General features: G+C 36.7%; 1 protein-coding gene and 1 long non-coding RNA gene across 3 annotated transcripts; both read left to right on the top strand.

Annotated features, from left to right (window-relative positions):
• The first annotated feature begins 47,865 nt into the window (after positions 1-47,865).
• On the top strand, positions 47,866-52,517 carry LOC311080823. Its single transcript, XR_014605724.1, has 3 exons — positions 47,866-48,094; positions 48,996-49,208; positions 50,096-52,517. It is a non-coding gene; the product is annotated as an uncharacterized lncRNA (long non-coding RNA).
• A 6,087-nt stretch (positions 52,518-58,604) lies between these two features.
• Positions 58,605-60,675, top strand: lepb (leptin b). 2 transcript variants are annotated; one of them, XM_084110772.1, is made up of 3 exons: positions 58,605-58,696; positions 58,928-59,069; positions 60,010-60,675. In XM_084110772.1, exons 2-3 carry the CDS (start codon positions 58,932-58,934, stop codon positions 60,376-60,378), a joined length of 507 nt encoding a protein of 168 aa, XP_083966898.1. In that variant the 5' UTR covers positions 58,605-58,696; positions 58,928-58,931; the 3' UTR covers positions 60,379-60,675. The 2 variants fall into 2 exon arrangements, with proteins under 2 accessions (XP_083966898.1, XP_083966899.1); XM_084110773.1 differs by lacking the exon at positions 58,605-58,696 and adding an exon at positions 59,465-59,498 and having other exon boundaries at positions 58,931-59,069.
• Positions 60,676-61,791: the final 1,116 nt, after the last annotated feature.

Here is a 61,791-nt window from a genome sequence, read left to right on the forward strand (position 1 = left end):
GCTGTAAAAGATGGCCATTCTGAAATAGGCAGAATGTGCGGGGTCATTTCCATCTCTTGGAGAGCTACGGGGACCCATATGTGCATAAGACGGAGGCATTTCCAATGCACACATCAACAAGCTATCAATTAACTCATGATTCCAGTGAGATGATTAGGGTGCTGTGGAAAAGGAAGCCACAACTAAAAGTGAGATAGGAAGTGGGGGAGTACATCAAAAGTGATGGTACCACTTGAAAGCATAGTCGGTGCCATGTGTCTGAGTCTGTCCTCTCCATCAGGTCAGTCTGTTTGTGTCTGGCCTCTTATTTATGGCGGTATTAAAGTTGAGCAGATAATGGGAATCTGAGGATATCGGTTTGGATTATCCAGCTTTGAGAGGACTGGATTTCTCAGTCTGCAGTTGCTGTTGTGTTCTTTGTTGTGCTGTGCTGACTTGACTTCAGAGCAGGCTGCTTTATAAGATAGAAATTTCTCTTTGCTGAATGTTATCAAAAGGGATGAGTGTGAGAGACCCAAAATTAAACTATTGGATAAGAAAGTTCTGACCTGAAAAACTACATTTGCATTTCCAGAAGGAAATGCATTTGCTTGAAAAGTAGCAAAGGAATAATATAAAGTTGTAGGTATGTTTCAGGTATGTCGAAGGGATAACTAATAACTAGTGAGCACAATGCAAGAATCCAGTAACTTTAAAATGAATGAATGTGTCTGTCTCTGTAATTATTTTTCTAAAACTGACTCAAAAGTTGGGGGGTCAGTAAGATTTTCTTAAAAATAATTGTATACTTTTATTCATTACGGACACATTCAATTGATCAAATTAAGATAAAGACATTTCTAACATTACAAATGATTTCTATTTCAAATAAATGCTGTTCGTATGAACTTTCTAATCAACAGAATCCTAAAAAAATAATTAGTTGCACAACTGTTTTCGACATTGATAATAAGAAATGTTTCTTGAGCACAAAATCAATATTATCACTGTTACTTACAACTACGTTTACATGTGCTTGGAAGCTAAAACTAATTCAGATTAGTAGGCCAGAAACCTCACGACTATTTCAGATGAGCAGGATAATAAAACTGCTGTGCATCAAATCAAAGAAGAGGGAAAGAAAGGGGGGTGTAAGTCTGACATTATCTTCAAAATAAAGTTTGAATATAGTCTGTGTTGAGTGATTTCAACTCAAATTGACTGAAAAAAACACACACATGGATTTGGACAAAAAGAAGAAAAAAAGTCATTTCTTTAGTTATAATTGAGCAATTTCTGAAATGGCTGAATAAACTGGTTTTAGTCTAGAAGTCTTGATGCTTTATTTTTTCATTACATTTCAATTTAGTATGCCTTTTATGTCGAAATACAATATCGCGTGCATATCAGCCAAATTTTTGGACATCAGAAACACATTTTGATGTGCACAATGTACAAGTTAAGAGATGAAACAGATGTTTTTTCTCTGAGATAAAACAGAATAAATGTACATACAGACATGAGAACGCATATACACAATCTGGTGCTGCTCTTTTGCAAAATTGATTAGAAAATTAGATTTGTGCAGTGGAAACAACAAAGACTCATTCAAAAACCCAAATCTATAGAGCAGACTGATGTGGATCTATTGATCTTGTTTTCATTGTAAGCTTTAACAAGCAAGGTGAACAAACAAAACAGAGAAAGAGAAAACGAAATCAAACTGCAATTCAAGTTGATCTCCAATAGTATCTATTTAACTAGCTAAATACAGCCACTATCCTCTATTCACACAAAAATATCCCAGGAGTGTCCTCGGAGTAGACCTTGAGTAATTGTAGCACAGTGTCTTTAACCGAGACAAGTCTTTTTAAAGAACCTCGAACATCTCAAGAGGAGCTTAAGGGATTTGGCTTGAAATCATGACAGCCCATCGGTTATGCTGCAGCAGTACTCATGCGAGTTCCTGGAATGACATGAATGTTTATTTGTGCTTGGAAGACAGTTTGTACTGTACTTTGGAGCAAGATTGTTCAATACTTTGAATGTTCAACATTTAGAGAGACCAAAGGTAAAATATTAGGAATTGGTTTGATTTCTTTGGTCTGATTTCACTGGGATTCATTTAAGACAATAAATCAGTCATCACAGCAGTCACTGCGGAAAGACTTCAACATGGCTGACACCGTTCCAATGATTAAAGTGATGCCCATGAGGCTGCTTTCCTCCTCCATGAGCTCTGCTAAAGATCTCTGTTTTAGTCGTCTGGAACAGGCAATACTGCAGCTACTGAAATAATCCGATCCTGCATCTTGGCCTCATCTACAGACAACCAATCTTGAGCACTCACTTCATCTGAATGTAAATGGACAGGGAGGAGATAAGCTGTGAGAGCTGGAATTGTTCTCACAGATGAACAAAGTGCTGTTTCTGATTGGTCGTGATTGTCCAAGCACAGCATGCAGAGCAAATTAGAGGTGACAATGAACTCTGTATACAATGTAAAACGTGTAAGCATTTATTTATTTATTTATTTTGGTCATACCATCCACAAATTTTTCTTATTAGAAATTAAATTAAATAAGAAAAATTTGTAATTTCTATAATTATGCGATTTTTAAAATGGCTGTATAAACTTTATTTTATTATTTTTCAATTAGTTGCTGTATCAATAGAGAAAAATGTGGCCTTTATATATAAATGCTTTTAAAAAGTGTGCCTTGTACACCTTATAATGCATTGTATGGTCTCATGAATAATTGTAACCACAGTTATAAAACATTTTAAAAATACAATATGTAAGAATTTTGTAATAAAATATCCAAAAAAATCACTTGCACAGTGTGATATATATTTTCTAAAGTTGTGTACTTACAATATCCCAAAAGTTCCCAAAGATTTTTTCCCAGTTTTAAACAATGGCTCGTCCATGTTCACTTGTCGCCTGTCAATGACGTAATATCCGGGTTATCCCATAGTAACCATGGCGACAGACGTGGACAACTGCGTTACGTCTAGCGGCACGCTCACACTGTTGTTGTTTCGTTCAAACATTATGGACCATGGCAAGCAGACTTTGGGACAAAAGGAGAACTAAAACGAGGATCAATATCAGCGTGGCGTTTTCGGGATGCCGAAAGCTCCACGTCCGCGACTAACTTCGACTTGATAGAGACACGCAAATGTACATAAAACTAGTCAATGTTATATATAGCTCAACATGATGAAGTGTTAGAATATGATCAGTATGTTATTCTAATGTTGATCTAGCTTACTGCTAGTCTCATACAGACAAACTAACATAGAATAACATTATAACTTTCAACACACTCAAATGCAGTTTAGTGTGATAGTGTAGACCAAGTGAAACAGCGCTGCGTTACCTCAAGTTTAATTCATCAAATAAACTGACCTGTGTGAGTAGTAATTCAGCACTTGCGAGTAGTTCGGTAGAATGAAATGTCCTCATTCCTTTATATCCGCGGGACTCATGTGTGGCGCTGATATCTGTCTCTCATTAGCAATCATGCCCTGCTTCATTCCATAGTCATGTTAAAAAACATTAATGTATTCACTCATCCATAAACATTATTAGATCCATCAGCATGACGGCAAGATCCATAATTCCACTTATCACTGCATCATCAACCTACGCCTTTGTTATTGTAAGAGGTTAGCGACCCCTAGCGGCAATTTTTTTTTACATATTGTAGCTTTAATACTTATCTATTCATTGTTACACTTTTAATGCATAAAACGCATGGCAAACTACCAATTTCAGATGTAACAAGGAATTTAACAAAGGAATTTGAATTTAACAAAGGCTTTAAGTAAAATGTTTCCCCAAATCTTTCTTACATTTGGTGCATGGCGAATGTTAATTTCACTGTAAGTTAATTATTCATTTCTACCTCACTTTTAATTAAGATTGTAGAAGTTTGTCTTAAAAACATGCTTCTCCACAAGGAGCTATTAATAATCATTAGAAGAACCTTAATTAGGAAAAATTAATTTTAATCTGTAGGATGCAATGTAAACATGAACAACACAAGCAGGCAGAGACTAACGTTACGCAGAGGTGTGTCTGGGAGCTTGGCTAAAGATATATGGGTTTCATTAGAGGTGTATTAAATACTGCGAGCTGCTCAACTGTGTGTAAGCCATCTATTCATCACACACCGCATCATACATGAGCTGGCATCCCATCAGAGATTTACACGGCACAGAGCTTCACGGTTTCAGAGTCGTGGCATGAAAATTCAAGAGCCCTGTTCCAAAACCTAGTGAGCAAAACATGCCGGCAGCATTTTAAGGCATCATAGGCTGTTCCAAAACGTAGGCCAATTTAATTATGCTGCCTCCTAAAGTACCTTCTTTTGGCCAACAGCATCCTTTTTAAAGACAGCAGCAGAACACATTAATTTTGTACAAAAACAGATCAATAAAAATAGTTTAAACTTATTAAAAATTGACCATTTATGTGATATTTATACTTAAAGGTGCCCCACTTTGTGCCTGACAGGCTAATAGTTAGCTTAGCATCATGCTAACATCAAAGTATCCCACGTGGAACACTATTTGAGTTGTTGTTCCCAGTAGGGCAGCAGGGCAGCGAGGCAGCTCGGTCTCATTTCTCTGCTTCAACTGCTTCTCTGTGCAATCATTTTTTTTCTAACTTCATTCCTGTCACTATATGTTAGATATGGTTGGACTTTTGTATGTAAAAAAGAAATGTCTATCTATAATGAAAATCCTGAATCCTCTATAGCTAATCCGTTTTTTTTTTTTTTTTTTTTTTTTTAATCCGTGGAAGACTGGCATTTCAAAAACAAACATTTTATTCAGAGTGAGACATCAAAAGAAAGTGCAAGAAAGCTGAAAACACAATTTACTTATTTTTGAACTGAAAAGTAAAAAAAATAGAGCCATTCCAAATCCATGCTTGGAGCACATAAAAGTGCCAATCATCTTTCAGAAGAGCGAGGTCGTATTTCTCAAGGCTCTGAGCTGAGATTAAACTCACTCACCTGTTCACTCAAGCCTGAAGCTCTCCATCCAACACAGTCACAGGGGCCGACAATAACCGTCATCCCAATTAAGGCTGCAGTCACTGGGGAGAACAGCAACCTTTCCTCCTGTCTCCATCTCTGGTTCCTCCCGTACATGGTCTGAAGCTCTGTCACAAAAACCCTGAGGTCAGAAACAAACAATTCACAACAGGGATTCAGACTTGAATCAAAGTCCACAGAGAGTGCTATTCATTACCTCCAAGACTGTGCCAAAGAATCTCATAAAGGGGATGTTTTGGGGTTTAGTTTGGACTACAGAGAGGGTAGATGATGGAAAGGAGGTCAGGGTTCAGACCAGAATGCACATGCTTAGGAATGTATGACTGAACTTGACCATGTTATTAAAGTAGTTTGCCCAAAAGGGAAAATTCTGTTATTATTTATTAGCCATCTTATCATTCCATACTATGTTTTTTTTTTTTTTTTTTTGTGGAATGCAAACATATATAGACTAGATGTTTATTTTTTATTTTTTTGTTCATTTGTTTTATTTATTCATATTTGGAGTTTATATATATATATATATATATATATATATATATATATATATATATATATATATATATATTTGCATATATATATATATATATATATATATTTGCATATATATATATATATATGCATATACTGTATATATATATTTGCATATATGTATATATATTATTCACAATCATTCAAAACTTTGGGATTATTTAGTCTATATGCTCACTAAATTATAAATAAATAAAATATTGTAAAATATTATTAGAATCACAAAATAAAAGTTATTTTAAATGATATTTTAAAATGTAATTTATTCCTGAGGTGGCAAAGCTGAATTTTCAGCATCATTACTCCAATCTTCAGTTTCACAAGATCCTTCAGAAATCATTCTAATATGCTGATTTGCTGCTCAAGAAACATATCTTATTATTCATCATCATTGATGACAACAGTTGTGCTGTGACAACAGTGCATACATAACATCAAACATAATAATAAAAACAATAATAATATATAATCATAAAATAATACTAAAAGTAAAAATAATAATTCTCCTTGTGTTCCACATTTACTCCAGAGAGAAGTAGAATGTCTTGTTTCATCTGGATATAGATGTCATGTATCTTGAATGCCGTAGGAAACATGAACAAAAACTCTTCTGTCATATTCAAACTTTCGCTCTCTCTCTCTCTGATATTCTTTCCATCTAAAGGGTCAGACAGTGTTCCGTGTCAATCAATCACAGTCAACTTGCCGCCACCCACCTCTGGACAATTACAATATTTATGAGTGCCCATTTCATTGTGCTCTCTCCCCTTTTCAATCTCATTCCTGCTCTCCCTCTTCATCTCTTTGTATTCTTTTTCTCATTTTTTCCCCTTTTCACAGGGTTTATTTTAATGAAAAGCACGGAACACAATCATTCAGGCATTTACCGGTGTAATTCCTACAGCACAATGATTTGAATGACTATAAGCAGAAGGAGGAAAAGTGCTGACAGCTCCAAGAATAAATACATTTCTAAAATACAGGGCCAAAAGCTTCCCCCCCATCACCTCTGTCCGATATACTCACAATAAATCACCTTAATTGATTGAAAAATAAAATGTTCATTGCATTGACCTTTAAGAGGGAGGGGGCTAAAGATGGTTTAAGAAACCAGAGCGGTAACTGAAGCAGTGATGTTTCCATCTTCCATCTAATCAAATGCCTTTGTTGATGCCTCTCTGAGAGATCTGACGTCCCCTGCGCGCGCACACATACACACACACACACTCTTGCATCCCTCTTACTACATTATGACATGAGCTACACACCACCCACAGCCACACAAACTACAGGCAGAAGTCAATTATTAGGTTTTATAGCACGTCTTTGCGAAATGACTTATTCATGGAGTCCTTGTCAGATGAAAATTATACACCCTTTCAATCACCTTCTCTCAAGGGTGTTCTGATAGTGGCAACATAAAAAGGAAACTTTCTTTCACTTACAGACAGGAGCAAAAATGATGTTATGGAACGTATGGAGACATCTTAGATTTTTTACTGGATGCAATAAATGAATTAAACATGGAATCTTCAAGATGTTGTCATGAATGCATTTTTAAACCAATTAAATGTTAATATGTGAATGCAGAATGAAATCTAATAAGATTTGTATGTGGATCAGCACACAATATGGCAAGCAGTTAAAAGAAGACCCCATGCGAATAATATAGTATGCAAAAATCAAATGAGTCATATGTCCAAATATTCATTATTCATAAAATAGTAGGCGACATAAAAAATCTACTCAATTTTGTGTACAGTAGGTGCTTTAGGTACCATGAAAGTGAAAAAACACACCAATTTTCACAATTATTGTTGAAGTTTTCAACAATTTCTTTGTGATGTATGTGAATGTGTAATAACATGCAAAATAATGATGTTTTGCCAACGTTTCGATACTGATCCTAATGGAAATTGTTCAAGTGGCATACTGTTGCTATGGTTAGCTCCTCAGGCAAACGTGATTTCTATTCTATTTGGTCTATTAAGTGGCATGTGAAAATGCAGTTGAAATGTTCCTTTTTAATAGGTAGAATTGAAAGAGTTTAATGTAGTTTGTAATTGCTTTGAAATTCTTTGGGAAAGGGAAAACCTCTTTGATTAGGTGCTGTCGGATCTCTCAAACCCCCCATAATAGTTGTCACTCTCCAGCAAGACAGTCAGAGAGGGTTTGAGCTCGGCTCTGAGTTTAAGAGTGCTGCGGACTCATGGGACGTGCACACATTTCACGGATTACAGCTCCAGCCGTTCCAGACGCTGTGTCCGGATCGATTCACAAGCTCTTTCTCGTTCTCTTTTCTCGTCTTTGTTCCCTCCATCCGCGTTCTTGCCTCTGTCCTGTGAGATTTCACACCAGTGTCTGTAGTGATGCATTTGATTGGAGTACACACCTTTTCTGCTCCTCGAGACAGCTATGGGCCCTTGTGTGTGTTACAGACAAAGACATGTCAAGAAGTGACTGTACATCATCTTTGTTCTAATCCTGTGGAAGATTGCATGAAGTTCAGTGTCACAGTGTCCCTTTACATGTGTCTTATTGGGAGAATCTGGGTCATATTTCACCACAAATGTCATTTATAAATATATTTTTACTGATTTAAAAAATGGTTCATATTTACTGAAGAAATTCACATTTAAAAATGGCTGATGCTGTGAAGTATAATTAAAAAGTGAAAGCTATAAATCCCTTTGTGGAGATTTTTTTGTCATTGCTTTACATGAGATTTACAATGAGAGTTTTGGCCGAGTGTGAGGAACCATAATGGGCTATGCTAATGCATTGGTTTAGAGAGAGAGAAAGAGAGAGCTGTTTTGACATGTCTCTTTCACATTGAGTAGTGTGGAGGCTGAGAGAACCGACAGAAAGACACAGAGATAATACGAAAGAGAGAGACAGGGAGAAAGAGTCTTTTTAATCTGGATTTGCATTAACAAACAACACTTTCTGGCACAAAAAGAAAGATTTGCAGCCTCAAATGATCCCTCTTTGTCTTGCATCATGAGTTCAAGAAAAAATGGCATTATCCTCTAACAAACATATGTATACTTTTGTAATGCCGTTAATGCATGCGCTTGTGTGTGAAGAGTGTAAGCTATAGGCGAGTCTCTCCATAGATCCTTCTGTGTATCAATACAAGATTTGGATACTAAAACAAGAGGTAAGGCTTTAATGACTCTGATTCCTAAATCTATCCTAAATTCCTTACATAAAAATCACTGGACAAAGAGTGCATTGCAACGTACCTCTGTGATGCCTCTTTTCCTCAAATAACTCCACAGATTTTGAGCCATTACAAAATTCCCACTATTGCCAAAAAGTGATCAGTTGACTTAACTTTAAAAAAAGTGAGGAAACGCATTGCCTTAAAAAGGATTAAGTAAATAAACTTGAAAATGTGGAATTGTCAAATGTCACGGTTTTGTTTTTGGGTTTGTTCATGTGATGTGATTCCATGTCTGTCATGTGATTCCCTGTTTGTCATGTGATCCTGCCATGTGTCTTATCATTGGTTAATTGTCTGATCATTGTTCACAGGTGTCCCTTATCTTGTCATTAGTCGGTGTATTTAAGCCCTCATGTTTGCCATGTGTCTTGGTCAAGTATTGTTAGCTGTAACCACTTTTTTTGAGTTTCCGTTCATGTTCATGTCTTGTTTTTGTGTTTTCATGCCATGCCATGCCATGCCATGTTTTTGTTTCATGTTTGGTTTTGTTTATAATAAGCTGCACTTGGGTTCTCTTTACAACTTGCCTCCAGTGGATCATTATTACACAAGTTCACATAACATAATTTTTTTCAATTACGCAGTTATTTATTTAAATTTTAGGCAACAAGTTTCCTCAGTTTTTTTAAGTTAAGTCAACTGATCACTTTTTACAGTGAAGTAAATAAAAGGTATACCTGTAAATGTGTGTGTGAATTTGTTTGTGTCCTGTTGTTCTTACAAAAAAAAATCCTGGCAGTTGTGGTTGCCAGAATAATTCTGTAATGTAAACATATTTACAGAAGAACCTGTAAATTTTACAGTATAAAACTAATTTACAAACAAGAAAATTGCAATTTAAACCCATAAATTTAACAACGCCATGGCTTCTAAAATCTATTTTGTACCTTTAACATCTGAAAACCACTATAATAAAAGAGGAAGCCACATGAATCATGAAGAAGTTCGTCACAAGCTGAAATATACTAGTATACAGAAGGTGCACAGAGTTAGTCATTCACGCAAACACAAAACACCATCATGGTCACACACATTACCCTAAAATAATGCAATAAACATTCATTAAACAACAAAAGATGTAACATAAAACCCAAATGTGCATAACTGATAACATAAGAAACATAATTATTTAAACGAAATACTTTCAAATGTGAAGCGTCACACAGGGAATTCTGGGAATGTCAGTTTATAGTTTTTCACCGTAAATTATAATTTTATTTGCCTTTTTTACTTCTAAAAACTGTACATTTAACAGTATTTTCCTGTAAAAAGTCCATGAAATGTCCGGTTAGATCTTTTCCAGTTTTTCTGTATACAGTACTGGAACTTACTGTTAAACTATTAACAGTTTTTTAGGAATTTTTCAGCGTTTTTGGAATATTTTACCTTTAAAATTGTACTCATTTTTTACAGTGAGTGTTTACAACTTTTGTATTATTGTATGTTGCAGAACAGCACTTAAAAGACAGCAGTTGTTACTTTTTATAAGGAAGTACATTTAAAAACACAAATCTGATCTAATTATGTCATTTGCACTGGAATTAATAATTTGTTGATTTCCTTACAAGTAGGTTACACAGTTTTGTAGCTTTGTTGTCTGATTTTGCAGTTCTTTGAATTAATGTTGTAATATTGTGATTTATCATTTGGTTGGTTTGACTCATTGCTTAGAACTCTTTATTAAAGACTTTTTAAAAAATGCATTTAAGGAAACTGAATAGGGAAAATACATCCGGCATTGGTGGGCGGCACTGTTCTGTTGCGCTGTATTGTCCTGAGAAAAGAAACTGGTCATTGATTCAAACAAAAAGCTGTGAACACTTTCACTTCAAAAACATGGCGAATTACAGAAATCCCTCCGGACACACAGAAATAGCTTTTAGTAATTAGTGCTGAACCCCTCCTGGCCTTTGAGGAACCCATGGTTCTCCCACTTGTCAGTCATTTTCTGAACAAATATAGTGACGCATGTAGGAGCATAAAATATAAACAGACAAAACAAATGTTCAGGGATTCTGAGAGAGTAAACTCCCTCAGCACAAACACGAGTGTGTGAATACATCCTGTTACACACAGCCACTCATTCTCAGACTAAATAGTGGCTATGATTCCTCTGTATCAACACTATAGTTATTTTTTAACAACCAGCATTCAAGGATCAGAGGTCATCAAACTGTTTTGGCACTGCAGATATGGACTACCACTTTATAAATGGACTCTCACAAACACCGTATGTGTAACTGTGTTGCTGACAGCAGGAATGGGCCAGTAATTGCATACCTGCCTTTATATCAGGTACTGAAGCCTAGAATCCAGTAAGGTTGAACCATATCGTTTTTTGTTTTTTTTCTGTGAGAGAGAGATAGGCAGAAAGAGGGAGCCTCCAGCATGTAAATGCATGAGTGGAGTAGAGAGACCATGTTTTTCACATGCGTGGTTCACAGTGCTGATGACAAAGAGGATCATGGATACTTGTCATATTGCCTACCAACACTACAAATATTTAACATGATATATAAAAAGCTGTGCTCTCCACACAAAGGTCGTTCCAAAAAGTATACAGAAACGCTATACTGCCATGTAAAAAATAATAATAAAATAACTAGCCAATTTGTAAGGCAGTATCAGATGTATCCTTCACAACATGGAAGAGCAATACTTTGCAAGATTATAAATATACTTTTCTTTCATTCAAAATGTATTATTAAAAATCATTCCAATATGTAAACATGTAATAATGTGTGTGTATATATATATATACACATATATATATAACATAACATACAATAACAAATATGCAGAAATATGCAGATAATTATTGGTTATTATTTAAATAAGAGAAAGCCAAGTAAAGTCACCTTTATTAGACTATATAGCGCTATATACAATACAGATTGTTTTAAAGCAGCTTTACAGTGTTAAACAGGAAATATGATGCATATCGGCTGTTGTTCAGCTGAAGTCAGTTCAGTGTTGATTCAGTTCCGTTATAAAGACCATCAATTATTTCATCTATATTTCATTTCATCTATAAAGCAGTTCTGCAGAAAACGGTGATGTCATTGTCCAGCTCAGTTCAGTTCTCATACAACAGCGTCAGTACAGTCAGATCAATAATATTGTTGAATATTAAGTGTCCCCAACTAAGCAACACAGAGGCAACAGTGCAAGGAACCCAAACTCCATCAAACTCCCAAGAACCATCTTCCAACCCTGAATATTACATCATTAGCTTAAAAACATGATAACGTGAACCATTTCTCCCTGTGGTCTTCACGTGAGGAATGCTATACATGAGTGTTTACTTTAATGTCTATGAGTTTCAAATGAGCAGATCCAGGACTGCGTTGATTTTGGGATAAATGTATATGTGTTAATGCTTATAATTCTATACTCTTATAGACAGCTGAAAGCATAAAAAACTGGACATATTAATAATTAAACCAAAGCCCAATTGTGAAGACATTTTCTGAGATTTCTGTGAAGTTCGGTCAATGAGTCTCTTGTGAGGTCCCATTTCAGTTAGGTTGCAGCCTAAGAAGACAGTTGCCAATGTAGCGCTCACCAGGTTTTGGAAGACAGTTTGTGTACTATTTTATGAAAGGATTTAAGAAAAGAGTAATATAATCATCAGGAAGATGTGTTTTTAAAATAGAGACTGACTGTCCTTTTGTCAAAAGAGGTACTTTGACCCGATCTCCATTAAGCTCTGAAAAGCTGGTTTATCTGAATCCAAGAGGAACCCCTTCAAGCACAAGGAGGAGAGAAAGTGGGGGAGAAAACAGCACAGTAAACCAGCAGTGTTTGCCCCTGAAATAAAGCCTCATCGATCCCTGTGTGCTGTAATTGGCAGTGAAGGTTTGTCCTCTGCTTTGCTGGAGTTATGGACGAGCTTTGTGAATAGAGCCTTGTGTGCGTGTGTGAACATCCGCAGAGAGATGCAGAGCCTACGGTGCCCTTCAAAGAGTCACAAGAGGTGAGGAGATAGTCCCTCAACAGATAGAGCAAAATTAAATGCAGACTAAACTCAAGCTCAGCTCTGATTAACCAACCACATAAAGGACGGAATAAAGAGAAGGACAAAGAAAGAGGTGCAGAACTCTGAAAAGGTCTGGAATACAAAGCAGGACACAAGTGTTTGGTACACATGTGCGCACACAAACTTGTTGAGCGGGATGTGTAAACAACAGCAGGTCATTACTGCTATCCTTTGTCATTGTCTCTTGGTGTCTTGAAGCAAAGAAAAAGTATTTCTCTCTAACCCCTCATGCATAGTTCTAATCTTCTTCGAGGTGTCTTCACAGTGAAACCTTGACAGTGGGTAGGTTGGGTGACTCAGCTTTTCTCTCACAATGGCAACTGTCTGAAAGAGATGCTGGCACTAGGAAAGGTTTCACTTCAGCTCACAGGGAGGTAGATGTGAGTGTGTGACCGTACACTGTTTTTCAGAGGTATAAGGTAAAATCTTCTCTACTCAGATGCAAATATTCCACCAAATGGAATCCTATAGTAAGGGGATGTTCACATAAAATCTTTATTTAATCTCAGTATGGGAAGTGTTTCCTTTACAACTGTTGAATCTTCATCACTGCAGAACAATACATTGCAGTCTACAAGCACCACGGTTCTGACAAATTAACAAATGAATATTCTAACTGATAAATGCCCAGATAAATCTTGATCGAACCTGAATTGAAATCTAATCAAGAGCTTGTCGAATGAAATCGAACTGAATTGGGAACCTCCAATACAATATATGTAGACACTCAATACAAATTGAAATTCTTGTTTCAACTAGATTCGTCTGTTTTTTACAACTAGCATTGAGCATTGATGAAGTATTTTTAACTTCACACAATGTCTTAAAAAATAGTACAGCCATCCTGTGTGAAATGAAATCTCATAACGGACTAACTAGGAACACTCTTTATAGGTGGAAACAATAAATGTGATGCATCAAGTATAGAAGTACAGTAGGCTACATAGCAAATATCCAGTAAAATAGTCAAGGGACGTCCCGAGTAGTTAATACATTTGACAAGAAATGAAATTTGCGAGTACGTTAAAAAGTATGTTATATAGATGAATGTATGTAGTATGAATGTGTGTAGTATGAGTATAATCCGGACGTAGTACATCTTTTATGTTGTCATGTGACTTACAACATCAGTTTGCATTACTTCACTGCCATACACAACTCCTCTCCCTCATGGGATATGAAAGTGTGTGCACTTCAGAATCTTGATGGAAGTAGTAGGTCATCCAGGTACTTTTTACTTTTTGAGTTCTGACATATTACTAATTTTAGATAGTTTTTTGCCTATGTACTGTATATAATAGGGAAGTAGGCATATTCAGACACAGACTGTTTACTTAGGTTGAACTTGTCACAATGCATCCTGGGATAGAATTTGTCCAAATTTTAAAGGCAGAATGCTGAAAAAAAGTGGGCAGCTCAGTTTTGAGAGTTAATGTTACACAAAAAATCACAAGCTGCCACATGCATGCCTACACACTGTGCTGTGGCAAAAGACAAATGTTTTGAGTAATGAGTGTCCAGAAGGCTATCTAGTGCCTCTTCCTGATGGATATCTCCTAAAAACACACAGGGAGAGAGAGATACAGATGACCAAAAGCTTCAGGATCCCTTTATCAACCCAGAGTGTCTGTTATGAATCATAAATTTCAATCAATCATTCGGAGACACTCAGACCAGGCCTTACACGCCTAAACACAACACCTGACAGCTCTCTCTCTCTCTCTCTCTCTCTCTCTCTCTCTCTCTCTCTCTCTCTTTTCTAAATGTTTTTCTCTCTTTCAGACTCACTCTCTTCCTCTTTCTCTGAAAATCCAAATCCTCCGCTCTCTAGGCTGAATGAATGGACAGCTTCTACAGAGAGAGAGAGGCTGTATTCAGCATGATTTGCAATAGGATTACAGCAGTGATGTTGCTAGCTCTCTTTGGCAGCAGCAGGGAGGTATTTTCACTGCTCCTTGTGAGAATGAATTGGACTTTGAGGGCTGCAGGAGCTTGTTTGCAGCAGGTGCCATAATCTGGTTAACCGATGCTAAGCACTCGCACCTATTGCAATATAAGAAAACATTTGTACATTTGTGTAAGGCTGTCAATTGATTAAAAAAAAAAATCTGACCAATGAAATACAATGATTAATTTATAAATATATACAATTTATATATAGAATTTTATTTTAGAATTCAATTTTTTTTTTTAGAGAATAAGATGGATGGATTATTCAGAGCCTTCAAAGTTTCACCTTCAAACCATTTTCCCCTGGTTTAAGTCTTGGCATTAGAATGAAAGCTTGTATGAAAGTGTTCATGTGGGCAAGGGAAGTAGTTTACCCTAGAATACATAATGTGTGTGTTTACAGCATCAAACTATTTGATTTTCCCTGTGGCTGACAGTGGTATTAAAGCTAATGTATGTGTATTGCACCCTTTTCCAAGTAATGTCTGTCAACACTTAAACCAAAAATGCTACATTTCACCCAATCACAGCTGATTAGAACATATGTGATGTTTAATATACAGTTATTTAGGGATTTTGGAACAATGGGATTTCCACTGTGGGTGGGGCGACATGACCTACCAACACTAAAATACATTTAAAACCCAGTTTACAGGAGGCATTGTTCAGTCTACCCACTAACACAGCTCTTTCAGAGTGCATGTGTGTGGGTGGGTGGGTCTGTGTGCATCCAAGTGAGTGAAATAACCACTTGAGACTGTAGGACAAATTAGAGTCATATGAAAAACACTCAAAGACACATAAATATATGTCTGCCCAGATGTGATGTAATTAGCATCATTGATCTATGGCAGACGGGACGGTGTGGTTTAGTCTTAAGCGTCTCATAAAGGACTGGCTCCTCTGTGGGCTACAGTTAGAGCTCAGCTAACATGGCAGAGACAAATGCATCTAATTACATTCAGAGGCCCAGACTCATAAAGCCCATCTGAACCGAGACCAGCTCTGGGGTGGATAGGCAATCATTCGAGACCACAGCCCAACCTGCTATCAATCACATCAGATCAATGGAAAGATGCACAGTTACCGGGGCAGGTCAGCACGATTAGAAGTTACTTAGCGATTTCTTATGTATATGACATCCAATTGAGCCAGCAAGCGGCATAATTGACTGGAACTAAAACTTTAAGCTAACTCATGTGATGCTTTAGAATGGTATCTTCTGGAATGTTTGTTTCTCCATTTATCTGAATATCTTAAAAACAATAGGCAAAAATGGCAAATACATAATAAATAATCACTGATAACAGACAAGATTAAAGACCTATCATGATGTTAATTAAACATTTTTTGTCAATTACCCAAATTGTTGACAAAAGAGCTTATACTGTAAAATATTGGTGTACTAGCAATGTTTTAGAAGAAGAAAAATGTCGGAAGAATTCATTCAAATTATTCAATTAACCTGCTTTAGTTGCTTGAGGTGAGAGAGCTAAATGCTGGTAAACTAAACCGCTTTATTATCAGGTTAATTATCTCACACAAATGCCTCCTTTATTAAATTAATGATATTTTTAAGGAGCACAGATTTTCACAAGGAGTTTTTACATTTTTTGTAAAACTAGTAAATGTTTATAAGTTTTTTTTTTCTCGTTTTTTTTTTTTTTTTAAATGTTTGACAATTAAAAAACAAGATCTATTAAATGGCAACTAAAATGATATGCTATTTCAGTAAAATGAATGCATACACAAAGGTATATTGACAATTTTCCTTAAAATAAAAAAATTGTATAATATGAACACTGCTGAACATATAAAGTACAACAGCTTTACTTTAAAAATCAATAATCAACCCTGAGCCAAAAAGTTCTTCAAAGATGTCAGGTGATCGATAAAAGCAAAAGACAAGTGTGACAGCTTAGCTTGTCAAATTATTCAGCATACCTTGCAATCCAGGTTCCACACACACATACATACTAACACACATGCACAGGTAGAAACTGATATTTCCCCCAAATGTCAGTAGCCTGCCTTTGATCTCAGGTGTGTCTGAGATGACAAGGAAAGCAAGAGGTTTGTGATTCTGTCATGCTCTTCCTGACCAAACAAGGTGGAGAAAGAGTAAAGGTCAAATGTGATTGGAGGGAAAACAACATAGGCATAACAGAAGTGTGTGATCCTTACAGCCTGTCTAACAGCGAGTGTGTACTGTATATGTGTGTCAGTCAATTATTGTGTGTAGCAGATCCGTACATGCACATTCATGTAGATTAAAGCAGACTCAGAACAGTGTGGTAAAGAGTGCTTATAATTGTATTATTGTGTACTGTACTTTAATAATTAAACTGTAACATGCCATGATGTGTCAATAATTACAATGCTGAGTGAACCAGAAAGAACACACTCTCATCAAGCAATCAGACATACATGACTAGAATTATATGACTGGTAAAAAACTATCAATGATTAGTCTTTCTTTTTTGTTTAAGGGAAGTGTTGCCTTAAACACACCTAGCATACAGAACAGGTCATTAGAAAGAGAGAAAGCTCACATGGGGAGGGTGAATAATTCTCTCTGAAGCTTTATACATTTATCTGGGAGACATGGAAAAGTCATGCACTTTCTGCCTGTGGAGGTGCACTGCACATTCTACAACTCTATCTGTCTCTCTTTTTCTCGGTCCTCCCTCCACTTGCTGCTCTTGTTTATGTTAGAAGCATTAAAGCGGCGCTTCAGGCAAAGGCATATAGCCTCTTGCCAAGCTATGTTTGCATTTTAATTCATCTGATCAGGTACCCAAGGGTTGAGAGAGAGAGAAAGGACATTATTACTCCTGAGTTGTGTTTGCCAGTGGCCTTTCTGTGCTCATTACGGCAGCTCATGGTCACTATCTGCTGTCAGGTCACATTGGCTGTTTGGTGGCCTCTGATTTCCATGGATTTTGATCTGAACGGTGGGTGGGGACCTAAGAGAGACAGCGTCTTTTGATCTGTCCACTCACTGTAGCTCTGTTTTGCGGCTGGATGTGTCTGGTTCTGGCACTTTATACTGTCACAAATAGTTAAAATAAAAATAATAAATAAAGATATGTAGATACGTATATTTATTTCCTCAGATATGAAGTGCACTATGCAACTAAAGCAGAGCAGCGGGACTGATATGAACAGTCATTTTAATCAGTTTGTTACTTGGTAAGGTTAGAGGAAAAGAAAACTTTTGATCCTTAAAATCGTTCTGCTGGCATATCAACAAATGCTTTAATTGTAAATTTAATGGATGCAGCAGCACAAGATTTATAAACTGGTCATTATAACGGACAGATATTCAGCGAACTGTTTGTTCTTACACATCTGACAGGTTTTAGGAGAGTGATGGTCAAAGCACACATTGCGGTCATGGGTAATCTGGTGTATGTGCATCATCATTGCATTTTTACGGCAGGGGGTGCTTATTAGGCTAATTAAACACTGTTATATGCTGTTGTACATTAATTATATTAGCACTAGTAAGTGTTTGTTTTTGTACAGCTGAATCACAGCGGTAGCGTTGCTTTAGAAATTAGTTGAACACAGACAGTTGATTCTGATCTTAGTAATTTCAACTAAATAAACACCTGTAGTTGTCATGGTAGTTTGTTGGTTAACAACTTAAATCTGTTTTATTATTATTATGATTATTATTATTATTATTATTATTATTATTAAACTAATTTATCCAGAAATGAAAATTCTGTCATCATTTACTCACCCTCATGTTGTTCCAAACCTGTATGTTTTTTTTCTTTCTTTCGGCAGAACACTAAGATATTTTAAAGAACGTTGGTTGCCAGACAGTTTTGGTTTTATTACGTGGACCAAAACACACATACACACACATATTATGGATATTTGAAAATGGTATGAGACATTTCTCAAAATTTGTTGAGCTGTCAGTACAATGGACTGATCTTAGTGTTTGTCAGCAGACATAAACAGCAACATCTATCTATCTATCTATCTATCTATCTATCTATCTATCTATCTATCTATCTATCTATCTATCTACACTACACTTTTCTATGTACACAAAAGGCCCATTTCTTTCAAATATTGTTCACAAATCTGTCTAAATCTGTGTTAGTGAGCACTTCTCCTTTGCCGAGATAATCCATTCACCTCACAGGTGTGGCATATCAAGGTGCTGATTAGACAGCATGATTATTGCACAGGTGTGCCTTAGGCTGGCCACAATAAAAGGCCACTCTAAAATGTGCCGTTTTACTGTATTGGGGGGTCCGGGGGTCTTATAAATGTCTTTTGATCACTTTTGATCAATTTGATCAATTCTTGCTGAATAAAGTATTAATTTATTTTCTTTCTTTTTTTAAATCTTACTGCAACATTATGCTACCTCATGAGATTAGTTTGAGCAAAAATCTACAGGACAGTGGCTCTCTAGGATCGAGTTTGGACACCCCTGATTTAGAGCGTTTCAAATCAGTCAATTATTAGGTTCCATTTTGGTTTGGATGCTGCCTTGAATGTCAGCTGCCTGCTTAGTTCGCTAGGTTTTGAAACTGAGTCTGATCTTTGGAAAAAATTGTAACCTGGAAATCCCTGTTAGCAGCACACACATCCGTGCTGAAATGACTAAATCAGATAAACACATACTATATTTAGAGAGACAATGTAGAACTCTCCAGAGGTTTGAGATGAACTCAAGCATCCAGCAAAATAACACACTGTAAGCTGGAGAAAGCACGGTAGGGAGGAATGCAGGAGGAATAAGAAAATGTTTTGACCCTTCTCTTGCCATCTTGTCATGAGTGTAGAGGACACAAGAAGAAAGCCTTTGCTACCTGTCTATCAGCGCCACATGTAATCCTCCAAACGTGGAGTGAACGAACCTAAAGACATCAAACCTAATCAAGCATTCCACTGCACTGCTGATGTGACGTTATCGTCCCACTTCCAAAACCTAATCCTTCATTAAAATGCACAGGATGTAAACGCATTCGTGTTTGTTTAATTAATTCACTGATTAATTTGCTTGTTTATTCATTTAGCTGTTTATCGGAGAGCTTTAAACGTAACAGAATACCAGATGGGGAAAAAAAAAACAATAGAAGTTAACTTTTTTTAATAATGCCATCAAGAGGTTGGGTCCATATTCTTAATTTTATCATTATATAAAACAGTTTACTTAAAAAAGAGCTGCCAAAGTTAACCTGGTAGAAAGAAATCAATTAAATTAACACGATTAACTGAATTTGATTTTACTGTTATCATTCTGCTTCCTGTTGATTGGAAGACTAATCATGATTATTTTATTATACTGATATCAAGAAATAAAAAACAAATCCATGTATTTGTCAAAAGTGTTTTGTAGTAGTTTTGCCTTGGCACTGTCTGGTGTTATTTTAGTATTATTTGTATAGTATTAGTATTATAGTATTAGTATAATATAATAATAGTATTTATATATTTTTAGCTTTAAAGGCCCGTTCACACCAAGCATGATAACTATAACAATAACGATAAAGATATAGTTCTAAAAATCATTCTGAATGTAAAAGAATAGAAGATGTCCACACCACTATAACGATAACAGAGAAACGCAGGAATCACTTTCAGAATGTTTTTTTCCAGATAATGAACGATGATTTTTGACAGCCAATCAAAATCCATCCTGCTTTTATTTTATTTTTATTAAGCCTTTATTTTTTATATTTTCAGTTTTCATTTTAGTTTAGTTAATTTTAATATTAGTTTAAGTTTTAGAAATTTTATGTGCTTTTGCCATTTTATTAATTTTTTATTATTTTATTCAGCTATTTATTTTTATTCCAGTTTTAGTTTTAGTAATTTTAGTAACTTTGACATATTTCAGTTAGTTGCCAAGGAATTTTTTAAGTTTAAGTTTCTATTTAATTATATTACAGTTACTAAAATATATATTTTTTTTATAGTTTTAGTGAACAATAACACTGACACTTGTCTCTCTAAAAGTTTCTCCAAACATAATAGTTAATCTAAACATTAATAGAAGTTAGAAATATTATACACTGTCAACGTATTTTTCAGATACCATTTTAATAATTTAGTATAATATACATAATTTCATTATAATACTGTATCATGGAAGCCATTTTCTCTCACACAGTATATGGATCTGTAAATTTGATCCTTTTAAAAAGGGGGTCCCTGGTATCAACAAGTATTTAACCCATGCCCTATGAGAAATTGTAATAGTGATGTTAGCTTTAACGAAAAATCTGTGGCATTGTGATATACTGTAGATGGGGAAACTTCCTGGATTCTCTCTCACTTTTACTGTCCTTCGACCAAACAGACAAACTTGAGCTCTCGAACATAGACATGCCGGCTTGTTTCTCTTCAATGAACACAAACAGATGTAAGATCGAGAAAGACGATGATTTAAAGGGTGCTGAGTCCATCTGTGGCCTGAAAAGAGTTTCTAAGCAAACACTCAGATACACACACTCGTCTTTTGTTCTCCTTCGTAAAGCCCAGTACATGGAGGCCCCTGAGTCTGCCGCCTTAATGAAGACGAATGCAAGGAATCAATTTGCACCTTCCCAACTCCATCTGGCAGCTCAGCACTCCACCATCAATTAACACACCAGCTGGGGAACACACACACTCACACGCCGCCCACTTCTCCTGTCTGCTCTTTGCCGCTTGGCTCAGAACTGCCAAAGGCGGCCCGAACCCAGAGGACCCCGCAGGCTGGATATGTAGATATGCAATATAGGATGTTTGGGGAGTTCAAGCAGGAATCATGAGAAAAAGCTAAAGGTGAAGGAGACCAATAAAGGAGAGAGGTACTTGTGAGCGTGTGTGTGGGCCAGAGGTAAAAGAGCTCAACACACAAGCTCGGGCTGAAACACGCACTCGATCCAAACAAACAGGCGTCACGGAGTGTGTAAATTGTTCAGACTGTAAACAGATTCCCTTAATGTGGACAGTTTTAGGGTAAGCCGAGCACCAGCAGTGCAGTTATTGACTGATCTCAACCAGAGGGTGAACAAGAAAGTCCGTCATCTGTCTTCCACACGCTCGGCGCACAGCAGCGATCGCTCCGCCGAGATAAAAAGACAAATCCGCTTGTGGGGATACCAATCCTTCGTCAGGCCAACAAAAGACATTTCATTTAAAGCCTGCTGGACAGTGGGCTAAATTTGACTCGTCTGAAATAACAGGACTGTGAAATATCACAACTGAGCTGACACATGAGGAGAGATTGAGAGATACGGACGCATTAAAACTCCCTCTATCAACTTCCATCGCTGCACTGCTGCGCTAGAGCTCTTTATGTAGGTCATAAGTGTTTTTCTGAACATGTGCGCTCCCCATCCCTCTTTCTTTCCTTCCTCACTCTCTGTCAATCTCATGTACAAATGAGAAATGATCCTCTAAACAGCTCAGGCACCATTACATCACACAGGTAATCAGTGTATCCTAGCAACACACGTCCAGCGATCTTAAAGCTCATCAAACCTGGATTCAAGGAGAAACTCTGAGACACCAAGGTGAATGACTGGAACTTCAACCAGACATTCTATATCTGAGCTAGTATTGTGAAGTTACAAGATTCTATTCTGGTTCTGGTTCTCTCACTATATATATATATAATTTTTTCATGACAGTTAAGCACAATTTCCCCCAAATACTAACAAAATACAAATACTAACATATGTGAATATTTTCTAGTTTAAATAATACAACAGTAACACTTTATGATAAGTAGACAGTAACAAAACACTCATAAATCAGTTGCAAACTATTAGTTTATTAGTTAATTAATAGTTTATTAATGTAGTTACATTAATATACTGTATACAAATAGTGAGTTTGTCATTCATTGTCACTGTAATTAACTAAAATGCTTTTTTTAACAACGTATTAACCGTAAATAGTTTTCACTTTAGATTAGGTCATGGAATATCAGAAAATGACATTAATTAAGTGCTTTAAACCAACATATTGAACATAAATTGCATTCATATTCCTTAAAATGTTTACAAAAACACACACACACACACACATACACACACACACACACACATTTGTCTTATAAACATTTTAAGGATGTCTTAATACTAATGCAATTAATGTGCAATAAAGGTTGGTTTAAAGGACTTAATAAATTACATATAAATTACTGATTTTCTGTGACCTAACCTAAAGTGAGAACTATTTACGGTTAATAAGTTGTTAACAAAGCATTATCTAACTTTTTCTATATGAGCTAATTAAACAAAAAATAATTTGTTAATTACAGTAACAGTGAATGAAGAACTTATGTTTGTATATGTATTATCTACAGAAACTATTAGTTAACTATAAACTATTAGTTTGCAAATGGTTTGTAAATACTTTATTACTGTATACTTATTATAAAGTGTTACCAATACAACATTATTTTAAAAATGTTTTATTATGGTAATGATATTCAAATTTGTATTTACATTCATATGAAATTTGGGAGGGAAATGCATTAATTAATTATCATTACAACATAGACATAGCTTCATTTAATCTTAATATATTTTTTTATTTATGTGTCATCATTCTGGGGTGAAAAATAAACTGGGGTCATTTGCATACATATCCTAACTAGCTTAACTAGCAAGACTTTCTTGGTAAACCTGCATGCTTCAACCCCAAACTCCATGGCTATACTGGTCCATCACATACACTAGTGCCAAACCAGCAATAATTAGGACTAGCATGGCTATTAATTCTGGTCTAACCTAGATGTTTCAGCATGGTTTTACAAAACTGCCTTTGGAAGCAACAGTACTGTAGTGTAATACAAGATATTGTATTTTATAGTGCAAGGTCCCAACACAATTTGTCAATTCTTCATTTGTTTTGTTTTTTTCTGCCTGGGCAGAACAAACTGCTTAAGTAAGAATTCCATTGTCCTTTGTGTGAAACAGCCAATAAATCTTTTGAAACTTTTGTATCCCATCTAAATTGACGAGTCAGCGAATCCCATGCAGTATGTTTTGTTGATTCAGGTGAGCATCTGACAAATCAGATTTACTTTGCGCCCTCTGATGACGTTCAGGGTAATATATTTATACAAGCTACACAATATACATCAAAACCTGACATATACAAATTTAGCAATAACCCCCTTGAGTCTGACATTTCTGAAACTTATGCCAACATCCAAATTCAGTTCTCCTGCGTACAAGCTACAGCTCTTAGGCTCGTCACTTTTGTACAATCATGTCATTCACTGAGCTTGGGCAGGTGCGTGTTGGATTGGATAGTGTGTGTAGACAGCTCTTGCAGGTGTGTTGGGCAGAATGTGTGATGGCTGAACGATCAGTTGGAGTGTCAAGTCTGAATTGGTTCCGATAGTGAGTGGGCAGTGATTGCCTTCATGCCATGTTCAGTGAACGATCCGATCCAACAGCTGAATCTGAACACCTGACAGGAGTGAGATTGTGTTTCTCTACAGGCCATGAAGAGTTTTGTGTGTCTGTGTGTACGGAGGTAGGTACTTTACAATTTGAAGGGTAGTAGTAAAAGCTTCCCGAGGAAGATAACAAATCCTCATGCATCATAAGTTTCAAGATGGTGAGTCAATACACATACGCAAACACACAGCCTGCCTCCAAGGCCCTACATGTCCACTCTGAAATGTGTCAAAGTTACAAAGACCTTTTACAAATGTCAAAGGTATACACAGGCTGTGCATGTGTGTGTGAAAGAGAGTGCTTTCATGTGTATGAGATTAATGACGGCTCAACCTGCCATCCCAATAACTACCAGCAGGATTTGTTAGTAGAACCTCTCCCAAGAGGTTCTGAATGTTTTGAATGTACTTCTTTTTGCCATCAACATAATGCAACATCAGTAACAAAATACTATTATAAACTGCAGGTGAAACAGAATGAATGAATTTAATATTGGTGATGCAAAATGCAAACCAAAACAACATCTGCTGCATGTAACACTGCAAATAAATCAATCAATATTCTTAACCAAACACTAAGTTTGCTTAAAACTCAATACATTTGATTAAGAAGTGAAACTGCATAAAATATTAAGGCTTGTTTCAGAGAATATATCTTTCCACTTTGTTCCCACAATTTGGTAATTAATTAATTCAAGATACATTGGGATCTAGCCAAACCACACTGAACATTTTTTTATACCAAGTTATTCAATTCAGCCTTTCACTCAAATTATAATTTACAAAAAAAAATAAAAGTATTAGAAGAAATAAAAGAAAAACCAATTCCACAGAATATACCATTGTAATTTCTCTGAAAACTTACAGCTCGTCAGTTTATTCTGTTTTAAAGATCTAAACCTAGCTTGACTTAACAACATACAGAATAAGTCAATGAGTCATGTGCATGTACCTGTGTGTGCAATGCATGTATGTTTTTGTGTGTCCACTGACCTGAAAAAAAAAAAAAAGATGGAAAGGCTAATGTAACAATCAGACATCAATGATACAGCCCTAGTAACTGCCGTGGTCAATGTAAAACCATTACATTAAATGTCATATCCTATGGTCCAAAAATTATTGTGATTTTTCATGCTTCCCTGGCTCTGGGTAAAGCAACAGGCGCTCCTACATGTTGACTGCAGAAGTGGTAATAAGCTAAATGCTGCTCTCTAATGCTTCAATAGCAGCTCAGAGACATCCATTTGGCGAAACAATCTATCCAGGTTTCTTTGTTTGTAAAACTAAACTAATACACTTCCAAAAGACTCTACTGTAAATTCACATGATTAGCAGTTAGCTTACCATAGCTTGTTATTATGTTTGCAGATTTCAACGCAAATTATTTTGTGAATTATGTGCCTTGCTTTCCTTGACAACAATTTGCAGTTGTGCTGGCTTAGTGACCAACAGCCTAACCTCAATAGGGTGATGCAATTGAAATTGAGTCAAGGTGGTAACCCAATGTGAGAAGATGGCTTATTAGCAATCTAGCAAATATGCAGAGGAATTGAACTGTGCTTTATCAAGGCATTGAAATGTTTGTTTCTGTAGAAATCATATTACAGCCACTCTTGCCTCTTGATATACAAACAAAATACTAATTGAAAATGCTCCACCTCAGTTCTGCATACATTTAAGCTTGCTAATTCTTCTCGGATTTCTATTATGAGCTCTAGAATAACTGTTCTCACTGCAGTCCTCTCTCTTTGTGTTTAAGATGTGACTGAGCTGTATCTCTGCTGCCCTTCTCAGGTGAGAATATGCAACTGCAAGAAATAGTTAATGCTCTTTCCTCATCTCTCCCTCTCTTTCCCTTTATCTCTCACCCCTTTTCCCCTCTCCATCTGTCTTCCATTTGCCCTCTCCAGCCCATCCGGTTCTTTCTGTTTCTCTTGCTCTTTTATTTGGAAATACAGAGTGAGCCGAGGGCTTGCCCTCCTGCTGTTCCCTCTAAGACTGAAAACACAGAATCTATCCACTGCAGCAAGACAGAAAGGAGAAAAAGGCAGAAGAAAGGGCATGGAAGAGGAAGAAAGAGAGTTAAGGAATAAAATAACAATTTAAGAGAGATAAAAGAACCTGCAAGGAATGGACTGGGACTTAAAAATCACAGTCCAAAGAGGATAATCCATACAGTAAATCACATATAGTGTAAACAATTGCATTATATAGTTTATATATGGCCTATCAAATGAATTAAATGGCATTATATGCAGATTAATTAATCAAATCATATCAATTTTTGAAGAGAAAAGCCTTCAAATGAATATAATTAAAATAAATTATAATTCTGTGGTAGAGGGAAACATTTAACGGCACTGTTATAGGAACATTACAACAGGCATTGAATATTTATATTTATAATTTAATGTTTTGACAGGCTCCCCACAGGTCCACCATGTAGAAAAAGCACCAATACTTTCCAAGGAAAGTCAAGCGATCCCATTCAGTGATTTAAGCATTACACTTTGCCAGGTTGGTCACTAGTAAGCATTCCTGCTGCTATATTATGTAAAGCTATTGGAGATCAACTAAGCTTGTTATAAATTTTGAAAATCTAATCACAATGTATTGTCATTTAAAATAAGATGTCATTTTGACAGTGAATCAGTTTTCTGGCTGCTAAAAATGAACAACCTGCAGGGCAAAGCTTTTGTATATAATTTGCAGCAGCACACAATACATCACATCATGAACAAGATGAACGACTATCAATGAATGAATCAAACGAATCAGAATGCCAGCGTGGTTTTCCACGCATCATTTTTAACATCGGTTTATATGGGCAAAGACAAATCGTATACAACAGTGAAATCGCTCAGTGTTCCAATGTCTTCATTCACATTGGTAGTCACTACTGTATAGGTTAAACTTTTGCCAGCACTCACTGAAAATGAATGACTTCTGGATGTGTTCACTGTGAAAGGGGCTTTAGTGAAATAACCTCTACACACTAACAACAGCCAAAGCCTTTACTTATTCTGCACCATTACCAACGGCTTCGGCTTCTTTTGTTTTTTGTCTATTCCAGCTTTTACTCAAACACATTTTTTTAAGCACCACTGTCAGGTTTTCTACAGGTCTAGCATTAATCCTACTATAATAATCTGTATAATTCTGAGATAATCTATGGTGCTCTAAGTATTCTGAGCACTGCAGATGCACTCTGAGGCTTGTGCATGTGTCTGTACTGAGATCTGCTCTGGTTTAAGCTTGTAAGCTGTTCTCTTAAAGAGAGGAGGAGAGGCATCTGTGATATTTCATTTGATGGCTGCTGCTGTTTGCTCTTTTAATGCTGCTGCACTTCAGCAGATCTAAGGAGTCACATCTTCTTATCCTGTTCTTCAGCAAAAAGAGTTCTTTCTCAGTTTTCTTGTCTTACATTGTTGTGCTTATTTTGAAGTTTTGAGGTTATATTACATAATAAGGCATAATTCTTGAATTTAGTTTGACACTGGAAATAGTGCTGTTCCTCAAATTTCAGCACATATTCGAGACAAATGCACAAGGACATGCACAACCATTTAAAAAAATATTTTAAATGAGGTGGGGCCGAAGGATTGCCTGTCATTGGTAGAGGAGGTCAGAGAGGGAGGCTCTGTGGGTTTTACTGAAGACACAGAGACTTGGAGCTGGGCAGAACCAGTGGAGACGTAGGAGACTTGGAGCTGGGCAGGACCAGCAGGGACTTGGAGACTTGGAGAAAGGCAGGACCAGAGGAGACACTACGGGGATAATCCTCTTCCAAATTCTCATAAAAAAGATACCCCCTCTAGGGGGCAGGAGTGTAGACGGGGCTCCATTCCATACCCTTGAACTCCACGAGCACACCCACTTACGGACCTGGTCGGACTCTACGTTGGGCTCATGCTAAGGAGTGATGGTTGGCTCAGTCACTCTTTCTGGTGCTGGTATCGCGGCTGCTCGGTGGGCTCTGGCATAGGCTCCATGCAGGTTGTGGAATTCATTCCCTTCCCGTCTAAGTTGGCAGTTCTTGGCCAGAACAAGCCATAATGTGAACTAGACCTTACGCTGTTTAGTCAAAGATCTGGCTATGACAGATTAACAAATACACAAACACAGCGTAGTCTGCTGAAGAAAAGAGCCAAGACATCAGAAACCTTTTCAAAACACCAGGAATTTGGTCTGTGTGCGTGTTTAGATTATTAACCTCATTTCCCATAAGCTGGTGTGTGATTAGATATATTATCTTTAATATGAAAAACAGCACATTAGCGATTAGTGGCTCCATGCTAATGATAAGAAGCAACGCTGTAGTTTATTACTCGCTCAACTGAAGCTGTGTTTGTTTACTGAGGTTGTGCTCTAATTTGTCAGCATTATGCTGTTCATTTTTCTTTGTTATAGGGACCATGAGGCACAAAGAGAACAAGAGAAAATGAAAGAAAGACTGAGATGTAAATGACCGAAAGATAAAGAGTGTGTGTGAGAGAGCTAGAGAGTGATACACAGAGAGAGGGAAATGGGATGGAAAGTGAGAAAGACAGGTTGAAGGAAGGGATCAAATGAATGATGAGAAAGAGAGAAGGGGGAGAGAAGTAGAGGACAGAAGGATGAAGGGAAGGAGACATGGAGGACAATTCTTCCACATCAGTCACTAATCCCTTAACGGTGTGTAATCACCAGTTTAATTAGCAGCTCTGATTGGCCGAACCTGACCCACTGCATTCTTTCTAGGATCATAAAATGGTCTCTTCAGAAGCTTCTCGGTTAATCGTTTTTTCATGTTTATTCATGTATTGCATTAAACCCTATAGAGCGAATCATCAAGCTACAGCACAAGCTACAGCACAATTATGACTTTTTCTTGTAATTGCGATTCTGGCTCACCATTATGATGACTTCTTTATTTCTTGTAATTACATCATTATGTAAATATATAATGTGAATATATATCACAATTTCACAATTTCTTATTCTTAAGAAGCCTCAAACTACAGCGCAGGTCACATTCTCACATTCTCACACTTATAACTTTGTTATAATTTCATACTTAGGTTATGTCTTATTCTTAAGAAGCATCAAGCAGCACAGGTCAAATAATCACAATTGCAACTATTTATTTTAATTGTGACCACATCTCACCATTGCAGCTTCTTTATTTATCATAATTGCATCATTATGACTTTATATCTCACAAGTGCTTTCTTTGCAAACAGCCTATTTAGGCTAAGGCAGTACAGGTACATTATTTGTTGGAAGCATTTTAAGGTTTGTTAAAGTGTAATTATACATTTAAATACTATAGGGGTGGTTAAGAATAGGGTTTGGTTTAGGTTTAGTTGCATGTAATTATGTATAATTTACTGTTGTTACTACTATAAGTACATGTAACATGTAGCCTACCAAGGATAAAATTAATTCATGTAATTATTTATTGAAAAATGTGTTTTATCATAATGCCGTTGACGATGTTTTATAAGAGCTAAAATCTGTGCATTTTGCTTCCTTAAGGGGGGATGGTAGCTTTGTATCATGAAGACCTTACTTGCAGTGAAATCACTGTAATGCATGGCATGCTGGATTCTTTTTTTCTTCTTTTTTTCTTTTTTGCCTTCACTGTTTTCACTGTTTACTGTGTTCACTTCCCACTATCTTGCTAGCTAGAATCCTCATAAAACCACCCTTCTGTGAACACTATCTGCAAATCTTTTCATTTGGAGGTCACAGCGGTGAAACCCTGATGCGAGTCATGTGAAAGAGGCTTGCCTCTGTAATACCATCCCATCATGCAGTCGTAACAGCTCACACATGGGTTCCTGATCCCCATGACTCAGTAATGAGTGTGTGTGTGTGTGTGTGTGCGTGTGTGTCTTTAAAGTTACTGTACTTGCTCATTATGAGCAGACTGACATGGCACATTGCCTTTCATTATCTGGATTACATAAGCAGGTCAGCTCAGATGTGCTGATGCATTCCTGATTAATCACTTGAGTGTGTGCGAGTCCTATGAGACAGCTGCATGGACTTTCCCAAACCACTCTGCCAGATGCGCAATACCATCCCTCCAAACACCCTTCCACTCACGTGTAAAGACACACACGCACACACCATCTTTCTTTATCACTTCTCACGACTGTTCCCAGAACACCTCAAGCAAAGCACTCATCACCCTCCTCTCTTTGAAAAGTCTCAACCCATCACTCCTAGTGGGGTTACTCCTGTCTTTAGGGAATATCTTCACAACAAATGACACATGACCAAACAAACAAATAGTTCAGGTGAGTGAACAAATTATTACGTCATATTAATTATCAATCAGTTATCACTTATTATGTTCAAAAGGACCATGCTTTAGAAAAGTAATGACCAAGCATTCACGTCTGCTTTCGCATAACACACAATTAAATGGAACATACTGTACTGTGCAGCACACTACAAAATTATATTTCTAAATATATATAAAATATTTGTATATAATATTTAAAAAAGAAAATTGTAACACTACAGCTCTTTAATATGTGTGTGTGAGTGTAACAGGAGGCATATGTATAACAGTATGATATCTATACCCCTTACATGAGGAAATACTCACAGTGAAACAACTGTTTATATGTTTGTTGATTTTAGTAATCTCTGAGCACAAGAGATAGCGAAAGAAACAGGAAGAGAAAACGAGGAAGAGAGTTCCTGCTTTGGTTGTTTCAATATCCTCAGGCTCACTCTACAGGGAGTGATTTAGCCACACACATATATATATATGTGTGTGTATAACTGTTCCTTTTTCTCTCTGTTCCTACATCCTTCTCTCTTTTCCCTTCAGTAACCTGTGTTTTATGTATCTATGTTGACTTTTTAAATTTTTGCTAATTAATCAAGACAACCTGTTTACAGATTACAAAACAATTACAGAACTCCAGCTTTCTTTCTTCTGAGGAACTCATGAGGAGAAATTGTATTGGTCATATTTCATTTCATGTGATTGAAACTCACAATAACTTGACTATTGGCCAGCATCACACACATGACCAGCGTCGGCCAATAGAGAGCCTACGTTCTGACGAACAACCCAGAAGCGCTGCGCTTTTCCACTACGTGAACTTACTCAGAGGCCCACACAGAAGAAAATGAATAGTTGAATAAAGTCGTTATTTTTATTTATTTATTGCGCACAAAAAGTATTCTCGTCGCTTGCTAAACTTAAGGTTGAGCCACTGTAGTCACTTGGACAATTTTAACGATGTCTTTACTAACTTTTCTGGGATGGCAGATATCGATTACCTAGCAGCCTATGAATGAATGAGCCAGCTCTCAGATTTAATCAAAAATATCTTAATTTGTGTTCTGAAGATGAACGAAAGTCTTACGGGGTTGGAACAACATGAGGGTGCGTAATTACTGACATAATTTTCATTTTTGGGTGAACTAACCCTTTAAGGACTAATTGCATGGAAAAGAGCAATCAGAGCAAGTCTCTAAAATGGCCCCCTTTGTGCAAGAAAGTAATATGGTATGAAACGACATGGGGGTGAGTAAATGATGGCAGAATTTTCATTTATGGCTGAACTGTTCCTTTTAGGTTGAATGGGGTCGATAAACTGCATCTTTTGAGTTGAGCCGAGTTCATTTAAAAGCCTTACAAAAGAAGTCTGACACTCTAATGCTGTCTTCACACGTCTCCCTTTTAGATATTTTCCTCTTTTATTGTCAGGTGGCACAGAAAAACACACATTTTCATCTTCTCAAAACCAGTTCTCTTGTGTTTCATATCATTTTTCATAATTTTTATCTCTCTTACAATGTCTATTGCGTTTCACAGTATATCACTGTCATTCCCTTAGAAACTCGATTTGATTTAAAAAAAAAAAAAAAACAGACACAGAACTTGTATTTGCTTGAAATAGACTCTAACCAGACACACACAAAATGCACACAGTGAGCTTTAATGATGTGTCCGGTTCTATTAGCTGTGCTGCCATCTTACTATTCAATGAGTTCATTATTCACCCTCCTGTGACTCTGGGGCCTCTTATCTCCCTGCATTTCTCTGCATGTCAACCCCTCCACACCTCCTGACTGACCCCGCGGGGATTTTTAATGGAGATCAGTGCAGCGGACTCTCACTTCTGATCTCTTTCAAATCGGATGAAGTTAAGTTAAACCAACAAAAGAAAACTTGCCTCAAATACAATGGCAGCGAGTGCTTAAATGGAGGAAAGTTGTGGTTTAGCCACTGTGTGTGTGAAGGTAATCTTTATTCTCAGCCGGCTGAAGCGTGGGCTTCCCGTCGGGATCACAGCGGCAAACTCTCAGAGAGAGGTGCGGTGGCGTGCTGGGGGATAGATATAAAACTCACACGTTTATGAGAATGCAGCTTCCACATCACCCATCTCTCTCTGTAATCAGGAGCCCGCAGTCAAGCGTTTGATGAGCTGCTCACTTGTCCCGCTTGTGCCGACAGGTAAAAACCGAAGCGACCGTGGAATGTGCTTACGGTCTGTCTGGGGCCGCGGATCAAAGGGGCCGCTAAAGGGATCCACAGATCAGAGCTGACATCCAGAAGCCAATAACTGTGGGATTAAGATAAAAATCAGCCTTTCACTGATTTCATCTCTTTAATTTTTCCTCTCGTTTTATTCCTTGCCCCCTCTCTTTATTCCTCTTTCACTTCTTTTCTATTCCTAAATTAATGCAGTCTCTTTCTTTTTTGTGGTGTTTTTTTTTTGAAAAGGCAGTGTAGGACTGCAGATTCTCTCAGGCTGATAATGCGCACAGTTAAAGTGGCTCATTAAACCCATTTTTCACACAGAAATCACTACGTAGCTCCAAGTCTGCAGTCAGCACTTTCCTTCCCCCCACCCATCCGCTGGGTTGTATAAGCGTCTGATAAAAATAGTGCAATTGAATCAAACTGCACATCATTTCATCAAACTGTTTGACTCCTTCTGCGTTTTCAGCTTCTTGTTTATTAAAACTCTTCTTAAAGGAATAGCTCACCCAAAAGTCACCTTGATGTTTCCAAACCTGCGTGACTTTCTTTTGTGGAACACAGAAATTAACAAAAACTATTTTCCATGCAATAACAGTAGATTTAAAACTTTAAAGGCGCCATAAAAGTATCATAAAATTGGTCCATATGACTTAGTAGTTAAGAGAGTTCTGTGCTATTAAAAGTCTACTGAAGGAGAAACAGACTGAAATTTAATTGACTGAAACATTTGGCATCCACCCTAGCTCACCGTGCCACATTCAGAAGAGTTCATGAGTAGTGATGTCTGATTAATGAAAGAATCCTTCTTTTTCGTTGGATCTTTTTAATGAACCTATTAATTCACTTCACAAAGCAGAGTCTGTAAGATTCATGAATTATGTTGCATTATGTATCCTGTTCTCTCTCGTTTAATGTTTCAGAGGAGATGAAGATTATCAGTGAATAACAACATACACAGAAAACTATTGTATGGCTTATTAAGATAATGCACCATATATAGAGAAAAAGTCATAATTTAATGGAGATTTGTTTGCAATTTTTGAACAACATCACGGTTAGTATTTTGTGATAAAATCATTTTTGGATAGGCTAAGCTATCTCTTTAATAGATAAACCCAACATCACAGACCTGTGGCCGGTTGCATTAACTTGTTTAGTCATTTGGTATACCTTTTATGTCCGTTATAAAGTAGATTGGTCTAATTTGAATCAGAATAGTAAGACTAGTTGGTCAGAATTCTTATAGTGGCCATGTTGATGCATTTGGCGACTGGAGTACAAGCAGGACACAGCAACAGAGAGATTTCCATATTTCACTTATTATATGGTAGCTCCAAAACAAAGATCCTAGTCAGCAAATGCAGAGATAAGTGAGTGTATTTGTGTGTGAGAGAGAAACTTTCTCTCTCTGACACTGATGTGGTGTGGCACTGAAAGCCTGCAGCAGTTTTCTGGCTTGCGGTCACATCCTGCAGCTTCACACTGGCTTAGACAAGCAGAACAACGCTAAGAGCTTGCACAGACACACATTTGTACACAAATATAGAGGGGGAAGGCAAAAGAGAGCACTCAACAAAGTAACCACATTTAGGGATTAGAGGACGTGGGCAAAACCGCTCCACGGAGAAACTCTGACAAAGCCAGACAGCAAAGAGCAGAAACAAAACAGACAGCTGTTTCCAAAAAACCCTGTCAAAAACTCTCAATTAAATCAAGCCAGTCTGAGCTCATCTACGAATTAACTCCACTCGACTCAGTTTAAAGGATCCAACTAAACAAGACTTTAATGAATTCATATTGAGAAACAAATTAGAGCCTGTGATGAGGCACGTGATATTACAAAAAAAACGTTTCAAGTGCCGTGTGTTTGTTTCTTAAAGGAACACCTCAAAATCGCAATCATCTACTAACTCTTATGCCATCCCAAATACATATGATTTTATTTTGTCATGAAAAACACAAAAGGAGAAATTTATCAAAATGTTCAAGCTGCTCTTTTTTCATAAAATGAAAGCATGCTTTAATCAGGAACTCTCAAGCAAATAAAAAAAACTGCATAAAAAAGTACCATAAACATTACAAGTCTAGCCCATACAATATGCATACAGTATTCCATGTACAGTACTGTGCAAAAGTTTAGAGGCAGTAAGATTTTTTTTAAATAATACTTTTGTTCAGCAGAGATGCATTAAATTCATGCAGAATTGACAGTAAAGGCTTGTATATTGTTACAAAAAAAACTAATTTAAAAAAATGGTATTCATAATCAAATAATCCTAAAGATTCTAACATGGTTTCCTTTCCACAAAAATATTACAAAAATAACTGTTTTCAACACTAATAATAATGTTTAGAAATGTTTCTTGAGCAGCAAATCAGCATATTAGAATGATTTGGAATGATTAGGAATAAATTGCATGTTACTGTTTTTACAGTTGTTTTTTTTTTTTTTTTATCAAATAAATGCAGCCCTGATGTGCATAAAATACTTTCTTCAAAAACATGTTTTCATACAATAGCTCTGGTGCATATTAAAGGTCTGTTCACACCGGGACTAATAACGATAACTATGATGATTATATCAGCTTTCACACTAACGGATAATAATGTTATGTTTTCCTCTAAGCGTGCACTTCAGTTATATTCAGTTATCAGATTCAGAGATAAAGCAATAAGTGGCAGATCCCTGCTGTATTAGTGCAAGACCCCCTGTTGATGACCCCTGGATTTGACTATTTCATTTTATGAACTATAATATGTATCTGTTATTTTACAGAAAGACTAAAGGAAGACTAATGTGTCTGTCGAAATCATACAGTACTTGAAAAATATCTACTGACTTTTCACAGACATTTCAGTTACGCCACATCCCTTATGCTGCAATCCACTTTATTTATTTTTTTCATTCTCTTTTCATTTTTAAATTCAGTGTCTCTGAATTCCCTTTTCCCTGTTGGTCACATGCGGGTCTCATAAACCCAGTTCGGGGGCATCTGAAGCTTGGGTCTTTCTCCCTTGTGTATCTGCCATCACCTGGTCAGCATTAGAGCTGCACCGACACTGGGTTTACACAACACCCGCTCGACCGCTGGATCTGACCTCCACGCACAGGCAACTTTCACATGTGTAAGCAGCAGCAGGCACACGTGTGTACAATACAGAAACACACGCAGGCACATTGGTCAAGGTGACAGCATGTACAAGTGTATTGTGTGCGCATCACACCGGAGAGCGTGTGAGCACGTGTTTGTTTAATGTGCATGCGGCAGAATTCACCCAGAAGTTCAAGGCTGATATGGACCGGTGACTCAGTCCCAGCAGAAATGGCGGTTACGTGCCAAGACTTTTTGACAGTGAGGCCAGTATCTTGAATTTTGCGGATCAGTGGGTTATCTTTGCCGTAGCATTCTTAACTGAACCGAAGTACTTGAGCTGTAATCGAAAAACAAAAGCTGTAGCTTGCAAAAGGAGAGAATTTAATGCAGTGTTTGTGTAGGATTATGTCTGTGGGAACCCTCTGCTTTACAGCAAGACTGCATAGCGCTTTAGAGTCTCTTCCTCTCCGAATACATTAATAAAAAATAACTGCATAAAAAAAGGGTAAAAATCTGGCAGTGTATATGGATATCCATCTTATGTAACGTGAATTAAAATCAGAGCTTTCGCCCTGTGTGAGCGTGTGTGGTGTGTGAACGCATTGGTGACGACCGAACTTGTGTGTTTATCCCTCAAAGAGAGTGCGTGTGTGTGTCTGTTTATAAAGTGCTATGCTCAGATCCTAGTGCTTTAGCGAATGGTGAGGGGGAAAAATTACAATCCTCAAAAGCTGATGACAATGTTTGCCACAGAGAATATACTTATCACAGATGCCAAGAAAATTAGCATGGAAATGATTCAGCTGACAGTCTAACATTATATCTGACTGCAAAGGCCCAAAATATTTATGCTTACAGCTGAAGAGAGTGGAAGAACGAGGGAGAGAGAAAGAGGGAGAGGGAAATGAAATGCACACATCTAAAAACCCAAGAGAAAGAAAACCTCTTTATGAAGTCAAGAGAAATGCAATGTGAAGGATCCTGGCTCGGTTACAGAAAAAAGTGAAGAAAGAAAGTGAAACAGAGAGAGAGAGAGAGAGAGAGAGAGAGAGAGAGAGATGGGGGAGAGGCTGACTTCAGACTTCAGAAATGGACCCACTGCAGAGACCATGGACTGTGACATTGTGGGTTGCCATAGAAACGGGGACAGGCGCTTATGTGTTAACAGTTTGCATATAGATTGAAATGAATGTGTGCGTCTGGACTGCTGAGGAATTAGCAATAAATTAAATTAGCATGTTATTCCACTCGCAGCTTAACATAGCTACACCATTTTTCAAAATATGCCCAGTTTGTCTCATTAAAAGCCCTCAATGTGTATTTTCATGTCACGATCATACGGTTTTACATCAACATGAGAAGATTCGAGCTCAAACACCACATCAGTCTTGTCCACTTTCTGCAAATAATCAGTCTAAATGTAATTAGCAAATAACATAAATGCCAATAAACTTTTTTCGATTAACAGAATATTATTTTTAACATTATATTAAAATAATTATAATACATATATATATATATATATATATATAATACAATTTTAATTATGATGAAACAAATATAAATTAATTATTCAAATAACTGTGATTCAGATAACTGTGTTCTATTGCACAATTTTTTTTTATATTCCATGTTATACACTGCATTTATAATAAATAAAAAATGCACAGGTTTTAGATAAAGCACGGCGTATCACACTGCAATACACTGTCACAACTTGACATCATGTTCAAGTTCAATTTAAATGTAACTTTCTTTACCATTTATTAATCTGTATTAAAACACACATATTATGGGAGGCCAAATGTAGGTCCAAGTTCCTCAGTTCCTTTTTTTTAAACTCATGAGATGATGCTTTTGCTTATTCTCTCTCTATGAGCATTTTCAGAGTATAAGATCTGCAAGCACAGCATACACCATCCCAGAATGAGTCTTTCTTTCTCTCTCATTCTCTCTGCCCTGACCAACTCTTTGTTTGAATGACTGTGGCTAATTGAAGGTATAGCCATTATTTCTCTCCATGCTGTAATTATGTTTACATATTAAAGAGGAGAGTCAAGAGAAAGGATCTTCAGCTGATGTGCAAATCCGGTCCATTACAAACCATTGATCATTAGAGCGGTTACATTAGAGTGTTTTCTCTTTTGATTATGTTATCTCTCTCTCTCTTTTTCTCATTTTGATATCTTGCTTTTCTCAACTGTGGAAATGTTGATCATGCATATTCATTTTTTTTAACGGCCATAAAATAATAAACATCAGGAGTTGGCCATCTGAGAACTATTACGAACTTTAGAAGAAAAGGAGAGCCACATTTAGGAATTTTAATTGCAACATTAGCATAACAGCATCATTAAAGTATACATACGTCTGATTCATGATTTAAGCTCTCAAGATGTTATTCTGTGCTCTTAGTTGCACTCTGTTTCAATCTGAAGAATTTGCAGACTGCTCAGCATTTGAAGCACCCAGCATATCTTCACAGTATGGAAACGACTAATGCCTGATCATTTGAAGAGGAGAGATATGGTTCCTCCGAGTCATGAATATCAATACAGATGAAGCAATGTGAGCAGAGGCTTTTCATGGTTAGCATCTAAATTGTTTTTTTTTTTAACTTTTAAAATAGTCTTTTATAGTAGTTATACGATTCTAAGTATGTAATTAAAGGGGATAGTTGTTTCAAACCTGTATGAATTTCTTTCTTCTGCTGAACAAAAAAGAAGATATTTTGAAGAATCTGAAAAAAAAAAAAAATACCTTGGAAGTCAATGGGGCCCATCAACTGTTTGGTTACCCATCTTCAAAATATCTTCTTTTGTGTTCAGCAGAAGAAAGATACGGGTTTGATGCTGAGTAATTGATGACAGAACTTTCATTTTTGGGGGAACTATCCCTTTAAGCCAAACTGTCAAATATTTTGTTTAAACATAAATCTTTCTCCCAAACTAATATTGTGTCCTGACAAGGCATGATGGAACACAATTCCACTGACAGGTACATTTTCTGTCCACATAGAAAGTGGGAATTGACATTTATTCAGTTGTCTGACACTTTTATACAAAGTGACTTAATGAGAATAATACAAGCAGAAGTGAGAATTAATGCAAGCGGCAGAGAGAACACAATACAAGTATCACTACCATACCGAATTTACATTAGGTACTAAAATAGTGCAACTGCACAGCGTTAGATAGAAAAGTGCTCCTCCAAAAATGTCTCTCTGGCCTTTTTTTGGAAGATTTTGCTGTTCGGGTAAAGGTTTGGAATTAACTTGAGCACTGTGGAACAGTGAATGTGAAGGTTTAAGAAAGTGACCTTGTACACATCATTCATTTTAGACATCATTCGTTTTACTGACCACAGGGGACCGGAGAGATCTTAAGTGTTTAGGTAAGGGCGCACAGAGCCAGAGGCTGTTCTGTATGCTATCAGAGTTTTCAGTTTCATCGTATTGTGCCTGCTTGAGATGAATGTAAGACTTCAAGTTTGAAATCATTTAAGTTTGAACGAGTTGCAAAGTACAAGGATTTTGCTCTTTAAAATCAACTGCAATAAAGTTTAGTCCTAATGTCGCTCAAACACACCTGGCTGTAATTTACAAGTGAACCCAAAGACACTGATTAGCTGATTCATGTTTGATTACAGCTGGAATTAAACGCTGCAGGAAGGATAAATCTCCACAGGAGGAGAACTGTGCGCCTCTGCTGTCAACTCAGTCATTAACTACCGGTAATAAAAAAATTACATAAATAAATAAAGAATAGAAAGACAGACATATAGACGGACGAAGAGGACAAATAGGTTTGACGAACAGCAGCGCTGTAGCTCTGGATTGAATACATACTGTATCTATTACCGAAACATGGAACTGAAGTTCTTTTGTAGTTATTAAGAGACTGATGAACATGCACTTTGTTGTAAATAAAATAAAAATATTTCTATTTCTACTTCATGTTTAATTGTTAATTGCCATTAATTTGTACTTTTTTTGTGATCGTTTGTGAAATTCACTATCACTTTCTGAGTGAAAACTGTTTAAAGTACAAACACCAACTTGTTTTTATTCAGTCTGGGAAAAGCAGATTTGGAAGAGTATCATAATAGCCAAAAACAAATGTACTTAAGTACAAATGTATTTATGTGCCATAGAATACAAAAGGCATCACCATGGATAATGAAATATGATGTTCTGTCAGTCTCGTGGTTGTGAATTGTGGTTGTGTGGATGTTGTGTTTTTTCAGATCCACCGCCCTGCTTCCACCAGCCAAGCAGAAATGATCACAGGAGTAATTGACTGACAGGTTTTCTCAGAGAGACGCCTGTGCACACTAATGAATAGATCTGGAATGCGGCAGTGAAGAAAAATAATCTATAGCCATCAAAAGTCATATTATGAGATTAAAGGAGACAAACCCATTTAGATTGAGTTAATCAAGTATTCTGGGCCAAACACAAGCTTGTAAATATACATAATGGCCCACTGCATCACTGCAGAGAAAACAAATGAACCAAACATCAGGCCATCAGCTTAGACAGGCTTGTAAAGTTTGGGAAGACAAGATTTGGCGGTAGGGGTTAGAGAAGAAGAAGATGACTTGTTTGGTTTTGGAGTGGCAGTCAGGGCACACTGACATTTCCTTTAGATGTGGACTTTTTCAGAAGGCCTGCAGGCGAGACGGGATTGCCCGCGACGACCGCCACCGAAGAGGGCGAAGCTGAACACTGACACTAACAACAGGAGACAGAGCAGGCGACGTGACGTAACCTATTACACTTTAATACCTGTCTAAAACAATCTCCCTCTCCATCACACACACTCTCACACTTCAAGCCGCAAGCTCAGATCATAGACTCCCTCTGTCCCCTTTGTGCGTGCGCACGTATACGCTTGATAAACCCCCAAATGCGTCACAAATGCCCAGGCTTGCACAGATTCATGAATATACACACACACATGCAGACAAATTCTCTGCTGTCACAGCACCCCAAATATGCCGTGTCAGGTCTCGCAGAGCAGGTGTGTTACTCAGGGCAGAGTGTGTGTTACACAGGGCTGGCTTGACCCACACGTGAGTGTTCAGCTGTGCACGGAGAGCCCTGGAGGATTACTGTACGTGGGCAGGGATGAGGTTCTGTGCGTGTCTCTGTAACGCATAATGCTGGGTAATCAATATTGCATATGAGTAAAGCTGTGTGCACTAAATAATGAGGTAGTTGTAAGCTGTGTTAGACTGAATGATTACTGAACGTAATACATATCTAATGACAACAAAAATGAATATCATCCTGGCTCAACAATAAACCACTTGCTTTCTGCCTCCTCTTAACAAAATAGTCATAAACAATCTGCAATATTATACTTTATGGGTAAGGATCATATAGACTATCATGACTATAATATAATTTTAATAAAGTACTAACTAAATAAAATATTTGTTAATATAATTATTATAATAATTACACGTTATATTATTATATTTTGTATTAGAGCTATTATTTATTATGAGCATTAATTCCATGACAATTAAGCAAATTGTCGCCCATAATGTTAATAACGAAATAAATAAATAAAATCATAAAGGTCTCATTAACATTACTGTGATGTGAAAAAAATAACAATATATTTATTGAAAAGTATTCATACATGGTAGCATTCATTGTATTGCCTTTACTGATAAATAATTATTTTCATTATAATGTTTTTGGTAACACTTTACTTAAAGCCTTTATATAAAAAGTATTTTTTAATAAAAGCATTTTTAGGCCTGGTTTCACAGACAGGTCTTAGATTAAGCCAGGATTAGGCCATAGTTCAATTAGGACATTTAAGTAGCTTTCATAAACATGCCTTATAAAAAAAAATATTGGTGTGCATCTTGAGATAAAACAATTGCAATGACATACATATTTTATTGATTTCAGTTTCAAAACAATTTCAGAACAGCTCATACATACCGGGGGTTAATGCATTAATTATGTCTTATAATTCACCTTAGAATGCATTGTATGGTCTCATGAATAATTGTAACCAAAGTTATAATACACTAATATATAATGCATTAAAACACATGACAAACTAACAATTTCTTATATAACAATTATCTGCAAATCCAATGCATTTTAACTTTGGTTACAATTACTTATGAATACTAGGGGTGCGCCAAAATATCGATATGGCGATATCTCGCGATATTTTCTCCCGCGATGGATTCTCGATGCGCTCTTGCCAAGTATCGATCTTAAAAGCCGTTAGGGCGGGCGTACACGGTGCGAGTTCGGACACTCGGGAGGTCGTGAGATATTGCACACGTTGCGAGTCAGTTTAACTGATAATCGCGTCAAAGCAGCTGGTAGTGGTACACGGCACGACTGTCCTGCATGAATTTTATCCCGAGCCGGCAGCAATCACGTGGGCTTTCGCGCTAAACACAGAGACCGTCATGTTGCGAATGGGAGAGAGAGAGAGAAAAGTGTGTGTGTGTATGACAGTGACAGTGTATGCGCACGCTGTATGGTTGCTGCCAATGAAGTATAGCCCCATCGACGTGGTTGTGTATGATTTGGCAATAGGGGACAGCTGGTGAAAAAACATGTTTAAAAATTATCGGGAGGTCGGGAGGTGCTCATAACGTGCTCGGCTCGGCTTGTAATTCCTCTCACACGCTGCGAGCCGCGACCATGCGAGCATCACCGATTCCACTCGATTTCTCCCGAGTGAAAAAAATCATCTGCAGCAAAACAAAAATAGTGTCTGTGACTGTTTTGTTGCAACTGATAAGGCACAAGTTGTTTTTGTCATTGTGTTTCATCCAAAAAAATAAATGGAGATTCATATTTCCTAATTAAAAAATATATATTTTTATTTCTTAAAACATGATATATTGTGAGTTATTACTGATAATATATCGATTATAGCAGTATCGCCATATCGTGATATTATCGGTATCGTGAACAATGTATCGCGTATCGTATCGTATCGTGACGTACCCAGTGATTCCCAGCCCTAATGAATACCTTTATAATGCATTATACATAAAGTTTTAAGAAAATTAATGAATTGATTTGTTTTAAATCTTGATTTAATCACATTGTAAAGAGGTTGAGAAACATATACTGCATCTGGATCAGAAGCACACAATCCTGATCACACTGCTTCACCTTTCCCTTTCATGTCAGGTCAAGGGCAGATGCTCTGTCTGCGGTCTTTAGTTCCCCGAGACCTTTTCTCTCTAATCCAGCAATTAACATGAATTAATTAATGATAAAAGGGAGGCCAAAGCAGACCTTGAAGATGCTGTTCTGCCTCGTAAGCATTCTGATCTCCTCTGAAGGTCACCAAGATCATTAGCCTGCTTCAGATCTTGGAGCTGAGGAACAATACAATAACTGAACTTTTGAAGCTTGCAGTCTCCCTCATCTTTATTCCTTTTCTTCAATCGCTCTCTTTCATACCCATATATCATTCTCTCTCTTTCGTTTCCTTTATCTGTTTTCATTAAGCATCTTTGAAGGTTTTCTGCAAAGGTTTTTCATAACACAGTCCGACTCAACCCCTAATGCAATCAGAAGAGATCGATTGAGATTTTTTTGCTTTCATATCGTTTGTGAGTTTCTTGAATTTTTCTGAACATATACGGCTTTTTTTCAAATAAACAGCAACGTAAATAATAGATGGTGTTACAAAAACAATAACCACAGCAAAATAGGAGCAAAGAGAGAGAAACAATGTATATACTTGTATACTATAAAATATTGTATTGGTAGTCTAAAATAGTGTATTGTTCAAATAAGTGATCAAATAAGAGTTGTTTTCTCTGTTGTGTGGCTCTCTCTCACTCACTCAAACACACACACATGCACACGGATGCTTCCATGCACTGAAGCAGAAAAAGTGCAGGGTCGGTCAAGAGGAGACTAAGTTGGCTTGAAAAGTAAAAAAACAGGATTCTCATTGCTCAATGACCTCTTCTGCCCCCTGGTGTTCAAATAACATCTGACTACTGGAGACTCACTAAAGAGAGATTTTGTCTTAAGGGGAGATTCACAGTTTTTCTTTTTTGTTCTTTTTCCACATTTTGAAAAAATGCGTAGATATCCATATAAGAACACTTTTAATGGATGCAGAACATTGCTTGGCATGTGCCCTTAATATAAATGCATTTTTCTGGATGAATTTAAAAGTTCACCTGGAGTTCAGCCCAAAATTGGCTCTGGCAACTGGCAAATGATGTAGTCATAACATACAAAACTCAAACTAACCTTTTAACTTATTTATTCTCATTTGAACTTTTAAAGGACATATTGAATCCATCCATTTCTGTTTCATCCACAGGCACAGTTAGTGATGTCAGACCATTAATAAAGAAAATGTAAAACATTTTAAAGCTCATTTAATTATGTAAATATTAAAATATGAATGTGTAATATAATATAATGTCATATAATATTAAATTATTGAAAGTACTTACAAGATTACTTTTCCTTATAAGTCTACTGCCAAATAAAGACAAAATACAATAACTGCACCAACACTGAAACTGAGAAAAAAGTTTATTATTATTTTATTGAACCGATATCAGTTTTCACACTCCATTTTGACCAAATGTGCAGTTACTATGTTTTGCCTTTGCATGGCAGTACTGTGATAAAGTCACATTTGAGTTTCGCTTCTCTCCATCTCACTAAACAAATAAAGTCTGCATTTGTGGTGTTATCACAAAAAAATAACTCACCAAAATAATATTTTTGCCAGTGTATCTAAGCAGCAGAAGATATTATCAAATATAGACATTATCAAACTGTAACTGGAATGCCCAACATAAATACAGACTGCAGACAACATGCAGCTTAAATGTGAAGTGGAAATGACATTGAAGGGATAGTTACATTACAAATAAATGTTCTGTCACCATTTACTTACACTTATGTTGTTCCAAACCTGTATGGCTTTCTTTCATATGTGGAAAACAAAAGGAATGTCTGAGTAGAATTCCTGAGCAGCTTTCTTCACACTGAATGTGGATGAGCACCAAGGGATGGCAAACCTTACAAGAACTTTGAGTGAGGACTGAATTTTCAGTCATTATCAAATGAAAATCTGGCCTTGAAAATCCTGAAGGATGGCCGTGGTCACCTTTTGCTTTCACTTTTGGAAAAGAGTAGCTTGGATATTCTGCTAAGCATCTCCATTTGTGTTCCACAGAAGAAGGTCAGTTACGCAGGTTCAAAAGACATGAAAATAAATAATGGTGTAAATAATAGAATTTTCAGTTTTTGGAAGAACTATTTTAAAGTCATTGAATTCCCTATTGTTGAACAGACACAATTTGTCAAGTGTGCATTATCTGTCTGCTATTCTTTTAATATTTAGATGGTAAAACAAGCACATAAACATATACAAACTGTTTAAGTCTTTACTTTAACTGATATTGACTGTTTGACAAAGTTACTTAGTAACTTAGTATACTAAGTAAACCATAGTCATAGTAAGTTTCTCTGAAACTTTAATTGAAGTGCCGCAAGGTTCGAATTCTTTAATATTTTAAGCTGATTCACTAACCTTGAGCAGAATTTCCTGACTAAGTTCAATCAAAACTTTCTAAAATTGATATTAGAGGAAGACTGTAATCATCAGGAGAGTTTGTTTCTGACATGCTCTTTTGGGGGAGTTCCTTTGCAGTTGTCTACATCTGCAGTTGATCTCTTTTACCAGTAGATGGCATCAGCAGTTAAAAGAGAGGAAGCCTGCTGACACTTCTGTCATGTATAGAGTGGAGCCTCTGCTAAAGAGGGAGAAACCCTGATGACCTGCTATATTTGATTTTTTATGGAAAAAGAAAATAATGCTAACTAAAAAAATGTAAAGGTGCATACTCCACAGCTCTACCAGACTCAATGTATTTGGTGGTGATATACAGTAAGCATAATTGTACTAGGTTTTGTCTACATCCAGAGAACACACACACAGGTTTAAAAAAGTCACTATACGCTGTGCACAATACTGCAACTGCAAGTCTCCTATTGTCACATAATGTCTGCAGTTTACTGTAAACAGTAATAGTTGTAAAAATGTTTTAACATAATGATTTAACATTTTTAAATCTCACCGATTAAAGGTGTTTGTTTCGTGATTTGTCATTTAGCAAACTCTTGCTAAAGAGACTGTACTAGGTTGCTACAGAAATCTGGATTTTAACCCTTGATTCATGGATTCAAAAAAAAAAAAACATCAAAAGAATTAAAAAACAATCCAAAGAACACTACAATAGCATGCACACGTATGTCAGCTAAAAATAATTCTGCTTAAATACAGTGCAAAGTCTTCATTTTGAACAGTATGTTTATAATTTATAACTGAAGATTTAATTTTTGCCTTAAAATCCTGTTTTGCTTAACATGTTGACCTGTTGTGCTATATTTATTTAAAACAAATTTTTTTGTTTGATTAAAATGTATTAATGCCATTGCATTAGATTACAAATTGGCTTTTTCCTGAGGTGCTTGTACTGTACTGCAACATCTTCCTTCAATCCTTCAATCTGTAAAGATTAAAACTGATGCATCTGTTAGCAGTAACATAAAATGTTTTCCTTACTCAGAAACTATAGTAAACAACATACGTTTTCTGCACCCATATAAATGATAACAATATAAAGGAATACAAGGAATAACACTTCTTTGCCTAAACAGTGTGTGTATTTTGAAACTGGAAACATTTGTAATAATATAGCTTACAACAGAAGACCAAAAAGTCAACTGCTTGATTATCTTCACAAAATCTAAGCCCAGATCTAATCTGCTAAATAGGGCTATGAAGATATTAGGATATTATAAACATTAACATCATTCATTTTTGTAAAGCTACTTTGACACAATGTGGATTGTGAAAAGCACTACACAAATAAATTTGACTTGACTTGAACAATCAGTATGCTCAGGTAGCATATCAATAGATCACATTTTGGTTAGCCTTGGTTCTCCTTCCCCAAATAAATATATACAAACACAATTAGTGCCATTTAATGCTCAGCTAGAACCTGAGTGTGAGGAGCAGATTCTTCACATTTATACAAAACGCTCACAGGCATAAGCAAGCTTCTGTGAGCATCAACACGTAGACACAGTGAAGGATACCATTTCATAAAGGGAGTGGCCGATGCATTTCATTAATTAATTAATGCTTCGTGCGGAGCACATGGTTGATGTAGGCGTTTTTTGGTCGTAGTGCAGCACATAGCGCTCACGTGCTGCCTACTAGGTTTCGGTCATTCATTAAAAAAATAAAAATTAAAAAAAGATTTTATTTCCGGTTTCATGTGAATCCACATCGATATCATCAAATATGCGTTACATTGGAGCTGAATGGGTGAATGAATGAATGAATGAATGAATGAATGGCTGCTTTACTTCACCCTATGGCTGCCTATCGGTCGCTGCTATGGAGAAGAATGTAATGGTTATGGCTGCAAACCATTGCAAACCCGATAAATATTTCCAAATCAAGTGTTTGTTAGCAGCATGTACATATGCATGTAGCACTTAAAACAACTACGACAGAGGCACTATTTCTTCTTTTTTGTAAGCTTTCTTTGGTAGAGCTCCCCACTAAACACGCGAGGACTCACGAGCTCTCCAGACAGATGACTGCTCGCGCTCGGCACTTTCTATTTTTGTCCTCGTGGCGCTGTTTCTGCTCTTACTACCATTTTTTGATTGCGGGCGGGAATAAACCAACCCGGGGAACAACTCTCCTCTGCTCTGTCCCTCACTTTGATATTTATGTAACCTTGCCCGCTCCTTAAAATAGTCGTAAAGTCGTACCTGCTCGTGCGCCACTCGTCCTTGCGAGCTTTACACTCTCTGAAGAAGAAAAGAGGAAACGTAATAAAAAGAAGAAGACAATGTAGGGGGAGGGAGCGAATCAGAATATTATGGATTGATACAAATAGTCGCTTGCGCCAACCCTCAGCCAGAGTTGAATTAATGTGTTACTATTTTTGGAACGCCTGTGTTTCCAGGGGAAACCTAATGACGCAATGACGTCAATGCAGGTCAACAGCAGACTGGAGGAATTGAGCGCTTCCATTAGATTTTGCAGTATTTTCCAGAAACGCGGAAAGGACAAAATGGATTAGTTTAAAATGTATTAAAACATCAGAGTGTAATTTGAAAACATTAAAGATCAATGTGAGTGGAGCACATTCGAATCTATTGGAATTATTATTACAAAAAGAAAAAAAAAAGATCTCGTCTTCCTTGAAGCATCGCTCACACGGTAAGTCTGACATGTATTTTCTTTTAACGCTCACGAATCCGCGTTGCCTTGTGTCGTCCCCTTTAATGGGGCTTAGTAGAAGCATTGGTAATGTATTTCTGACTTTCTAAAAGACAGTCTGATACATGTTCTGTCTTCATCTGTAAACTCAACACATGCAGAAAACACCCTGTTTCAGATGGTTTCTATGGAGCGGGTTATAAGCGCCTATAAATGAGCTATAACGCGCGTGCTTCGCCCTGCGTCCCTTTGCGCGCTTTTAAAAACCATTTAGAGCTATTACAACTGTTGAAACGTGCATCATTTCGTAGTGCTGACTTATCTTTGCTTGAAATCGTCTGAAATTGCTTCCAATTATTTAATTGCGTTTTTCAAATGCTGACTCGTGACTGAATGTGGTGTGGAACAGGCGCCTGCGAGTATGCATAGGAAAATACAACGCAAACACACAATATGTTAACCGCCCGATTCGTAAGTGCTTTTATGTGCTTTATAAAACAGCTAAAGGTGTGGGACAGTGGCATGTAGGCTATAGAACTGAAATAATTAGTCAGTCATATCCACTTCCATAAACACGAACATGATTTTCGTCCGGTACTACACCAAACCGACTAGGGTAGCGCAAAAGCATTAGCAACAAGTACTATAAGGATTGTATTATAAACATTCCTGTTTTGTGCAACATACTTGATTAAATGTAACCATTGAATGCATGGGAAGCGAACACCCTCGCAATAAAAGAGAAATATTACACACATGCTCACACCCCTAAAACAACTACACTTATACACACAGAGAAAGAGGGGTATTGAAAGACACCCAATCAAAAAAAAAAAAAAAAGTGATTTCAGTATTCTCTTGTGGAAAGTCATATTTGAATAAGTTACATTTTATGTTTCAGATTACAAGCACCTGTGTTTGTATCATCGGTGTGACGAAACCCCCTTCTTTCCCCATCTCTTCCACAAACTGTGGGTGTGTGCAGCACAGGGCGTTCACCGCGGCGGGTGGGTTTCAGCACCGTGGAGAGCAGCCCGTTCAGCACAACGGACAGCAACCGTTTAATTAACACGCCTCCTTCAATCAGCCCGAATACACCACATCAGCCATGCCAGTACGTTTGTCTTTGCGTTTCTCCATATGCACGTATGTAGTGTTTCATTTCTCAGTGATGGTCGGTCATTTACACACAATGTGAATATGGAGATAAACACGGTTTAAAAATGATTGGATAAAGGCCCATTAGATTTTGGTGGTTGATTTGGGCGACAAAAAAACCCCCCACTAAAGTCGTTAAACAGAACTGTGGCAAAGGCGCAATCAGAAAAGGGAGGAGAGCGCGCATGGGAGCGCGACACTTTTACACATATGACGCATTTAGTGAGGTAAGCCTAACGGATGCCTACGTCATCTACTCCGCTGGACCCCAACCATCTTTGGCCCGGTAACAAATAAGACGCAGAATACAATGCTGAGATACAATGCTATAGAAAGGATCGGATGAAAGGGCGTTTCACATCTGACACATGACGGTTTCGGGGTGCATTTTGGCAGATTTTCACAGGTGAAATTATACTTGAACTTGCACAAATATGGGCTGCAGGAATGGGGTTCTTACACTATGCGCGAGAACGAGGAGTGTAGTTGGTTTAAGTGGACTAACCTGTGACGCGTGAAGTTTAGGCTGCACGTCATAAACGCAACAACCGATCCACAGAAACAAACATTTTTGGCAATTTAGGCTGGATAGAACACAATCAAAGAGCGCAAGAAACAGTCAAGTAATGGTGCTCATTCTGTGTAATTTAATCATTTACATTGTGCAATTGTAGTAGTTTAAATTAAAGCCTTTCCTGGTTTCAAATTGTTAACCTATTTGAGACGGATAAATATGTGTGTGTTCATTATTGTTTTTAAGAAATATTTTCTTAATGAAAGAAGGCTGACATTTACATTTCATTCTCTCTCCCTCCCTTTCCCTCTCTCCCTTTCTCTGTTCAGATATACGAAGCTGATTTCCAGGTCCCTGTCTTGTCCTTTTCAGGTCTTTTTGCGGTCTGGGCTTGCTGTTCCTTGAACCAGTAGCCAGGAAGCCCTTACCCCAAAAAGTATCTGCAGAGGACCACATCATCTTAACAGATATATCAAGCTCTCAAAATTTACATCAAACGCCAGATTACTGAAAAAACTGCCCTTTTTGCATAAACAACTCAAAAATCTATTCACATTTAAAAGCTAAGCATTTCTAAACCAGCCATAACCAACATTATTTTGCATAGATTCAACAACTCATTTGGCTGTGGAAGATTTACAGACCTTGTACGTTTTAATATAATTTGACTTATCTAAAATAAACCAAAACCCTGTATCAAATAAACCAAAAAACACAGTAGGTGAAGGAGAACTGAAACAGAACCTACATCTGTGCAGAAATTAAGGCAAAGCCCTTACACTACATCAGCCATGCCAGTACGTTTGTCTTTGCGTTTCTCCATATGCACGTATGTAGTGTTTCATTTCTCAGTGATGGTCATTTACACACAATGTGAACATGGAGATAAACACAGGTTAAAATGATTGGATAAAGGCCCATTAGATTTGATTTGGGCGACAAAATCCCCCACTAAAGTCGTTAAACAGAACTGTGGCAAAGGCGCAATCAGAAAAGGGAGGAGAGCGCGCATGGGAGCGCGACACTTTTACACATATGACGCATTTAGTGGGATAAGCCTAACGGATGCCTACGTCATCTACTCCGCTGGACCCCAACCATCTTTGGCCCGGTAACAAATAAGACGCAGAATACAGTGCTGAGATACAGTGCTATAGAAAGGATCGGATGAAAGGGCGTTTCACATCTGACACATGACGGTTTCGGGGTGCATTTTGGCAGATTTTCACAGGTGAAATTATACTTGAACTTGCGCAAATATGGACTGCAGGAATGGGGTTCTTACACTATGCGTGTAGTTGGTTTAAGTGGACTAACCTGTGACGCGTGAAGTTTAGGCTGCACGTCATAAACGCAACAACCGATCCACAGAAACAAACATTTTTGGCAATTTAGGCTGGATAGAACACAATCAAAGAGCGCAAGAAACAGTCAAGTAATGGTGCTCATTCTGTGTAATTGAGCAGCATTAAAAGCATTTAAAAGCTAAGCATTTCTAATCCAGCCATAGCCATCATGGTACAGTATTTTGCGTAGATTCAACAACACACTTTGCTGTGGAAGATTTACAGACCATGTACGTTTTAGTATAATTCGACTTCCTAAAATAAACCAAAATCCTGTATCAAATAAACAAAAAAACACAGTAGGTGAAGGAGAACTGAAACAGAACCTACATCTGTGCAGAAATTAAGGTAAAGCCCTCGCCACTAATGTGTCGCACAAGATGAACTGTGATGCATTTAGCAACTTCAATCTGAAAACAACCAGATCTTAACTTTCACTTGTTGGCCGGAGTAACTGATATGGCTAAGTAAGATTATATTAATGTGTAGAAATTGCAAGATGTAAGAAATCAATTCAAACTATAAGGCCTGTTTTATTTCTTAAAAGATCCATCTCAAAAAGTCTAATAAAAAAGGACCATTCCATCAATATTGGTCAATACTGCACTAGTTTCTTAAACAGTACATTAATATATACAATTTATTACATATGTATTGTTTTTTCAGTTGCATTTTATTGTTTGTGGGTCTATGCAAAAAAAAAAAAAAAAAAAATCTGACATTTATTTTTTGCCAAGAGCATTTATCCCCATAACTTCCTGCCCATTCACTGGGACACCAGCTGAGTGCTTTGGCCACGTGACTCTACTGTCCGCAGGCCTTTCTATTGTTTCCGTTCTTCTCTTGGAGATCATGCACTTTACAAAAAGGGAGACCATATGCTTGACAGACTGTTTAAATGAGGCTCACCCAAATAAAGATTTAATAAATATATGTATCAAGTCTCTGTTTTGCAGGAGAGTGGAATCAGAGAAATTTTTTTGTAAAGATAAGGTTTATGATATTACATCAAATTGAGAACTTGGAGAATCTTATTATTCAAAGTATTTCTTGTTTCTTTTCCTTTTTTTAATAAACGTACAATCCTTCCTATACTAATGACAGTGTGACCCTCATATTGGAGATGGGGTTAGTCCATTTGAATTATGATCCAAAAACATGGCACACAATTTGTGTCACCATTTAGCCTTGGGAAATAGAGCAGTGCTCCACTGTTGTGGAACCACTTTTTTGGGTCTCCATGTTGTAACGGACCTAATGAAGCCACTATTGTAGACTTTGTTAGGAGTTTTGAATTTGCTAATAAAGGTTTTAATTTAATCAGTTATTTAATTATTCCTAATTAATGGTATTTTGTTAGAAAGGTGTTAAATGTAACCAAAAGTTGCAATTAAAATATTGATGTTTGGTGTATTTCAGTGTTGTGTGAATCTTTCCTGCATGCGTATCTCTCTCTAGCTGAGTGGACTTGAATGAAATAAATGAATAAACGTGATGCAAAGGTTGCAAGTAGAAAGTGGAACGCTGATCAAATACTGTACAATATGGAATTTTGCACTCATAACTGTTATGCTTATATAACTGCACACTGCATAACTGCACTCTTATATCCTGCTTCTTATGAACAAAAATGGAGAAGCATTGAGTACATATTGGACAATTCAATTTACATTTTCTTTTTTATAAGGGAATATCCTTTCTAACTGTTCAACTATTCCCTCCCCTTCTCTTGACTCATTTGTATTTAACCTGATCTTCTGGTTTCTTTCTTGCATTTGAAACCTGACTCAGTGAAACCTCCTACAGGTCAAATTGAGCAGTGCGCTTTCACTCAGTTCAAGAGAAACAGACTGCAAGAGTTGAGGGAGTGCTTATTTTTTTATCCTCTAAGTTATAATAATTTCTCTTCTCATCAAACAGTGAGGTTTTGCCTATCAAAAAGAGTTTTTTAAAATGAAACAAATGGCTGAAATACACTCAGCTTTTTTGCTCAAATAATCAAAGAACAAGGTAAAAAAAAAATATATATATATATATAGTTTGATCTAAGAATATAGAGTTGACTTTGATTCCATTTCTATTTATTTAAATACATTTTACTTGTACAGCACTTTCCATAGCTCTCAGGCTCAGTTCTATTATTAGTTCTATTAATAGACAAACACAGTCTGCCAAAACAAATAGCATGGCAACAAATATACAATTTGTATATTTGCTGACCTATTCATGAGCTTTTCTGGAGCAGTGCAATGCAGTGATATTTTTCAAATGCTATGGAGGTGACCACACTTGATGAAATCAGTACATGCAATCAAACTATGAGCCTGTGTTTAGCACTCAACTACTTTGTGAAAAAGAATGCATTTGGAATAAAAGTGCCCCTATTATACTATTTTAAAGGTTCCTAATCTTGTTTTGGAGGTCTCCTACAACAGCTTTGCATGCATCAAAGGTCAAAAAACAATTACATTTTCTCATAATATACATTGCATGCACATCACCACATTTTTTTCAATGATTCTCAAACGACTGGTCAGATGAATGGGTCTCTCTAAATCCCTCCTTTCTCTGCTCTTCTCTGATTGGCCAGATGGCCCAGTTTGTTGCGATTGGCCCACTGTGCTTGTTGGAAGCTAAACATATCACCCTAACTAAACTTCAGTTCAGGAGACTTCCTCAGTCCTCAGCAATTGAACACACTGTAAAGACAGTAACAATGGCGTTCATTTTACCATATCAAATTCGAGCGTGAGTCAGATGATGAAACATTGGAAGAGCTAGTTATTCAACCCGAACCTCCATCGCAAGGATGACCTGAGCAGGACATTTCTCAGTGATACATTACTCAGTTTGAGGTGCATTATGAGATGTTGCAAATGTAATTCCTCACCATCAGTATTAACAAGTGTATGTCCATCATCTAACTATATTTCTAATTTATTGCGGTGCACATGCGGGAACTGTATCAATAACAGCGCATAAGTTAGCCGAGCGCTAACGTGAATGACTGATCTTTACTCAAAGTAGTAAGAACGACAGACAATCTGCATTAATAGATACAGTTTTAGGGAATAGTAGCCACAGCTGATTTCCAAAACTATTTCAGTAAGATGTAATAACGTGAGTTAGCCAGTTAGCCGGAAACTTAAGCTAACACAAAACTACCTATTTTGAACACTCCGTAAAAAAATTATACATCAATAATTATTCATTGTGATTCTGAGAAGCAAGCTGGTCCAAATAAACTGGGTACTGACCCATCTTTCCAAAGCAAGTGTTTTTCGAATCCTGCTCTGAACCAGTCATCGGTAAAATGACGTGTTTGAAGGCGGGACAAGTTGTTCGCGGACGGACAACGTACAACGTAGGCGGGCATTATGCAAATGTATTTTCTAGTGACGTAGAACCTTAACGCAGTGGGATTCGAATTACAAACGACTTGTTTGGGCGGTTCAGAGTCGATTTCTTGTGAGACAATAACTTCATTTATCGATTTTACAACTTTGCATAAAGTTTACATTCACAAACAGCTATATAACACACTGCATGAAAGGGAATATTCGAAAAACCATAATAGGGGCACTTTAATAAAACCAGTTTCACTGTGATTATTATTTGCTGTTCATAACAGGTTGCATCCTTCATGCCATATCATGGTTGTCCATATTTGGAGAGTTTTACATATCCTGCCTTTGTGCAGCACATGATTTCCAGATAAGACCATCCTTCACCCCTCCACCCCAAGCAGAACGGTTTTGAAAAGTTTGGTTGGGACAAAATCCAGTCTGAACGATTAGTGCTGGGCACAGATTTTTGAAATTACGTAGAAATATTTCTCTGTGTCAATCACTTAATCATAAACAGATGGAAATCCTGGACAAAGTGCAAGTCATAGGATAATCGTATCCAATATGACTGAGCAGAATCAGACCAACCCCATAAACAGACTCTCACATGATCCACAAGACCACATGATTTAATAAAAACCAAATGTAACATTCTCATGAATTATTCCACCATTTGTCCTCACCTCAATGACATAATGAACACTTGCTGTTGTAGAAAACACCCAAGGAGTAGGAAACATGCACCAGTGGATTTTATATGAATACCTTTCTAATGATTCCATTTTCTTCTATTTCACCTCATTAAAGCATATCTACCAGACTATTAAATACAGGAAATTGCTGTATTTTCCCACTGTTTTTGCTGGCTCATGTTCTTGACGGTTTATTTGCACAGTAATGATGACCAAAGGAAGCTGTGACAAATGATTCAAATCCTCAGGCTTTTATGAATGATGCTATAAATCTGTGTCAGCCTCCTGAACTGCAGTCGGATTTGGATATCTGGGATTAAACTCTTACCTCTGACAGTAAATTGGGGAAAAGGACAGGAAGTGAATATGCGTCACATTAAAATTCAAAAGAAAAAAACAAAAACAAGAAGAGGTTTAATGAACTGTCCGTTTACGGGAAGAACACTTTATTACCATCAGTCACTCAGTGATGTCAAATGTCAGCCAGAGTTGAACATGCGCGTAAACTGTTTGTTTTGTAAGTGAATCAATATGTAGGCACATTTGTCTACAAAACCAACCACAATTTTTTTTTTGCACAAATCAAAATGTTTAAGATCATGAGACACAATAATTCATTTGTTTTATGTTTAATCGGTAACGCTTATATGTCCATGTACACAACATTCTGTATTTCAGGTCCAAAAAAAGTGTATCACATCCGTTGCTTCCATCTCTCACACATTACTGGATCTCAATGTAGCGTGATAATGTGTGATCAAACCGACAGTGTCTGAGCATGAAGAGGCCAAATGGACTACCGGTAAGTGAAAACAAAAGATCAGAGCTGGATCTTAATTCCTCGTTATCACACACACAGTCTCTAAAAGCACATGGTATGCGTTTATGTGTGAGTCTGAGTGGGTGTGCCAATGAGTTTGTAATTAAAACATGAATTACCTTTAACGTATTAAATTATTTGCTCAGTAACAAAGCTAAAAAGACAAAACAGTTGACATGTAACTCTGTAGATGGAAAAGAAAATTTATATCTGAATAGAAAATAAGTATATTGCGACAAACAAAACCAATTAGGGTTTACGGTAAGAGTGCTGGGACTGACCCAAAGCCTTTTGTTTGGCAAAAAAAACTGACATGTCACTGTTTTCTGTAGGAGATTACCGGCTGAATCACACAGGGTCCCGACTAGTCGCATTAAGAGCCCATAGAATCAAAACTGGACTTGTGTGACTTTTGGTCCATGTTGGTCCTAAAATATGACTACATTATTTCTTCGTTTAACAGAAGTATGAATTAAAACTGTATAATAGTATTTCTTTTCCGTGAAAACAAATAAAAAATATTGATGAAGTATCTTGAACTTTTACAAATTGTAAATTACAAAATATATAAAAAAAAAAAAATATGCCAACAAAGGGAAGAAAACAGTAGTTTCATTGGGTTACCAAAGTTAACAAGTTTACTTCAGGTTTGCTTCTGTCAGAACACTAAATCAGCATTAAATTAACAAACAAACTGTTGAATCTACTTTTAACTATCTACTTTTACAGTAACAACAAAATAGGCTATACAATTTCAAATACTACATACAATTTACTGGGTGTGTAACATAGGCTATATGTAAGACAGTACACTCATTATTCAATTGTGTCATACAGAACTGCCATCTGCGACTATCAGCACATACACTACCTTTAGATTAAGAAAGTTCAGATTGCAACTACACGGTATTCTATTCGGCTGTATATCCACCGTCAAGTCTTTGCTCATCTCTAGAAAAGTAAAACAACTTTCAACCAACATTCAGCTGAAGCAATGCGAAACCAATGAAATCCAAAGCACATAATTTCCAGGAACTTACACTGAAAGCCTTCGGGAATTACATCACTGACACACACACACATACACTCATTCAAACACAAGTAAAAGTATTCAGACAGACGAGAGACAGGAAACACGCATGAGCACGAACACACAGTTCAGAGTATTAAAGGAATGTAAGACCATTCCAGCCAGCAATCCAGTTTCAGCCAGAGAATTCATAAAAAGCTTTGTCAGCTTTTGCCTTACACCCAGAAGATCCAAAAAGAAAAAGAAAAACTCTACTGGCCATGAGACCTTTGCAATCATGCTAGCTCAAAAGTAGTGATACAAACACTCACTAATTAATAAACATGAATCTTTTTAAACCAAGTCATGAAGTATTTATGAAATGATATAGAGTCACAAACAGCACATTCTGACCAACATCATGTCCACAAAAAAAAAACATTGATACATTTAACAGGTGACAATGTGCCGAATAATTTGTAGTTTTGATTTGTAATATGCCCAACGCAAACCAGCTATATTATCTTCGCCTTGTTTAATGATTTGAATCTTGAATCTGAATTCTTGTCTGAGATTTTTTCTGAATGCTGAAAAATGCTGCCTCCACAGACGGCATATGGAGGTAGGAAGTAAACAAGGTACGTCCGAATCCTGTGATTGTATCACATCCTTTCTACTATAAAGATACCATGATCGATTTCTGAAGGCAGCATAGATATCCACTATCCTGTGCGTTTGATTCTGTGACAGTTAAAATAAAAATGGAAAGTTGCGGTTGATGAGTAAAGTGAATATTTTTAAACAATTAAATTAGATTGTAATTAAATATTGGCTTAGTCATCACCAAAGCTCTCTCAGAATCCTGTCAGAAATCAGTTTCAGTAGGTACCTAAGCAAATGCTGCCTGCAAAGTCATTGATCGGCAGGCAGGCAAGGCAGCAAGTCATGGATACAGCCTTTCTTATTGTCCTAGGTTACAACACAAGGAATTCACAAGACCTAGTTTTTCCTCAAACACTGCATTTTAATTTGATGTACAGTACTGCATGTTTTTTTTTAAGTAGGCCTTGTAACAACACTTTTACATAAATACCAAGAGAAACAAAAGAAGAGATTTTCCTTTTCAGTTTCTCATGTTTGTGGTCATTATCGTGCATCACAATAAATAATTTAGTGACTTACTTACAGTACACTCAAAAGTCCTTCAGAAGCAGATAATATTAAGTTGAAATTGCAGTTAAATGTTGTACTTTTTCCTTCAAGTTCTTTTCCCCCTTGTATAAAAGTAGTTCACGACAAAGTCTATAATATAAAAACATTATTTCCATGCAACCGTTTTACAATAAATGACTTTAAACCATGATAAATGCAGCTGAAGTTTTAAATTATAGATTATTTTGTTTACTGGTTATATATTAAACTTACAGAGACAAATATTTGGGTGGAAACTTCTGTTTAGAGAACAACATGGACACTTTACTGGAAGTGTCCTGTACTGGAAGTATCCTTTACTGGAAGTGCCCTTACCTGGATCCCCTGGGTGCGATGTCTCGGACCAGAACGAGTGGACGGTGTCTTCTATACAGGCTTCAAAACTATGGCAAACCAGACCAGACCGGCGCAGGGTGATTCACAGGGGCAATGAGTCAATCATCCACAGCTATAAAAGGGAGAGTCCTGCTTGAGTTTCTCAATATGCACATCAACACACCAGAGGTAAGCACTCACTCATTCACACAGACAGCACATCCAAATATGACCTTTATGTCAATGAAACTGATAAAATATTAATTCTTGTAACAATTTAATTCATTATTTACTGTCCTAAACAGGGTAACCATATTGTTTTTAAAAGTTTTTTATATATGTAAACAAGTTTATTTTAGACATTTGAATACTCTAACACTGCATACAATTAAACGTGACATATGATTTGTTGTTTTGCAGAAAGATGCATTCTTCCCTGATCTTTTGCCTCTCAATGGCAGCTCTGGTGGCCATTAGCATCAGCCGACCCACAGCTACAGAAGACAGGATACGAATCATGGCCCGAACCACCATCAGCAGAATTAAAAAAATCAAGGATGAGGTAAATGTTCTGCAGAGATTTAATCACCTTCGTGTCGCTCCAAACCTTTATCCTTGTAACCTTTCTTTTTTCTGTGGAACACAAAAAAAGATTTGGTTACACTTTATTTTAATGTGTCATTGTTACAGTGTAATTATATATTTAAGTACTGAGTAATATTAATTAACTATAGGGATAGGGTAGGATTAGGATTTGGTTGAGGGTTAGTTGCATGTACTTATGCATAATTTACCGTTATTACTATGGTAAGTACATGTAACATATGTAACAAGGACACTGTAAAATAAAGTGTTACCGAAGATTTTTCAGCATGTTGGGGTCAATAAAACGTGGGCCACCAATGACTAAGTTTGCAGTTCCTTTCTGAGACAAATTTCTCTTGTGTTCCACAATAGAAAGAAAGTCATACAAGTTTGGAATAGCATAAGGGTGAGTAAATGATGACACTCAAGTTATTTTGGGGTGAACTATCATTGGAACAGGAGCATGTAGCTTGACTTAAAGCTTTTTTTTTATTTTTGAGTTTTAATTCTCAGCCATTTAAAACATAATATTCTATGATTAATATTCAATGAAGCAATGTAAATTCATAGTTTTATTAATCTATTTTTTGAATGGCAATGGCAAATTAGAGCAGTAATTCAATGAGTAGAAAATAATTTCTTTCTTTATTGGGCTTTATTTTTGGCATTCAATTCAACTTGATTTTATCATTTCATTTTGGGAGCATATGATAACAAACTAGCTGTAACTTTGTCTTTTGTGGACAAAGAAACTAACTTGCACAATGGAAAATTCAAGTCAAGCTCTGTACTGTCATTGTACATATACAAGAAAATGAAATGTAATTATTTATTGAAATTTATATGACAAGGGTGTGACTTCCCTTGGACACAGTGGGTAATTAAACGTATTCATCAATCTCAATCTGTCTCCACAGCACTTCCAGATATCTCCAGAGATTGATTTTGGTCCTGACATTGACACCCCCATTGATGGTCTCACTTCTATTTTCGTTCACTTGAGCTACCTGCAGTTGAGGCTGCGAGTGCCTCCAGCCCAGCACCTACAGCAGGTCCAGGTGGACTTGGAAACTCTCCTGAGCACGTTGGAGGGACTGGCCATCTCACAGGGATGCCCCCTGCCCAACCCCGAGACCCCAGTGCACAAAGAAGAAACTGCCTTCCCCGTTACCTCCAACTACCTGTACCTCCTGGAGCTCCAGAGGTACCTAGAGAAGCTCTGCCTGAACATGGACAAACTAAAATGCTGCAAAGACACGGACGTGGCTGAGACGTTTGTAATCTGAAATGTGTAAGCCATGCATCACTCTCAAAAATGCACATGCACTATAGGCCTAGTTCTCAAAATGATTTGTTAACTTATTAGACTTGATTAATACTTTTTGAATTTTCCAATTTGTTTTTTTACACTACAACTTTCTATTTTCTAAACTAATATTTTTGCACATGATGATGATATTTTGTAGCAATGGGAAAGTTGAACTTGCCTGTAGAATGTTTATTGTATTTTTTATGTCAATTAATGTTTATTGTATTTTTTTATGTTGGATTTTTTTAAATAATTTTTTAAGACAATAAAATATCTTCACAAAAATCAACACCCTCTTCATTCCCTTTTCTTATTTTTGAAACAGAAAGAAAAAAATGTCAATAAAACTAGGTCAGAAAATAACTTTATATGATATATGATCAAAATCTGTCATTTTGAATGGTTTTTAAGGTTTACTATATAGGCATCGACTCATACATTGTGGTAGATTAGATTATTTTACTAGATTTCTCATAAAACAAGGAGAAGAAGCCCTAGTAAGTCCAGTAGCCCACAGAAAAAAGTGAGCCCACTTCTTATTTTATAAGTGTACATTGTACATTTCTTATTGTAATTTTGTTTGGATCAATCAAATATTTAGTTCTTGAGTTTTTTGTGAGGACGTGATCAGGACTTCCAAAAGATGTGATTTGTCTAGAAACTGGTCTGAGTATTTTCATAGGCAAGACACTTAAGGCAAAACCATTGTTTTTTCATGCACTGGGTAACTTTGAGGTTTTGGGCTGTTCTGCTTCCAGAACTTGTCTGTAGATTTTAGATGCAGTACAAATTTTTAAAGGCCCTTTTCTTAAAAACAATTATTATAATTTTTTTTCAGAAATCTCCACTTCAGTTGCACTTACATCAAACTTTCCAGTTTTATTGCTATCTGTATTATGAAGGTTTTTACTGAGGGGTTTGCTTTTTCGTATAGCCTAGTTTATATTAAATGTTCTCCCTAAAAACATGGAGAATTTTTTTCTGGCTGTTGATACATCTGGTATGAAGTGATAAAAAGAGATATCCAAAAGACTCTCTGTAAAAATCTTTACCTTGAATATGTTAACAAAATGAAATAATTTTCAACATGGTTTTATAAAGAGTTCATATTTCTGTTCTGGAAATGTATGCAAATTGGCACATATTTCATTAGATAGCAATTTATTTGCATATTTAAACAACATTTCGGATTATTTCTATATCTCACATCAACAGATTATTAAATCAAATGCACCCTGATATAATTTATTCACTTGCAGTTTAAAAGCAATATTCAGCATTTGAAAGATTTAGTCACAAAGATAGATGGAGTAAATAAAAATTATTAAGCCAACTACAAACCACCGTAAATAGTCAAAGCATTTTATATTGCTTTGAGTATTTACGGTGG

This window comes from Abramis brama (assembly GCF_963993115.1).
Source record: "Abramis brama genome assembly, chromosome: 4".
NCBI lineage: Eukaryota > Metazoa > Chordata > Actinopteri > Cypriniformes > Leuciscidae > Abramis > Abramis brama.

What these genes read in the sequence shown, in the direction of transcription:
- lepb (XM_084110772.1), top strand. Translation starts at nt 58,932, where the DNA reads ATGCATTCTTCCCTGATCTTTTGCCTCTCAATGGCAGCTCTGGTGGCC. An exon ending in TTAAAAAAATCAAGGATGAG is followed by an intron (nt 59,070 to 60,009) that starts GTAAATGTTCTG and finishes CTGTCTCCACAG; the next exon opens with CACTTCCAGATATCTCCAGA.